Source organism: Peromyscus leucopus, chromosome 14 (genome assembly GCF_004664715.2).
Source record: "Peromyscus leucopus breed LL Stock chromosome 14, UCI_PerLeu_2.1, whole genome shotgun sequence".
Classification (NCBI taxonomy): domain Eukaryota; kingdom Metazoa; phylum Chordata; class Mammalia; order Rodentia; family Cricetidae; genus Peromyscus; species Peromyscus leucopus.
The window spans coordinates 79,281,722-79,351,630 of record NC_051075.1 but is presented as its reverse complement, the minus strand read 5'-3'; the positions used below and the strand labels follow the sequence as shown (position 1 = coordinate 79,351,630).

The window sequence follows — 69,909 nt, the reverse complement described above, 5'->3', positions numbered from 1 at the left end:
ACAATGGAGGACAACACAGGTTTCCAGTAAGAGTAAGAACACTAAGGAAGTCTGTGTACCCCATTACACCCCAGAACGGCCACTTGCACATCTCTCCTTGCACTTAGTATACTGGCTGGTACCCAAGTGAGGCAGCCTGCCCTGGTCCAGCCCCCTCAAGAACAGCTCCCCAGGCTGTAGCGGAAACTAACAGAGGGGTTGTGGCTCCCGGTGAGCATGTCCAGGACTGAGGCAGGATGTCAGTGCTACTTAACTCTGCCTGGTCCCCAGGCAGCGGGCTGTGGCCAGCAGAAACTCCACCCCTTGGGCCTGAGAGGGCTCCGGTGGGACAGCAGCTTCCTGCCCAACATGTGGCCCGCGGTTTGCTATTCAATAGCCTCAAGGCTACACCAGCTCAATGTTTATGTAATTAACAATTCACAAACATCCCAGCCTGAGTGGCTTACAGCATGCAATGTTTTACACACATGTGCACACAATGTGTGTCCTCCCTGGGACATCCCGCCCCTGAGGGCTGAGAGAGCCAGGGTGGAGAGGACTGCCTGCCACCAAGGCTCTAGAGGGGCCCCTACACCACCAACCCAGCACCCCGTCCTATGGGGGTGAGGAAGCGAGCTCAGAGTGCCATCCACAAGCTTGTTGGCCGTCTCTGAAAGACCGGAGTGAGCGCCAACAGCCACACCCGTGTGGCTTTCCACACTTTGGGACACTGAATCTGTACCTAAGTTCAGAGTTCTTTGTGTCCATGAACTTCTGAGCAAAATGGGGAGGCTAGAGAATGGGCCCCACCTTCCGCCCCCAACTCAGCTTCCCCAACGTTCACGGGCAACTGCATTCAATCATCTGCTCAGCTTCACCCCTCCCTGTGGGGCCTTGCCTCAGCTCCCCTCCCCTGCAAGGGCTAGTCTCAGCTCTCCACTGTTGAATCCCAGGCAGGGCCTCTGAGACCCCAGGGCTACTGCCTCTGAGGACTTGTGCAGGGGGCCAGCAGATGAGCTATGGGTGGGTTCTCAGCACCTCATACACCCCCCTCAGGGCCTCAGGCTACCACAGAGTGGTCCAGGGGAGGTCCCCAGGAAAGGCCACATGGCCCCACCCCAGCCAGTGCCAGCAGAGCTCTGCCAAGATAGACTCATTACGGAAGCAATCAGCTCGAACAGCTTTGCACTGGAGCTTGGTGGCTCCCAGAGAAATGAACCCTAATTACCCCCAATCATGGACCCTGTGCTGCTTAGTCCAACCCTAGGCCTCCAAAGAGAAGCTTCAGAGTGGTCCAGGTACCTTCAGGATTGCCAGAGGCTAGCCCTCTCCGACCTTACATTCCTGAGTGTTGACAGTCCTTCTGGGTGCATGAAAGGCTCCTTCAGAGGGGCCAGGAGGACATGCTCCTTAAGAGCTAGGTCAGGTGACCCCTACGACTCTGTGTGCCTCCCTGACCTCCATCACCCACGTCCCCATGTTAAAGTGCCATCCTCTGCCCACGGCATCCCGTCTGTCTTAGCTGGGGTTAATATATCTATGATGAAACACCATGAACAAAAACAAGTTTATGTGGCTTACACTTTCACATCATAGTCCATCACTGAAGGAAGTTAGGACAAGAACTCAAGCAGGGCAGGAACCTGGAGGCAGGAGCTGATGTAGAGGCCGTGGCAGGAAGTTGTTTACTGGCTTGTTTCTCATGGCTTGCTCAGCCTGCTTTCTTTCTTTCTTTCTCTTTCTTTCTTTCTTTCTTTCTTTCTTTCTTTCTTTCTTTCTTTCTTTCTTTCCTTCCTTCCTTCCTTCCTTCCTTCCTTCTCTCTCTCTCTCTCTCTCTCTCTCTTTCTTTCTTTCTTTCTTTCTTTCTTTCTTTCTTCCATGACAGGGTTTCTCTGTGTAGTTTTGTTGCCTGTCCTGGATCTAGCTCTGTAGACCAGGCTGGCCTCGAACTCACAGAGATCCACCTGGCTCTGCCTCCTGAGTGCTGGGATCAAAGGCGTGCACCTCCACCACCCAGCTCAGCCTGCCTTCTTATAGAACCCAGGACCACCAGGCCAGGAGTGGCACCACCCGAGTGGGCGGGCCCTCCCCCATCAATCTCTAATCAAGAAAATGCCCTATGGGTCTGCCCACAGCCTGATCTCACGGAGGCATTTTCTCAGTTGAGGTTCCTTCTTCTCTGATGACTCTGCCGTGGGTCAAGTTGACATAAGACTAGGAGCACACCATCCTCATCTCCACCTGCGCTTTGCATCTTGGGGATCATCTCTCTGGCCTTAGACATGTGTAACTTGAGACACAGAAGCTGGAGTTGCACCCCACTTCTGGGCTTGGGGAAAGCAGCCTTAGACTGGGCCTGTGACAACTGGCCTCTTCAGTGGCCAGAGACCTTCCACCCACAGAGCTTTGCTACCCTGCTGTCAGGTCCCAGAACCCAGGAAGTGAAGCACTTAGAGCCGGTGCCCTGGACTGTGCCCCTGCCACCAGAGGGAGCAGGGTGAGGCGCGGGCACAGAGGTCCTCCATTCCCACAGGACAGGAAAGCGTCCGTCCGGGTTAGGATGCCTTGTGGTTGAAATCACATGCTGAGAACCAGGAACAGGATGGAGGTCCATTGAGTCCCTGGGTCAGAACTTTGAGGTGCATGCTCGGCTGGATAGCAGCCCCTCACCAGGAAGCTGGATGGTCCTGTGGTTCCAATGTTAATTCTCGGGGCAGCACCTGCTTCTGACAGAGGTCCTGAGAGAGCAGGATGCACAGGCTTGGTTAGGGCCGGGGCAGTGGGGAGCAGCTGGACCTCCTGTGAGGGGGGCATGGTTCCCACAGTTGCGACTGTAGAGGCCACCAAGGAGGCCAGTCAGAGGGTCAGATGATGATTGAGTGTCTGAGGACAAGCCCTCCCAAATGTTCCTGTCCCCGGGACCTCAGCATGGGCGTGTACTGAGAGGTGGGGCCTTTAAAGAAGTGGCTGACAGAGTGTACTGGTTTTGTGTGTCAGCAGAGGAAGGAGCCTCAGCTGAGGAAAGGCCTCCATAAAATCCAGCTGGAAGGCACTTTCTCAATTAGTGATCAATGGGGGAGGGCCCAGCTTGTGGTGGGTGGGGCCACCCTGGGTTGACAGTCCTGGATTCTTTAAGAAAACGGGCTGAGCGAGCCATGGGAAGCAAGGCAGTAAGCAGCACCCCTCCACGGCCTCTGCGTCAGCTCCTCCTTCCAGGATCCTGCCCTGTTTGAGTTCCTGTCCTGACTTCCTCCAGTGGTGAACAGCCACGCGGAAGCAGAAATAAACCCTTTCCTCCCCGGTGCTTTTGGTCATGGTGTTTCATCACAGCAATAAAACCCTAACCAAGACGATGGGCTGGGAAGATGGTCCTTCCTTCCCTGGGCTGGCAGGGTTCCACAGGACGTCCTGTCGGGGTAGGGGAGCTCCAGAGACGCTGCCCTCCTGGGGCAGCCCTGGAGCTGTGGGGGCACAGGGAAGCTATGGGTGTGTCTGTGGGCCGGTGAGAGCAAGGGTTGGCTGGACTGGCATCAGGATGATAGAAAGAGGTCGCTCAGGAGGGGCACTGGGTCCTCAGCCAGTGTGAGAAACAGAGCTGTCACCCTCATCCTGCCTCTTTGCCCGCCCGCTGGCTTTGGCCTCAGCCTCACCTTTTAGAACCAAAATCCTGCTTAGTCCCTGGGACTGCCCCAGCAAAGCGCTCCCCATGCCTTGCCCAGCCTGCTTTCTTATAACACCCAGGGCCACCAGCCCAGGGATGGCACTGCCCACATTGCGCCGGCCCCTCCCCCATCAGTCACTGTTTAAGAAAATGTACCACAGGTTTGCCCGCGGGCCAATCTGATGGGGGCGTTTTCTCAGTTGAGGTTTCCTCTTCCCAAATGACTCTAGCTTGTGTCAAGTTGACATAAAACTATCTAGCATACCACCCAAACCTGGCTTTTGCCAAATAGCCAATAAATTATTCAGTTTGCAAAATGCCATTATGTGTGAGTTTACTTAATTGAATAGAATAATTTATGGTAAAACCCAGGGAAAGGAAGATCGATGAGGAATGGTACAGAGGAATGATTGAGTGTCAGTGAGGCAATTTGATTTTTATCCCTCATTATAATAATGTTAAAGGGAAAACACCAGCTTGGGTCAGAATCAATATTTGCAGAGTGTCTGGACCATGAATTTTAACTGGAGGTGGCGAGGAGGTGGCTGGGCGCATCAATAATTAATGCTTCGTCTGCTGCCACAAATAACGCCTGGGTTTGGGTGCAGATGCCCACTACCCACAGATTTGCTGGTGATCGTAAAAGGTAATTTAGGAATGAGTCTGTTGGTGATGCGTGTTCAACACGCCCAACATGATTCAGGACGTGGCTTCGCACAGGCTCCCCACAAATCACCGAGACAGATGAAGTGCAACTCGGCTCCCTTCCAAAGTCTGTGTATCTGGGAGTCACGCAGCCCGCCTTCTGTGCAGCCCAGGCTCCCAGCGCTCTCACTGCACAGGCGACACTCCACTGTCCACCCCACACCCCTCACCCCAAAGGGCAGTGGACAAGCAGCTCAGTGGACAGCAGGTTCCAGACACGAGAGACACACACAGCCACCCCCGAGCGGAACCCTGGGCACATCAATTCTGCTTGTAAAATTCAGTCACCTCTCTTGCCACAGTGTGTCCTTGGAGAACCAGAGCCCACAGGCTCCGCTGAAGGTGCCTTGACTTTCTGCTCTTCTCGAAGACTCCTTGTCTGGTGTGTTCTCCTAAGACACGCCCACCACTGGCAGGCATGCATGCATGCATGTATGCATGCATGCATGCATGCATGCGCGCACACCTACACAGAAGGCTGCTGACTCTGGTCCTGAAGGTCTGGGAAGCAGAGTGTCCAGGTTCCCTGCGAGTGCCTCGCTGAGCCCAAGTCCTCAGCTTCCTGAACCCTGGCATCAGAGGTATCCCGAAAACCTCCAGGAAGCCCTTCCCTGCCCACCGCGGTCAGCACTGGGAAACTGGGCTCTCTGGATGTAGACTCCATTCCCGGTGCAGCACAGCTGGAATCCCATGGACTCAGGAGGCTAGAGCTGGAGGGGTCTATGTTCAAGGCCATCACGGATAATTTAGTGTCAAAATAGCGGGGCTGGTGACATGGTGTAGGATGGGCTCTTCCCATTCTATCGGAAACCCAGGCAATAGGCACTTTCCCAGTTTACACGTGCAGGGTCTGAATTCTCTCAAGACCCTGTCTTTATTCTAATATCTTTTACATTGTGCTGTTGGACCACAGGAAGAAATGTCCCACTGAGGGGACATCTGATATACCATGATTTGGAAGAGGAAAAGAGTCATCTTATGCCCATGAACTAGGCCGCCCACCTCATAAATACTCATGAAAATTCCCTTAAAACCCACCACAGAGAACCCACTGTATTATTACCAGTCATCCTTTGGTCTGTCCATTCCAGTCTTTCCCTGGCGTGCATTAGTCAGTTCTCTTTGCTAAGTAAACTCTTCAGACTGTGTCTCTCAGAGGAATTTTTTCCTTCAAGAAAACAAAGGCCAAAGAGAAACCTTTGCCCAATAACAGAGGCTGAATGGACAGTGGACAGGTAAGAGTACAGAAGACGGAAGGAGGAAAGATGTCTGGACAGATGCACAGACATCATGTGAGATTGAGCACCAGCTCTCAAAAGGCCAAAGACCACCCTTGTTCTTTCCAGGAAGAACGAAGATACCCAATGGATATTTATCACATGAGTGTGTGGGTACTGCTCCATTGTGGGGCACATACTTTAGCACGCACAAGGTCTGGGGTTCAATCCTCAGCACCAAAAATGGGGGCAGCGGGGAGAGAAAGGAGGGAAGGAAGAATTCGGGATCTGCAGCAACAGTCTCCACCCCTTGCCCCCACCACAGCCTCCGGGTCGACAGCAGAGGCCCAGGACCTGACATTCTCCCAGGCTCCCTCAGCCCAGAAGGCAGCTGGAAGTGGCTGTGCTGAAGCGCAGCCACTGTCCTGTGGACTGACACACGCAGGAAGGTCCCTCACAGCGATGTCCCACCCACGCTGGGTTCTCAGTGGGGCACCTGTCAGCAGGGGTCAGGTGAGTGTCTGCTGAGGCAGGCAGGCGCTAATAAAAGCCACTGCCACCTGTCACAAAGGATGGAAACAAATAGAGAGGGCCAGGGGGAGCCAAGAGAGAACAGAATGAGCTGGCCTGTTTCTAAAAGGAAATAAAATCTGCCAGAACAGAGCCTCTGGCCTGAGGCACCCTCGTGACCTGACCAAGGCCTACCCCGGCCTTGCCTCTGCCTCCCTCTCTAGCCAGCTGCTTAACTGTCCATTCCCTCCTTTCCTTAAATTGGCCTCTCGCCTTGGTAAGCTTGGTCTCTCTAGGGCCTACCCACGCTTACCGTCTTCTCCACCTGTAACCATCCTTTTAGCTTGTCCCGCCCACTCCGTGAGGCCTTCCCCAGAGTGCCGGGGAACAGTCCACAACTGGCTCATTGGGGAGACACAGGTAACGCCGAAAGCTATGTTTAAGCATCCTTGCTAGAGAAGCTGTGTGCACACACTTCGTGGAGGAGGACCACACAGACTGCAAACTGCACCTGGCCTCCATACAGCCAGCCAGCCCTATGGCTACCATTCACACGATCTGACACATGAAGCCATGCATCTTTTCCCAATGAAATCAGTGGGTAAGTGTGACGTGTAATCAACTGCCCTCCCTCTGTGTAATTCATTCATTCAACAATAACTGCCAGCCATGCAATGCCAACCCCACAAACTTCAGCAGCTTCTCTCTGGGGCAGGATCAAGACGAACTGTTCTACATTATTTAGGGGCTAATGTTTGGCAACTGGCTCAACCAACCTCTGAAAGCCGAGCCACTGCATTCTGGCAGCATTAGGAGAAGTAGCCAGTTGGCTACTCTGTAGTACCTGCTTGCCACTGTAAGTGACTGGCTAGATGGATGGGATGGGTAGGTGAGTGGGTAGATGTATGGGTAGATGTATGGGTAGAGAAATAGATGTGAATAAGTACATATATAGACAGATGTGTGGGTGGGGTGTGGGTAGATGGATGGATGGGTAGATGAGTAAAGGGATGGGAGATGGGTGGTTAGATGAATAAATGGAGGGATGGGTAGATAAATGGATGGGTGGAGGGACAGAGGATGAAGCAAAGTCTCTCTCAGCACAAGACACTGCCTCCAACTACAAAAGACATCTCAGGCTAAGCAGGCCCTCTTGTAGACCGCAGCCTCACACTTGACTGTTAAACCAGAGCCACTGTGTATCACAGGACCCGCAGCCTCCTTCAGCCTTACATTGACTGGCATTCTACTGCTCCATCCCAACCTACCCCCCAACACACACAGTCATCACCGTGGGACTACACTACCTCTGCCTGCCCCCATCACACACACGGCCATCACCATGGGTCTACACTACCTCTGCCTGCCCCATCACACACACAGTCATCACCGTGGGTCTACACTACCTCTGCCTGCCCCCATCACACACGCGGTCATCACCGTGGGTCTACACTACCTCTGCCTGCCCCCATCACACACGAGGTCATCACCGTGGGTCAGTACTACCTCTGCCTGCCCCCATCACACACACGGTCATCACCGTGGGTCTACACTAGCTCTGCCTGCCCCCATCACACACACGGTCATCACCGTGGGTCTACACTACCTCTGCCTGCCCCCAACACACACAGTCATCACTGTGGGTCTACACTACCTCTGCCTGCCCCATCACACACACAGTCATCACCGTGGGTCTACACTACCTCTGCCTGCCCCCAACACACACGTGGTCATCACCGTGGGTCTACACTACCTCTGCTTGCCGCCATCACACACACGGTCATCACCGTGGGTCAGTACTACCTCTGCCTGCCGCCATCACACACGCGGTCATCACCGTGGGTCTACACTACCTCTGCCTGCCCCTATCACACACACAGTCATCACCGTGGGTCTACACTACCTCTGTCTGCCCCCATCACACACACAGTCATCACCGTGGGTCTACACTACCTCTGCCTGCCCCCAACACACACGCGGTCATCACCGTGGGACTGTACTAGCTCTGGGATCAAAGTCTTCGTGCCTCCCTCAGCACCGCCTACCACTCAGCCATGCCAAGAAACCCCAGGAAATTCTGACCTTTGGAATCCACGATGTGCTAAGCATGCAGGGTCATTGTACCCAGCTGTCTGTGTCATCCTCCAAGAGGCAGGGATGCCTTTCCCATTTTGTAGAAAAAATAACTTCCCAGCCAGGACAGGGCCTAGCCCACCGTTCACTCCAGTGCTGTGGACCTGCTGCCAGAGGCCTGCCACCCAGGACCCATGGCACACTCTGTCCAGGACAGCAGTAAGACAGGCACCCACTCCAGGGCAGCCTGGCCTTGCTCCCATCTGAGGGCTCTTTGCTGTTCCATGATGGCCAGAGCCAATGCTCCGTCTCTCTCCATCAGATTCGACCCTCTACCACCTACCCCTGATAAACGTCTGTCCTTGGCCAGAAGCCTCCCTGGCATAGCTGATTGCTGGGCATATATTTGTTTCCTTAAAAGAAAAAAATGTCCTCGTAGAGCCGGCAACATGGCAACATCAGGTAAAGTGCTCACGGCCAATCCTGCTGACCTGAGATCGAGTCCCGGGACCCACACAGTGAAGGAGAGCAAATTCCCTCACGTTGTCGTTTGACGCTCACGTGTACACAGGACCACACACATACACCAGAAGTAAATAAATAAAGCCTTTGTATATCCACAACAGGCCTAAGGCAGCCCAGCTGTGAGCCCCGGGTGGGACTGCCAGACTGTTCGAGACTGGAAGCATTCAGAGCACACAAGCCAGAGATGACCAGAGGTGAACTGATATGGGTCACATGTGATGTCAAGATAAATCGACAATTGCGTCTTTGTGAGTAGAAAACTGGATTTTAAGCCAAGAGGAACTTTTAGACCTGTAGGAAGACACCCTACCACCCCATCCCACCTCCAGACCACTGTCCTCCTCTCCCTGAGCACTGAATTCTTCCTGGACTTGCCCCTGAGCCCGGGGGTCCTGACTGAGGCAGTGGGGCTGGACATGTCAGCCCCAGAGATGAAGGTGAGGAGCCCTAGCCCTAGGGTAGGGCACATGAGTGAGAAGCAGGTAGGATGTCTAGAGAGTCCAAGGGATGGAGGACCAGGCACCCAGAAGCTTATGGAATTACAGTCCTGGGGTTTGGGGAGAAGGGAGCCATGATGCCCATAAAGGTAGTGTAGACAGAGGAGGGGCCTGGGGAGCCAAACCAAAGGCCACCAAATGGGCTGAAGAGTCAGGAAAAGGAACAAGGGCAGACGCTGAAGAAGGGCATCACCCTCCCTTGGTGGCTGTAGAGGTCTCATCCTCGGAGATGAGTAGGGCAGTGCACCGCCTGGGTCCAGGGTGCACTCCTGACATTGTGGGGGGCGGGGGCAGTCTCATGGAGGCAGCACACTGTCTCCGCCTCGAGCTCATTTGCAAGTCTGACTGCCCTGTGTAGCTCTGGCATTCACGCCCCATATGTTAGCACCCAAAGCTCTGATGCCGACTGGGTGAAGCGCTTCAGTGAATGCTCAGCTAAGGACAGACCCCTGCTTACAGCAGAGGCTGGAGGTGGGCTCAGCAGGGGGTCTCAGATGGGCCAAGGCTTGGGCACCAACCCACCCCAAGTGCCTCAAGCTAATGCTGGCCCAGCTCCAAGGGCTGCCGTGGGGACACAGAAAGACTCAAAGCAGCCAGGCCACCGGGCTGACCTCTCAGTGCTGACCAGTCTCACGGGCAGGAGCGGAGTCAGGGATAAACTGACCTAGAGTCCTTCTGTCTCCACCTTGCACAGCTAGAGGCACATGGGACCTTGCCTCTGACCCTCGCCTGACCTTGGAGTCATGATGATTACCCCAGTAGAGAGTGCCACAGGGGACCATGCCCCAGCTTCCTCACCCCAACAGGGGACTTTCCAGGCAAGCCTGGCACTGTCTGTATTCACATGCATGTGCCCACGTGCACAAGTAGTGCTCAAACATATCAGAGAGGCAGCTGACCCTGAGGATCCTGGCAGCGCTGGGCTGGCTAGGCCGCATAGCCAAAGGGCCCAGGCTTGCAGACCTGCCTTTCCTTCGGACCTTGGGCAGGCCCAGGCCTCTGGATCTCACTTTTCTGGGCTATGAAGTAGGATGACTAATAGGAGCCAGGTCTGAACAGAGAAGGACCCTGACTAAAGTCCCAGGCGCTGGCGATGGAGAGCCACCCAGAGGATAACACAGGGCTTCCTGACGTCCACCATGTCCTGCTGTAGGGGGGACACTGGGAGACAAGTTCGGAGAGTGTTCTGGTTTCGATCCTGTTGTCATGATAAAATCCTGTCCAAAAGCAACTTAATGGAGAAGAAAGGTTTGTTCACCTTACAATTCCAGGCAAAAGGCCATCATCGAGGGGAGGTCAATACACGTACACAAGCAGCTAGTCACATCACATCCATAGTCCCCGGCAGCGAGAACCACATGCACCTGCTGCCTTCTGCCGCTCTTACAGAGCCCTCCTGTCCCATACAGTTCAGGATCCCTTTCCTACAAAATGGCACTGTCCACATGGGCTGGTCCTTCATACGTCAGCTAATAATCAAGACAATCCCCCTGTGCTGCCTGGTTTGTGTGTCAACTTGACACAAGCTAGAGTCATCAGAGAGGAAGGAGCCCCAGCTGAGGAAATGCCTCCTTGAGATGCAGCTGTAAGGCACTTTCTCAGTTGGAGGGCCCAGCCCATGGTGAGTGATGCCATCCCAGGCTGTTGGTCCTGGGTTCTGTAAGAAGCTGGGCTGAGCAAGCCAGGGGGAGCAAGCCAGCAAGCAGCACCCCTCCATGGTCTCTGCCTCCAGAATTCTGCCCTGTTTGAGTTCCTGTCCTGACTTCCTTCAGAGATGAACAGCAATGCTGAACTATAAGCCAAGTAAACCCTTTCCTCCCCAGCTTGCTTTTTGGTCATGGTGTTTGGTCACAGCAACAGGAACCCTAAGGCACCCCCATAGGCACGCCCACAGACCAAACAGACAGATTGCTCAGCTGAGACTCTCTTCCCAGATGACAAGTTGACATTTAAAACTGATCGTAACCAGGGGCAAGCAGCCAGCCCAGGTCACACAGCCAGGGGGGCTGTGGCATCTGGCACCGTGCTCCTCCGTGCTGCCCCATCCGGCCCAGCTCACCAACACTCACTGTGTGCCAGGCTCCACGGAGCCCCTTCCTAAGCCTGGCATCTTTGTGGAATCCCCGCTGATCAAGGGCAACTATGTGGGTTCATTTCAGACGGGCACACGGAGACATGGCTTGTAGGAATGAGGACTCAGACAGGCCAGAAAGTGCACCTGTGTGGACATGTGTTTCAAAGGTGTACCTGTGTGCACACGTGTGTGCTCTGTGCTCTCCTGTGTGTGCACCTGTGCTTACCTGTGTGAACACGTGTGTGCTCTGTGTTCTCCTGCGTGTGCACCTGTGCTTACCTGTGTGCACACGTGTGTGCTCTGTGCTCTCCTGTGTGTGCACCTGTGCTTACCTGTGTGAACACGTGTGTGCTCTGTGTTCTCCTGCGTGTGCACCTGTGCTTACCTGTGTGAACACGTGTGTGCTCTGTGTTCTCCTGCGTGTGCACCTGTGCTTACCTGTGTGAACACGTGTGTGCTCTGGGCTCTCCTGCGTGTGCGCCTGTGCTTACCTGTGTGAACACGTGTGTGCTCTGGGCTCTCCTGCATGTGCACTGCACTTACGCGTGTGCACACAGACTGGCGAGTCCAGCCCCCTTGGGGTCACGCTTTCCCCGGCAGCTTCTTAGCCAGCACCCGGACTGCCCCTGGGGCCCTGAGATCGGCATGTTGGGAAATCACCGAACACTGCGGCACAGCGGCCAGGGAGGCCCTCTGGCCGCCGCTCACACAGGCTGAGCCTTGCCGGCAGCACCCACAGCCGGCAGCAAGGGGCCCTGGCCACACTCCACCTCTGGTGGAGGTAGGCCTGCCGTCCCCTGGGACTGTCCCCTTGGCTCCTGTCACACGGCTTCCAGCTCTGAAAGCGGTCCTCCCCGGCCATCCCCTGTCCTCCCCTGTCCTCCCCGGCCATCCCCTGTAGAGCCTCCCTCCTGTGGAGCCCTCCTGAGGCCCAGATGGTAACAGACAGGGCCTGCTAGATGAACCCCATCCTCCCAGAGCGACCCCACAGCCGCCTCCCAACCCAGCTGCCCCAATCCCGACTCCCTCCAACCAGCTCCCTAAGGTGGCCAGATTCATCAGTCTGTGTGCACACGCATAAGTACACACAGGTGCACACATGGGAGAACAGGTGCACACACAGGCAGGCACAGGGACAGAAGCACATGTCCACACAGGTGCACTTTTTGGCCTATCTGGGGCCCAATTCCTACAAGCTACGTCACTGTGTGCTCTTCTGAAAGGAGCCCACATAGTTTCCCTCCAAGGGCAAGGAAACTGCCAGTGAGAGGTGACCGGGTCCCCCAGGGCCTTGTCGGGAAGACTGGTGTGGATCGCTGCTCTCCGCCATCTGAGGTTGAATGGGCTGCCTTCCTGACTGCAAGCACACAGTAGGTCTCTGCTAGAGAAGCCATGGTAGGCAGAGGCCAGGTACTAGGGATAGGATAGAGAATCATTTCCTGCTTCTCTCTCCCACAGAAGCTTCCAGACTCCAGGGTACATCCTCAGGCCGAGGCTAGCACCCCAACAGCATCCAAGCCTGAGGCAGAGCCTGGAACTTTCTGTCCTTGGGAATTCCCTGACTGTAGTGATATATCGTGTACCCTAATAAACTTGCCTGGGGATGGAGGACAGAGCCAGCCACTGGATTACACAGAGGCCAGACAGTGGTGGCACACACCCTTAATCCTATCGCTCGGGAGGCAGAGATCTGTCTGGATCTCTGTGAGTTCAAGGCCACAACAGAAACAGAGTCAGGCAGTGGTGGCACACACCTTTAATTCCAGTACTGGGAAGCACACACCTTTAACCCCAGGAAGTGACATGGCTGGGCAAAGAAAGGTAGATAAGGCCTGAGGAGACAGGAACTAAAGCAGCTCAGCTGAGATCCTTTCCGGTGAAGACTCAGAGGCTTTCAGTCCGAGGAAACAGGATCGGTTGGGGCGTTGGCGAGGTGAGGTTGGCTGTGCTTTGCTCTGCTTCTCTGATCTTTCAGCTTTCACCCTCATATCTGGCTCCGGGTATTTTTTATTAAAAGGTCATCTTAGATCCGAGCATCACCTGGCCCCTCATTCACAGTGCTTCTTGGAGCATACTGGCAGAGCTAAGCCAGAGCAGCGGACTGTTTGCAGCCATGCCTCAAGAGCCACGAGAATGCTGAGGTAAATGACCCAGAGAGGGGTCCTATCCTGACCCCAAACCTTTGGGTCTACTGGGCTACGATGCCAACCCATAACTGGCAGAAGAGATCTGAAGCCCTGGCACATTTGGCTTTTTGGAAGCACAGTGTCTGAACCCAGATAGGCACCACAGGTGTTGGCTGTCCTCCAAACAGCACAATACACTCCCAAACCCACAGATACCAGAGAAGTTGGCATGAGCATCATTTCTCTCCTAGAGACTTAGAGCTGTCTCTAGGAGTGTGGAGGAACCGGACAGCACACCTCTTCTGTCCTGTGCTCGGGTGACAATATTTTCTTGGCTGCTGAAGGTGTGTCTGAGACCCAGGCTTTTGCCATAGGTTCTGCAGGTGTGTTGACTGATCCTAGATCCAGCCCGAGGAAAGGCTGGCCCAGAAACAGTGAGGAGAGTGAGGCAGGGTAGAAGATCAGGAAAGTTACGGGAATGTGAGACTGTACGGACGTTTCCCCCAAAAGTGCCGACTGAAGCCTCTCTCTAGCAGAGACAAGAATTCCACCGCTGTTAATAACTGCTATCTCTCCTCCTAGCTGAAAACCTACAATTTTCCAGGAATCGCACCAGAAACCCCTTACAGTAAAAGGCATGTCCAAGCCCTCTTGTGAAGCCCTAACAGCTCCTGGTTTTACCTTCTCAGATAGCAATCACCCCCACACCCAAAGCCCCCCCCAGAGCCACCCTACAATCTTACTTATCAAAAAGAAAGCAAGGAGACAAAAATGTCCCCTAGCAGTCCTCTGAGGTGTAACTGGAGAGCCACCAAAACGGTAGATATGGTCAATGCTAAGACAACTGACTCTCCCCTGAGGAGCCCATACCCACACTTGGTCTGATTTCCCCAAGCATCTCTTTCCTCTTACCCCTATGCTTAATATCTAAGTTATGGGTGTCTTTTAATAGCTGTGAGTCTTCCCTGAGAGGCCCACATCCATGCTCCTGTTCATTCTTTTCCTGAGCACCTCTCTATTCTTTAATACAACCCCAAGACTGCTTCATACTGGCTAGTCCTGAAATTCTTTTCGGCATTAAAACCACAAGTCCATGTTCAGCCTTGATGAGGTCCCTAAAAGGAAGCTCCTCAGGTTGATGAGGCTGACAGTGTGGAGCTGTGCCTCTGTCCCCTCACCACTGACAAGAGCATAGTCTCCCCAGAGGCCCATGTTACCCGGAGGGAGAAGCCGTGACAGGCCCGGGGGGACCACACACCCCTTCCATCTTCCTTGAAGCGGTGCAGGCAGCCAGCCATGCTGATAGCCAAAAGGACTAAGATCTTCACAGAGCCCATGGACCTAGTCATGGAGGCTTCTGTGACCGCAAATATGCTCTGGCTAGGACAGTCACTGGGGTGCTGTATCCGGTCAAGGGTGAGCCCCAGGGGTGCCATGCCAGAGCCCTGAAGTATGTGGAGACAGGCGCACCACAAAGACCGCCTTCCACCCAAGGCTAGGCTGCACTCTGCCTCTAGGTTCTCCACAGGAGGTGGCCTCTCGTAGCTCACCAGCTCCAAAGTTGCCAGCCCAGCCCAGCCTACCCACCTTCACCTCCACCAGGCTCAGGTTCAGGAACCAAATCCCAGGCAGTTCCTTCTAGGAGGCTCTCGGTCCAGCCTTCATTACTTCTGCAACCATTGCTGAGGAAACCGAATCCCTGAGAGATGATGACCCACCCGAAACTCAAGCCTTGACCTGGGAAAGATGCAGACATAAGGGAGCAAAGGGGGAAGGTCCCTGGGGAGCCACGTTCTCTGCACGCAGGCGTGGATAGCAGAGGCCGGCACAGGCTGGAGGCAGCCATGCACGCCACAAGAGAAACTGTTCCCAGGAGAGAGCCACTCTGCATCCACCCTTTCCATAGACAGAGGAGGCTAGAACACAGGTTCTCAACCTGTGGGCCACAGCCCCCGAGGACCAATGGAAAACCCAGATATTCACACTGCAATTCATCACAGTAGCAGAATTACAGGTATGAAGTAGCAATGAAAATAGCTGTATGGTTGGGGGTCAGCACCACATGAGGAACTGTGTTAGGGGCCGCAGCATGGGAAGGTCGGGAACCACTGGGCTAGGTGAAGAAGCCTGGGGCAGGGGGCAGAGCCGGCACTGGCTCACAGGTCTGACCTGCCTGGTTTGTAGGCTATCTCGGAAGCACAGACGAACCTCCCTACAGGCCGCTGTCTGCTCCTGCCGCCTCCCTGAGCCCCTAGGCTCCTGGCGTGGTCCTGAGACTCACTCCTTCATCTCCCCGGACTCCATCCCAGAGGCAGGCTCGCACAGGCTGGACGGTGTGAGAACTCCCTGAAACCAAATGTCAGGCTCCCGGGAAAGGTGCAAAAGGCCAGTATCTTCCTGCCTCAGCCTGGGATTGGATGGAAGCCCTGCCCGGGACTGTTCTGGGAGACACTGGGGTGAACGGTGGAGGGATGGGTTAGGCTCGTCAGAGTTCTCGGCAGAGCCCCTTCACCTCATAAAGATGTCCAGAGCTGGCACCCGCATAGCCAGGACCACAAATCAGTGAAGGCAGGAGCTGAGCGCCTCTGCCAGGCGGACCAGCTCTGAGACAGTCACGAGGCCGCAAGAAATACAGCTCGTCATCCTCGGTGGAGAGGGAAGGAGAGATTTATTCCAACCACAGCCCTGTGTGTGTGATGTCGAGGACAACTTGGCTGCAGCCTGGAGCTGTTCCTTCTACAGGAAGGGAAATTAAGGCACTGGGTGGGGAGAGCAGCCAAGGACCCACAGGCCAGTGGCTGTCCTGGGCCCCACACCTAAAATCCCCAGGATTCCCTCTCTGGTCCCCATCAGCACAAGGATGGGTCCCTGCGGGAGAGCCCATGTCACCAGGGGCCTCGACAGCAGGTTCCCTCTGTGGGCTAAGGCGTTGTTCTTTCCTCCACTAACCAACCTCGTCTCCATAGCTGTGAAGGCAGGCCCCTCAGTGGGAGGAGCTGCTTTCCTGCTTCGGAAGGGCAAGGGCAAGTGGCAGCCTCCATGGGAAGCCGGGACGGCCTGGCCACCTGCCCACCTCAGGCCTCCCGCCAGCCCAGCCTTCAGGATGTTTTAGGAAACGGCCCGGCCAACACCCACTGGTGGCAGGTGGCATCAGTGAGCCAACCACCGGCAAGAGGCCCGGCTGCCCAGGGCAGCGCACCCAGTGTGACTCCCTCCCAAGGTGACGATGACGGCAGTGGGCAGGCGGCTATACGGTGACTTCACCTGGAACCGCCCTGTGGGTTCTCAGGGACGTCACTGCTCTTTCTCTCAGCCCCAGGGACAGGCTGGGCTGTCCGGGCCACACTAGTAATTAAAGTGGCATCACCTTGCCCCAGAGGCCAGCAGCCACCTCCCACCCCACCCCTCCTCCAACTCTGGGCCACTGAGTTCATCGTGAGGACCAAGCCTGGGACTGGGCTGCAGCCAAGAACGGCCCGGTCAAGTCTTGGACAATTCCTAGGACTCATCGGTACGTAACATCCTAGGGCTGGTCTGAGGCCTGGGGAGGGGTCCTGCTTTTTACGCATGGTCTCCATCCCTAGAAACTCTCCTTTCCAAGGAACCCAGACGAGAGGGCCAAGGAGGGCCTATGCCCAGTGTCATTCATACCTCGGTCCTCTGAGAACTCAGCTGCCCCTAGGGTCCTCATATGCCCTCAGATCTGTCATTCCTGTGGGTGCAGGGTACGATACGGAAGCCTGTAAGGACGCTGTGGGGCAGCTGGAGCTGAGGGCGTCCACCCCGAAATAAGCATGTTGGAGTCGGGATGGCCAGCGAAGTCTCGGAGCCCAGGCACGGGATGACCTCTGGGTGGCCAGCAGTGGCCCCAGTTCAACAGTCTGGGACCAAGAAATAATCCCAACTGGTCGCAAGGGCTTTCGGCACCACAGCTGGGTTTCAGCTACGGATTAAGAGGTTGGACAGGACCCGCAGCAGAAAGCAAACAGCTGCAAGTCCAGACTGATGTCAACAAAGAGTTGACTAAAGGGGACACCTTCTCAGAATCCCGAACCATCCACGTGAGGGCTCCACCCTCCCGGAGGTGCAGAATTGTCGCCCTACTCTGCCATCCTTGGTGGAATGTTGCGCAGGAAGGGGAAACTGAGGCAATGAACACAAAGGCCATGTCGCCGTCATTCATGGTTCAAAGGCTGCAGCAAGCATTACCATAATGGCGGACAGAATATCAGGGAAGCGATGTGGGGCGTGGGGGTGCTGTGTCACCCTCAGCATTGTGCCTAAACATAAATTAATGTTAAAGATGGTTCTATCGAGCTGGGTGTGGAGGCACACAACTGGAGGTTCATGAGTTCAAGGCCGGCCTGAGCTCATCTTAAAAAGTAAATAAAATATAAAAAATAAAAACAGGATGTGGTGGTTTTTATTATACCTGTAATCCCAGTACTTAGGAGGTGGAGGCAGGAGAATCAGGGATTTAAGGTCATTCTCTGCTACCTAGTGAATTTAAGGCAATCCTGGGCTACTTGAGACTTTGCCTTTAAAAAAAATCAATAAAGTGGGGGTTGGAAAGATGGCCCCGTGGTGGAAACACTGGCTTCTCCTCCAGAGGATCCAGAACTGTGTGTAACTCTGGTCTAGAGGAACTGGATGCCCTTTTCTGTGGGCACTGCAGGCGTGTGGTACATACACAGGCAGGCAGAACACCCATACACATAAAAAATGAATTTAAAACACAATAAAATAAGTAAGGAAAACTTAAAAAGACAATTCAGAAGCAAACACAATACAGGGCAGGGTGAAGCTGCTGTCTTTAAAGCTGGGGACTGAACCTGGGTCTCACATGCACTCAGAAGCTACACTGAGCTCCTGCGGGGCCCCCTTCCACTTCAGTTTTAATTTATTTTATGTGGGTGGGTACTTTGCCTGGGTTTATGTCTGTGCATCATGTGTGGGCGTGGTGCCAGGCCTTGAGAGGGCACTGGCTCCCTGGAAATCCAACCAGGGTCCTCTGGAAGAGCAACCAGGACTCTTAGCCTCTCAGCCGACTCTCTAGCCCTGTCTTTTTACTTTTTAAATTTTGGGACAGGGTCGTACTCTGTAGTCTAGGTGGGATTTGAGTGCCAGAGCCTCTTACCTCTGTCTCCCCAGTACCTGGGATGGCAGGCTGGCACCTCACCACATCTAAAGGCTGTAGGGGACACTTCAAAGGCCTTGGTAAGGAAGGCACCTGAAGAGGACCCTTGGGCTGCCCAGGGAAGAGCACTGTCCTGGAGCCAAAGGCCAGGGAGGCCCTGAACTCTCCTGCGTCTCCTGGAGGCCTCAGCCCTGAGACAACAGGTGTTCTTTGCTCAGCTCCTGTGCATGGCCTCCCTGGACTCCGCAGAAGGGGAAGCCCTCTCTCTGCTCTATCCGTATCTGAAGGGCTGACAGACTCTGGGGCTGGGCCTCAGGGTCCCTCAGTGTCCCTCTCAAACTCGAGAATTTCTAAGGCCACCAGTCTGGGGTTCTGAGAGGGTCCCAGCACTGGGTAGCTCTTGGCTTCCAACCAAGACCCCACCATACCTCATCCTACCTCCACCCTACAGGAAAGCTGGCCTCTTGGCGGCTCAGGGAATTCCTTCCCAGCCCCTCCCAGCCTCCGGGGCTTCCTGTGTGGAAACAGCCTGGATCCTGCCTTGTTAAACACAATATCAGGAGGGAGAGATCTCCGTGTGAGCTTCCTGTTTGCTGGGAGCAGATCCCAGGGCCTGGTCCCAGTGCTCCTGGCCCAGGAGGGGAGCAGCCAAGCGGGGGGTGGGGGTGGGGGTGGGGGAGCGTTGGGGGTGGGGGGGAGGGTGTCTTAACCCAGTTCAGGGCTGTGGGGTTTCTTCTAGAAAGCTATGGCTATGGCGCAGGGCCTTATGGTTCCCCTAGGGCCATGAGGTAGACTCCCTAAAGCTGGGGCCACTTCCAGAGAGCTCAGAGCACTGTGAGCCCAAGGCAGCCAGGGCTGGCACTAGGTGAGATCCCAAAGGGTCTGGCAACATGATAATGTACATGTGACTGTCATGGGCAAAGGGAGGGACACGGTATTGGAGACAAGTGGAAACTGGCAGAGCCTGCCCCCACCCCCCAGACCCCACTAGCGCACAGGGGCAAACCCTGGCTGTCTATTTAAGCCGTCACCCAGGCAGGCTCAGCAACCATCCCATACAGCCTGGCCGTCACGGGGCCTCACGGGGCTTCCCAAGGGCAGATAAGCTTAGGAAAGGCCCCTGGCCATCAAGCTGGTCCCTGCTGGGGCTGACTGACCCAAAGACAGGTGAGAAAGGACCAGGCAGGCAGGGAAGGAAGACCCAAAGCACCTGCCATACAGATCCCTGCCAACCAGGCTGGAGACCTCTGCCACCATGCTCTCTGTCACCAACACCTGCCACCCTCCTCCCTGACGGCCACCGGTGTCACCAGACCACCCTGTGTCCCCTTCCCTTGACCGTTGCTGTGGGTCACTTCTGACCTCTGTGATTGTGACCACAGGGGATGCTCACAGGAACCTCTGAGAGCCAAGTACTCATTCTCCGGGACCCTTCGGTCCTAGAAAGCGCCATGGAGCCTGCTCCCTGCCTCTCTACCTCACAGCAGGGCTCTGGGGTAAATATCCCTCGTAGCTCCTTCTCCCTGCCCAACCCGGTTCTTGGAGAAAGGGTCCGACACACAAACATGGATGGCAGCCTCTGGAGGCAGCAGGCCTGGCCCTACACAGAGAGTTAACTCCACGGCATCTCTCCAGGGGTGCAACCACGCTGCTTAGCCACTGTCCTGCCTGCTTCTGTCTCTGGCCTCTTCTGAGCCCCCTACTGTGCCCCGGAAGCCCCCTGCCCTTCCCACCCATTGGGCCTTCTGTGCCAGGGTGGAGAGGTGAGGGCGAGCAGACAGGCCCCAACTTGTAGCCTGAGTCAGGCGGGCACCTTGCCTTGGGGAAGCATGTGGCTAGGTGCCAGGCCAGCTTCTGAGCCTGTGGGAGCTGACGCCTGAGCTGCCACAAGCCCGTACCCCCACACGGTCCAGGCAGGAGCCCCGACTGCGCTGGCCTCAGGTCCCTGATGACTACTCCGGTCCGCACTGCAGCTCTATTCCAGGCTTCCGCGGGCTGCGTGCTCTCAGAAATGCTCCTTTCAGGATCTCAATCTGCCCTGGTCTGAGAGATGGGCAAAGGGGCTTGAGTGGCCCCTTGCCCTGGGCCTCAGTTTTCTGTCCCTAAGGAGGATGTACACAGACCCATTACGGGAGGCATGGGGCAGACTGCCATGGGCTCAGGTTCCACTACAGAGCTGGGGTCTGGGTGACTGCCGTGTTCCCATCCATAAAATGGGCGTAGCGGGACTCACATTGCTCCCCACGGGATTCCCAGCCCTTAATAACAGGGCTGAGGGCTTTGATGTCCCAGATGAAAGGCCACGCAAGGCTCCCAGGCTGGTCTCAGGACAGGGAGTTCCTTATCCAGAAAAGCAAGTGCTCCTCCAGTCTGGACTGTGGGCAGTGGGCTTTACCTAGGAGACCATCCATGTTTGGGCTTTGCCTACAGAGGTACCTGGCAAGGACAAGCTTGGGGATCAAGGCTGGGGGGTGCCTCCCTCTGTGGAGGAGGTTCTGGCTCACTCCTGTGATGGACAGATGGATGTGTAGCTGAGGTGTCTCAGTGGCTACCCACCCTCACACAGTCCAGATTGCGCAATCATGGTGGGAGGCCGAGCCCACACCAGGGACCTGCGGGAGGCCTTTCCCAGCATCCATGTGGGCCCTGCTTGGATCCTATGTCGCCCTGTTCGGGCGGACAGCACCTCCGTGCAGTGCGCATGGGCACCGGGCTGCAAGACATAAAGTGAGCTTCTTGCCTCTCCCCTGAGAATCTCCTCTATCCCCAAATTCAAACATACCCCGTGCAACACAGCCCTCCAGATCCAGGGGCAAAATGCCTTGGATAACACAGGGCTGGCTGAAAACAGCTTCCTCCCCAGAGTCTGTGTGCTGCTGGCCTCAGAACAGCGTCAGAGACACGGCATGGGCAGAACATCTTCCCCACCGGCCTGTGATCCCCAGCCCCACACACCTGCTGCAGCAGAGGAGGCAGGAAGTCCCAGGACAGCCCAGAGGCCTGACCCACAGTGGCCAGAGAACAGGGTTAGAACAACGTTAGGCTTTCTGCACGCGGTGGTGTGCTCTCCGCCCAGAGCCTGCTTCTGCCCTAGCCAGGGCCGTCTGTGAGGAGACTCGCTCCTTTGTTCATTCATTCACTTTCTTCAGCAAGGGCCCCCCAGGGCTCACTGGGGCCCAGCCCTGTGCCATGCAGAAGTGTGATGATGACTCAGACCCTACCCCACCCAAGGGCCCCACTGAGGCTAGGAGACAGATATACAGAGACCACACAAGGTGTGACTTGCCACCAAGGAGGGGCCCTGGAAGCAGGGCCACCACGGAGAGGCCCCCACCAACACTGCCAGAGGCCAGAGAAGGGGGCATCCCCGGCACAGGGGGCTGCTGGGAGGGGCAAGAGTAATGAAAAGCAGAGCAGCCCAGGGCTCACAGGGTGGTGGGAGCCTGCAAGAGGACTAGGCACAGGGACAAACCAAAGGAGACAGCCAATTAATTCAGTAGGTAACACGGAGTGTGAGACCACAGGGGAGACCCAGGCTAGACCACCCTATCGCAGGAGGAGCTAGCCCTTCTGAGCAAGGGCTCCCAGGCTCAGCCCCTGAAAGACAAGCCGAGAACAAAGGAAAGGAACTAGAGCTTTTCTGGAGCTGTTCCCGAGTTGCGGTTTTGTCGTTTTGATTTCTCCAAATAAGACCCTCCGTGGGGAGGAGCTAGCAGCCACCACAAAAGGCTGCTTCCCTCCCTGCAGCCTGGCTCCCAAGGCTGGCTCTCAGCTTCACCCTTAGGTCTCGGGACTTAAAGAAGAAGTACGGGTTTGAACTCAGGCTGCGGCTAGCCACGTGTTCGACGTCATGGCAGCTCATATAGAAACAGCGGGCGAAACGCAAGTCCCCAGCCCGGCTCCCTAAAATCCTCAGGTCCCACGGCTGCTTCCCTCCGCCCCGTGCGGGGTCTTCTCAGCCCCCTCACTGTAAAATGTGAGCACCTCCAGGGGCCAAGGGCTCAGGGGCGCCCAAGTGAACTCAGAGCCGCACGAACAATCAACACATCTTTTATTCACAAATAAAAACTGTCGCAAGATGTTATCTACACATTTGTACAAAGGTCTGGACGCCTATAAAATACACACCGGTCAGGAAGCACGAACCTGCGTGCAGGCCACATCACAGGCTGGCAGGCTCACCCCCCTCATCTGCATCTGAAAAGAATCACCTCCCACAGACCCCCCCAACACTGCCCTCGGTGTACCCCAGAAAAAGCCTGCCCCCCACAGCTGCCTAGAGCCCCCGACCTAGGAATACCTGTAGAAAACCATAAAAACTTAGACAATTTGTCTTCAAATTCCCACTGCAAATTCTGGTTTTAGGCAAAATGATACAAAAATACAAAGCTAACAGAACTTTTACAAAAACTCACACCCCGTCTTTGTTGGTGGCGGTTTGCTTCATTGTGTTTTTGTTTTGTGTTTTTTTTTTTTTTGCTTGTGGTTTTGGTAAGAATTCCTGCCGTGGAAGAAAGCATTGTGTGCTCATGGCCCAGCCCTCGCTTGTGGCCTCCGGTGCCCTCAAGGAAAGGAGGGGACTCAGGCTAGCTGTCCGCACTCAGAGGACACAGCTGCTGTGGACTGGCAGAGACCACTCGTGGGCTGTTGAGGGAAAGCTGCTGGAGAAAATAAACCCAGTCCTAAAGGAGAGCTGGCCCGAACCCGCCCGCCCTGCTACACAAAACTGCTTAGTCGTAAGGAAGGCAAAAATCAGAAACAAACTGGCTTGCGCTCGGCCTGAGTGGCCGCAGCCACCCAGGCTGAGACTGTCTGCTGGTGTCTGGGTCCTGTCTTGAGTCCGTAGCACCAAATTAGAAAAGAAGAAAAGGCCTACTCAAGGTTAAAGGCACTTGCGTGGCTGTCTGGGTGATGACAGTCTTTCCATCCCCATGCTCTCTCTGTCCAGTGGCTGGCCCTCCCCTCCCCCACTCTCCGTCTCCTCTCTGAGATCCCCACATCCTGCACAGACCCTGTGTCTTCAACCCTCCGACCCCCTCCACATCCTCATCCCATCCCACATCCTATCCTTGTACCCCTGCCCTGCAGGCCCCCACCTATGACCTGCGCTCAGCCTCAAACATCCACCTCCTGCGGCCCAGGTACAGCAGCGGTGGCAGCCACACCGATGTCAAAGCAGGTGACCATCATGACGTGGGCCTTGCACAGGTTAACGCACTGCTCCAGGGCAGCTGTGGCTTGCTCCAGGGCCGCCAGATACTCGGCTGACTCGGGCTCCAGCTCTGGGTCCACCTCGACTGGAGAGAGACAAGACAGGGTCAGGGCAGAAGCCAGGACAGCAGCCAGGCTCCTCAAGTCCCCCAAGGAAAAGTGTCAGCTCGGCGGATCCTCCCCTTCCGCCACCTGTTGTATGGGGACCGCTGAGGGCAGAGGAGAGACTCGGGAGTGGGGTCTGGGCTCCTGCACCCGCTGGGGATCTATCTATCCCAGTGTCCGGCCACAGAGGGAGCAGGGCACTCACACTGCTCCAGCCAGCGCCCAGGCTCCACCATCAGCCGGCCCTGGGTCTCAGCCAGCTCTTCACAGAGGTGGTCACGTTTGGCCTGCACCTCCTGCAGCCGCTGCTGTCTGCGCTCCGCTAGCCGCAGCTTGGAGCTGATGCACACTGGGCCCTGCTGGCAAGGGACAGGGAGAGTAGTAGGCTCAGATTCGGACGGCAGGGACTCTCTCCAGAAGGCTTCTTGGCACCCTGGCTTTGGCCATGGCCTCCCTCCCACTCCAGGCCCTGCATAAACACGTGGCTAGCCCTCCAAGGCATGGAGGGTAGACTCTGCAGTAGCCTCAAGAGTCCCTCCCGTCATCCACCCCGGGCAAAAGCACCAAGGACTACAAGCTCAGGGATGGTCCAGGCTGGTTCCTACCTTCTCCACATCCTGAGAGGGCTGTGGACAAAAAAAAAAAAAGGTAATGTCAGGGGCTGCCTGGCCGAATCTCCAGGGGCCCAGAGAGCTCATCAGATGGCCCTCCCTGACACCCAGCCTCTGACTGTAGCCTCCCTTACCTTGGCTTCCTCCTCCCTCAGAGGCAGGCGGTGCCGCTGCAGACGCTCCACGTCATCTATCTCGTACACCTTGATCTCAAAAGGCTCCTTCAGAGAGCCAGCCAGGGGTGGGGGCAAGTCCACCCACTGCCCGGGAAGGCTGGGCTTGCGGCCTAAGGCAGCAGCATCGGGTAGCGGGGCCGGGATCAGCCTCCGTCGCTGTAGACCTGAAACAGAGCCAGGGACACCTCAGGCTCGAGTCACGTCACCTGCACAGCCGCACCAACTGCTCTCACAGCAGTGGGACTTACTCCTCTAACCGACATCTTCCCTGCCCCTCTGCCAACCCGGAGGGGGCCGGAACAGTGCTGGCGGGACCTCTTGGGCGGCTGGGACGGTGGCCAGGGAGAGCCCAGCCCAGAGCCCAATGCCTCCTGCCTAGCTTGAACCCAAACCCTTGCCATCCTACTTTGCCAGGGTGAAGAACCAGTCTCTGGGGTAGAGTGGGGGTCCGGGAAGGGAATACACTGGGAGTGTTTACAAACTAGAGTGGGTCACGCACCTCTACATGCCACCAAGCCCCAGGAGTATTTAGTAAAGTGTCTACCGCTCTCACGTGCATTTCACAATCTGAAGGGCTGTATGGACCCGTGGCTTATAAACTACCAAGGGCTGTGCACACCTGGCACTTGTAAACTATCCCAGAGACCACACAGGGTGAAGTATCAGGGTGGAGAGCCCAGGCCCACCGCCAAGAACCAAGAAAAGAGCACCCCACAGAGCTGCAAGGAACCCACAGGGCTGCAAAACCCAGTTTTGGGGCGGAGACCAGGGTCCACTAGAGCCTGGGGTGGCCCAGTGCACGGTCAAGGCTCTCTCAGGTGACCGAAGAGTGCTGTGCCCAGAGACCGTCCCCGCTACCCACCCGTGGCCCTTTTCTTTGGGGACTTGAGGCTGCGGGAGCGGGCACCCGGGGAGGCAGTTCCGCTTTCACTCATCGAGTCGGGGGCCGAGGAGGCGCTGCCGGTGGCCTCGCTGTCGCGGATCATGCTCTCGTAGCCGCTGCTGCCCCCGCTGTGGTAGAAGAGCGCCGTGCGGCCCATGGCAGGGGGGAGCTCCCCACTCAGCACGCTGCTGTTGTCGCTGCCGTGGCCGCTGCTGTAGCGCTGGGGCCGCCTGGGTGCGGTCACTTTGCTGTAGGGGGAGGGCAGCGCGGGGCTCACAGGGGGCCGCTCCTCGGCCAGGTTCACACCGCTGTCATTGCCGCTGTCCGAGTCGGTTGAGCCCCAGGAGAGGCCGCCGCGACCGGAAGATCCACTGGCTGCCAGCTCGTGGACGCGGGTATGGGCGGCCCGGAAGGCCTGCTTAGTGCCCATGATGGTGCCCCTGCCTGCCTTGGCCCCAAGACCAGGTGCGGCCCGTGGAGCCATTCGGGGTCCCGGCACAGGGCCACTAGTCGTCTTGCCTGCCACGGGGGCCAGTGGCTTCAGTGGAGCGCCCAGTGTCCGAGACGTACTAGCCCCGAGATTCCGACCCTTGGCCCCACCAGCCGGAGGCTTGGATGCTCCAACACCCTTGGCTGGGCTGCTCCTGCAGGCAGGAGCTGATCCAAGTGGGGGGCTGGTGGGTGGTACACCCAACCTGGGCACAGCCCTCGGCGGCCGTCCCGGGACTTCCCTGACCTTGCCACTACCATGTGTAGGGCCCTCGTACCGCTCCAGGGACATGTGGCCAGTGGGGCGGTGTGCCGCCTCCATCTTGCCAGCTCGGGCTTTCAGGCTGGATGTGGCCTTGGAAACAGAGTAATCAGACCTGCCGCTGGGCCTGGCCTCGTCTTCCCCTCGGAAGGCAGGAGTAGCCCCCGCCCGGGTCAGCCCCAGGGCCTGGGTAGGGGTGAGGGTCGTGTTCTGCTCCAGGCTAGACTTGCGCACAGGTGGAGCTGGGGGGCCGGCCCCGCTAGGCCTCGGAAAGAAGGCCCCCTTGGGAGACACGCTCTTCTTACTGCTGGAGGTGGTCTTCAGGCTTCCTGAATGGGCTATTGCCTCTGCTGGGGTGTCCCCACAGGACGCAGCAGGTGTGGTCACTCCCAGAGTGGTGGCTCCCCTCCGCAAAGGTGGGATCCGGGCCACAGCTTCCGGCCTCCGGGACCCTCTGGTTGTCACCTCACACCCGTCCACCACTCTCTGGGCACAAGTCAGCATTATCTGAGCCTCGGGCAGTCGAGGGGAGCCTGGGGTTGGGCTTGGAACGCCGCCTGCGGAGGCCATCTGGTGTGTGTCACAGTCCTCTGCCCGGAGCAGCCAAGGGTCCTCAAACAGGCCTCCGGGGCTGTACGGACCCCGGCTGGGACCAGCGCGGCTGGTGTTTGAGGTAGTCCTGGGTTTCCGGGGGAGACTGGAGTGGATGGTCTGGGCTGAGGCTGCCTCATGCGGAGACCCCGCCCAAGGCTCTCTGCTGGGTCGGGTTTGAGTCGCTGTGACTGCCTCCCCCGGGCGGAGACCCCGGGCTGAGCCAGGATGGTCCGGTCTCCCACACTCTGAGGACCTGAACTTGCTGTCCTCTAGGAAGCTGCTGGGGGTAGGGAGCTCTGGTGGACCCGGCCCTGCTGCAGAGTCGGGGCTGAAGGGAGGCTGGGGTGTGGGACCACGGCTTTCAGCCAAGCAGACGCCAACGTCGCTCAGCCAGGAGCCAATGGATGAGGCTGGACTGCCACCAGGCCACGCCGTTCCCTCCGGGAGCTCCCCGGGGTCTCCTGGGCCCTCAGACACCTGGGAGGTATAGGCATCAAACTCATCGTTGATGCTGCTGATGATGCTGACCGGCCTCGAGCCTGAGGCCAAGGCCTGCAGGGAACAGTCACTGCCCAAACTGGCCAGACTGGAGGGTCGTGTGGCCCCGGCAAGTCCCCCCAGAGGTAGTTCCTCTACCACTGTGAACACCAGCTCGTCCTCGCCGTTCAGCTCCACCGGCTGCTGTAGGGTGACGGTGGTGGTCAGCAGGCCCCGCTCCAGATGGCGCCCACGAGCAGATGTGTCTGAGAGCAATGGGGACAAGGCCATCTGCCCGCTCATGCCCACGGGGGCTGTCCGCAACACACTGTCAGGGCCCTCTCCCCCGGGTTCTGTGGGGACGCCTCGAGCTTCCGGCTGCCGAGGTGGTGGAGGGGCTGGACTGGGCAGCGGCCTCCTGCCGCCGCCTCCCGCCGTCTTGTCTGGGGCAGGTGGCTCAGACCGGGTACCATCTACTCTCTGGTCGCCCTGTGTACCAGTCTTAGAGGGCTCTGGGGTGCTCCGGTGAGTGTCTTGCCCAGGGCTGCCTCGAGGGGAGCTGGTAACCATAGGAGGGCCCACAGCCTTCCTGGGGGACGTGGCCTCGGGTAGTGAGGGTTTCCTGCCTCCTCTGGCCGGGCTGGCCTGGGCTCCGTCTGAGCCACCCTGGGGACCAGGGACTCCCTCGCTGCCGTCTATGCACTCTAGGCGCTCCTGCAGCTCCGCAAATGTACTGCAGCGGAAGTGGTCGGCGTCCCGGGGTCCCTCGGAGGGCCTGCGGCGGCTCAGTGCCGGGATGATGGGCACGAAGTCAGGCGGGCCCTCGTTGTCAGTCAGCTCGCGGTCCGACAGGGCTGCCCCGCCAGGCCCGACGTAGATGACTGTGTCGCAGGACTGCTCGCTGCTGGAGGAGTAGTCAGGGTCGCCGGGCAGGCCAGGAGCCGAGCGGTCGGGGTCCAGGACCATGGTGCGCGGGTGGAAAGGCCGCAGGTGTGGGGGACGGCGGGCCCGGCTCTCCTCGCAGGAACTCTCCCCTCCTGAGGAGCTGGATGCATACTGGGGGCAGCACAACAGAGCCTTGTGAGTAGACCCACCCCCGCCTGCACACGCCCCTGGTCCCCAGCTCATCTCTTCCTTGGACTCTGCCCTCTCAGCCTAGGAGTGTGGACTCTGCGAGACAGCAGCAGCTGAGCAAGCCCTGTAAGCGCTGGGGATCACGCTGTAGGGTACAGAACGTAAGGGAGGCTTCTGAGGAGCTTTGAGAGGTAATCAGCATGGACCATGTCCCGGGGGGGTGGAGGGTCAGGCAGAAAAGATCATGCTACACCAAGTGCAGCATCCAGACCCAGGGCAGTCACCTCAGAACACCCAGCATTCCCGGGAAGTCTCCTGCTGGGATGGTGTTCATCCCCCTTACAACATAAACCCTACTGTAAGCAGCTGCATCCCTGCCCAGTGCCCCAGGGACTTGGGGCTGGGCTCTTCTCTGGAGACATAAGAGACCCACCCACAGCTGAACACACCTATTGCCCCTTCTCCCTGATGTCCAGAGTGTGTGGGGGGGGCTATAGAGGATATGGGAGCCTGGGGGCCCCTGGGAGGCAGCAGGAGCTGGGGCTCACCTTGCCCTTCTTCCTGCGCAGGCGGTGGATGCGGGCAGCCAGCTGCACAGTGCTGAGTGTCTCGGCGTGGTGGGCCGGTGAGTCTGAGATGTGCGCTATCATAGTGGTGCGGCAGTTGGTAGTAGCCAGGGACTCCCGCAGCAGCATGGTGAGCCTGTGGTCCCTACAAGCCAAGGATTCGCTCAGAGGCTGGGGTGAGGGGCCATCTAGGTGGAAGACCAGGCGAGGTGCAGACCACCAGCCTGGGGGGCAGGGCTATGTGGGGAGCTCTCACTGTGCCCCTGCTCCTGTCCCTGCACCCAAAGCTCCAGGACCCACTGCTGGCCCTGCACTGAGGTCCCCAGAAATGCCAGACGTCCAAACAGCCAGTTTCCCAGGCCACCCTGCTGGTGCCCGCTCCCATCCTCACCTGTAGGGCACATGCTTGGCCCCGTTGACGAGGGCCAGGATGACACTGCCCAGAGTTGACAGAGACAGACACAGGGCTCCTCCAGAAGCCTCCCCGCCTCTGCTGAGTGCCGCCTCACCGCTGCCCAGGTCGATGAGGTGCAGGCGGCTGCGACCTCCAGACACTGAAAACACAGTACAGGTAGGTGCTGGGGTCTGGGCGCCCAGACCTTGCTCCACAGCCCACCCAAGCAGGCAGAGAAGCCCACAAGGCACCCCCCCCTCAGGGGGCTGGCAACCCCACGGACATGCCCTCCCACCTCCCGCCCCGTGCACCTACTTCCTCCTTGGCCACACTTCTCCACACGATACTGGTACACATGTAGCGTGAAGAGCATGTGGGAGCTACGCCGGGCGTCTCCCCCACAGCCAGCGTGACTAGTGCTGCGGGCGGCCAAGGCCGCGTCCAGATAGAAGGCTGCCTTCTCTGCTGTGGGGGCCCGCAGCTCATTCTGGTTCTGGAGCTGTGAGGGAAAAGGTGGAGGAGGACACATGTATTTAGTGGCTCGAGGCCAAGCACAGTGCTCCCTCTTCCCTCCTCCACGGTCTCAGAAAAGGCTAAAAGCATTGGTGTACCTGTGCCCCACACACAGGGTCCTCCCGCAGGTACACGCCCGGAGACTGGGTGTCCTGAAGGCTGCCCGAAGCCACCTCGGCAAGCAGGTCCCGGAGACTCTGGTCATGGCCGCACACTTCCACAGCAGACACACGGATGGAGAAGCGTGTGCCCATCCTTTCCTTGCGCTCATCAATGAGCCTGAAGAGCCAGGAGATAGCACAGGGCACGATGCCCAGGCTCTGGGGTGAGCTGTCCTTCCCAATCATGGTGTATGACTTGCCTGGGAGACAGCAGCATGTGAGGACCACCGCTACCCCTCCACAAACCGCCCTCAAGAGTCCCTCCAGGCTCAGGAACGTGCCCAGGGTCCTCGGGGCCAACCCAAACGGCCTTGACACCTCAGCCAGCCACTCTGAGGCCTCTGCCTTCCGGCTCGGCCTGCCTCAGCTTTGCTGTGAGACCCCCCACTCCCACATCCAGGCCCAGGCTCAGTGATATCAGCCACCAAGACAGGGAGGGGGCAGTTAGAAGGCATCATGGGTGCACACGAGCGACAGAACACTTACCAAGGCTCATGTGGCCGAAGGAGAAAATGCAGCCGTCGGCTCCACCAACCACAGACTGGAGCACGTCAGCCACGGTTCCTGAGCAGACCTCAGCCTGGGGAGGAACCCAGTGGGGGGATTAGGCAGGTGCCAGAGCTGACGGGCTGTGGCTAGTGCCTCTGCTACATCTGCAAACCTAAGGCCCCTTAGTCCTGGTCACAGGCAGACGGGCAGCCCACAGGGCACGTGAACTGACCGACACATAAGTTAGCAGACAGGACACACACAATACAGGGAGGATGTGCTGGGCCTCGGCCCCCGACCCAGCACTGACAGTTGCTGCCCACAACACAGCATAAGGAAGTCATGGTCACTGCTCAGTGTGCTGCTGCGTGGGCACCCAGTGTCCCCAGTTTCCAGGGCATAGCCGCTCAGAGAGTTTCATAGGAGAATGGGCCTGAAGAGCTCGGTGTTTCCCCGACACTTGGCCTGAAGGCCTAGGCAGAGACTGGGGAGATGTCCTGGGCTAGGACTGCTAGGGAGGCAGACCCGGCAGGCAGCTACGTTCCCACTCTGCAGAGGGTCAGATCTGACCTGTCACAAGCGCCCAGGCGTTCCACTGTACCTGCTCCGAGTCCTGGGGGAAGATGGCGTCAAAAGCAAACATCTTGGGGACCGGTGCCGTGGGGGCGTGGCGGAGGCCGGCGCAGCCCGGGGGCCCAGCAGCGGGGTCATAGAGAGTCACCTGCTTCTTCCGAGGGTCCACCTTCAGGTAGGATGTGGACTCGGCGGAGCGCTGGACTCCTTGCGCAGGCCAGATGCGCAGCATCACCTTTACCTGGGGGTTGGCAGAAGCAGGCACCTGAGCTCCGCCCTCCACCCAGCTGGCCACTAATTACAGAGCAGGGGAAGCCAGCTCCAGTCAGGACAGCAGACCAGGTCTCAGCATGGGTGCTGAGACCACAGGAATGCCGCCTGAGCGGCTCCCACATGAGGTCAGCCGGGTAGAGGGAACATGGAGGCCAGGGTGGGGTAAGGCGGGTGGGGTGCACAGCCCGTCAGCAAAGCGGGAGATGAGGCAAGGTAGGGAAGGAGAGGGCAGCTGGCAGAGACAGGGAGCACTCCCTAGGCCCCCGGTGTTTCTCCTTCAGGGAGCCCTGAAGGTGAGGCGGCACCATCACCAGCCTCAGGACAAGTCCTTGATGGGAGGACCTGCATCCCAGGAAGACAGCAGGCACACCTGTAGGGGGAACAAATGTACAACCCCACAGACAGGGGAAGGGCCCCAGAAGGCCGAGAGGCTGTGGGGAGAAACTCCAGGCTTGCCGCCTCGGCCCTGAAACAACTCGGGAAGCCGGGCTTGAGAAGCTCACGAAGAGAGAAGCTAGGGTGGGCACAGAGCGGAGGGAGGTCAACGGAACGAGAATCCAATCTGAGAAGAGGCAATTCTGAAGTCTTGCCTAACGAGCCCCAATTTGGGGAAACCGAGGCTGGGAGGTGTGTGGAGGACAGGGCAAGGGTGGACCTGAGCTCCTGGAGCTCTGCTATTGACTGGTCAGCCTGGGCCCTGGCAGAAACAAAGGAGATCCCAATATGCCCAGTGAATGCCAGGGTCCATAAGGCCCAGAACAATGGACCCCCAAAACCTCCCATGAAAATGCAATGGAGGATACGAGGATGCCAAAGAAAGCTGGGCTGCGGCACCCCCAAAACCTGTGTGGAGGCTGGGCAGATGGGAGGCACTATTTCCTCAGAGGCCACCCTGAGTTAGGCCCCCCTTGGCTGGAGGTCACACCTTTCACTCTCCAGTGAAATCTCTGACTTCGCACTGGTGTAAACCAAATTACCAGAGACTCATTTCAGAACCAATATTTTTCAAGGATTTAATTGTAAGTGACAGATACATAATGCTGCAAAATTGGTTTAGGGGGCCGCTTACGCAAGCACCACGGGCCGCTCCCAGCGGACAAGGGGCACATTGATATGCAGAGCCTCCTGTGGAGCGGAGCGTCCCACCCTCTGGGGGGAGAGGGGAGCCAAGAAAGACTTGGCTATTGTACTACTGAGGACCTGGGCTCCATCAGGCAAGAATCGATTCTTTTATTCCCCAGTGACGGGGACAAAACGATTTCATTTCCACACGCTGCTGCAATGCAGGCGAAAATGTACACTTCCAGGTAATTTTTGGCAATTTTTTTTCCAGTGTGAACTCCTCACCACTTCAGGAACCAAATGGGCTCTGGAGATGTGAGAGGTTGCCTAGTGGGGAGGAGAGGCCTGGAGAAGCTGCGATTTGGCTCTGATGTCTCCGGATGCCTCTTCAGCAGATACTAATCCCGAGTCCCCAGGCAGGGAGGGGACTGAGCAGGGCATCTCGTCCAGCCTGCCCCCCACTGCCCCCGTCCATTGTCTGCTGGAAAGAACCTGTCATTACCTCAGGGAAATGACAGGGTCTCTCGGGAGACAAGAGCATCCTCACCCCCCAAATGTGCAGATATCACAAAGCCACTGGAGCTGGGGGGAGGGGAAGCGCATTTTACATAAAAGCCGGGCTTCCAGCTCCCCAGAGGTGGACCAATCTGGGGAGGGGGAGGGGCGCCACTCAGCACCCAACACCAGAGATGTCTTTTTTAATACCACGGTATGATGAATTATCTTAAGTAGCACATTAATGTCAGACACTGAATGTAATCTAACTTCTTTTCTGTGGCAATATTAAACGCCTTTCAGGAGGTACTTCTGATGATGTGACATTAGTGCTGATGACACCTAGAGCCAGGGAGGGGGACAGAGGTGTGGGGGACAGGGGCTGGGTAACAGGCAGGTGGCCAGGACACTTGGTCTCTGGGGAAAGCCCTGAATGGTCCAGGGTCAGCAGAAACGAAGGCTGAGGGGTTCCTCGGACGGCAGAGACCTGGCAGGCCCCCCAAACACAGTGACCATAAAGAGCAGGTGCCATTCTGAGCTTTAGTGTCCAGAAATGTTCCAGCTGGCACTCCTTACCCCATCAGCCCTAAGGCAGACACCGTCCCCACACCCACCACAACCCCTGAGGAAGAGAAGCAAGGTGGACAGACAGGCTAAGAGAAAACACAGGCTGGTCCCAGGCCTAGTCATTCTTCCCCCAGTGTCATCCCAGCCCTGTACCCACACAGCCAGGACGGTGACAACCTGGTCAGTGGGACCCACCTAGAGCTGTGGCAGGCAGAGGAGACTGGGGTGCTGAAGTCACTCAGGCCTCGGCCCAGTCTCCCTCCCTCCCTCCCTCACCAGACAGTGCGGACGCCACTGGCCTCGTCTACTAAACACTGCCAGTGTGAAAGGTGGGGGCAGCCAAGGTCTGGCGGGCATGGGTAGTGGGGGTCAGGGACACCCCTCCTCCCAACAGAATAGGGCACAGAGGCAGGTGACGCCTGTCACCAAGAACTGTAACTGTCCTAAACGAGGCAGGCTGCCTTGGTCCTGCCCGCAGCCCAGCCAACCCGGAACAACCGTATATCCACAGACCTTCCCAGAAGGGCCCCACCAGGCCCAGACGGCTGGGCTGCCCAAGTACACCCACCACAGCAATACAGTGGCCTGGGGCCAGGAGCAGGTCACGGGGTTCAGATCCACACAGCTGGGTCCAGAAGTGAGAAACTTTCAGTCAACTCTACGACATTCCTGGGCCTGGACACAGCACAAGTGGCCACACTGGACACGTATGTGGCCCCCATGCCAACTGTCTGCCATCGACCCCAGGCTAGTCTATTTCCCATACTCCACCCCCACGGAGGCCACCTCCAGCAGACTGCCTTGAGGAAACCCTGGGGTGTGTCCCCTTCCCAGGGGAAGGGAGGAGCCAGGGGGCCTGGCTTCCAGCCACCAGTTAGCGTTCTGAGAGGCGGCAGAGGGCAAGAAAAGCAGCCCACAGTGCTAAAAGGGTGCAGAGTGGAGTCAGCTGGGCCTGAGGAGCCCAGGCCCTCCCACTCGCCTGCAGCTGCCTGTCTGGGCAGCCCTGTCTGGAAAGCTCTTCCTTCCTCGGGGGCTCTGCCACAGAAGGAGGCCTCCCTTCTGGAAGGAAGGTCTGCAAACACACAGCTTCCTCTCTGGTCCCTATTCCGGAGTCCACTCCCACTAGCCAGTGCTGACCATGTGGGCAGGACACGCGCATGCAGGGTTAGTGCCAAGCCGGGGACGGCCGCAGTGGGCATGATCGAGAAGGTCCAGTTCCATAACCCCCAGGATGCCTGGCAGGGGGCACTGCCCTGGGAGTGGCAGAGTGGAAAAACACGTGCCAGAGGTCAGGAGCCCCCTCTCCACAGCGGTTGAGGGTCTGGCTCTCCACCCTAAGGGCACAGGGTCCACTTCCCCCATGCATCAGCACGGTCCTGCCACAGGGGTAGGGTAGCCCACTGGGCCTCTCCCTCAGCAGAGTACCAATCGTAGGAATCAAATTAGAACTCTTGGGAGAAGGTCTGGAGCCAACCAGCTTGTCCCATCACCACACAGGGTTCTCACCCTTCCTAGACCTGTTTCCCCAACTGAAACCCATCTGGCTGAGCTGCCTGGTACCCTGACTCAGGAAAGCTAAGGGGTCCCACCCCTCCCTCTTGCCCAGCCCAGCGAGGAAGAAACAAGATTGAAGCCCTCCAGCTCAGCCCCATCCTAGGCCCAGATGCCCCACCACATGCCATCCTGGAACATGTCCCTGGGACCCGAGGGACAAGCTTCTTCCCGTCATTTCCCACCCCAGCTCCACACTCCTTATGCCCTTTGGGGCATTGCTTCCCAGGGGCTCAGGCTCCCCGTATTTAGCTCTGTCAGCTGCTCTAATGTGGCCCTGGAGAAGAAAGCGGGGCCCTCTATCTCCTACATCTTATTAGATAGCCCTGGCCTCCCACACCCAGGCCATCTGACCTCAGGTAGGATCTACCTTTCCAAAGTTGCTGGGGTTTTCCTTGGCCTTGGAGGCAGCCCTGAGCAGGCAGGGGGGCACTGGAGGAGGCCACAGCTGCAGAGTGCCACTGAAGTCCGTGGGGTAGGTGGACGTGCCCCGAGTGGTGGGCGCAGGTGGTGGGTGGTGCTTCTTGCGCTTGGAGGCCAGGCTGAGCTTCTGGGCAGCCCTGGGGAGGAGAGGCAGGGGGCTCAGAGTATACCAACATCTACCCCGTCACTCTGTCTGTCCACACCACGCTGCCCCACCCTCAGACTCCCCCAGCCACACAGGAATTGCTCCGAGAAAACAGCCAGAAATTCTTACAGCTTCACGGCCTGAACTCCATTTTTCTGAGTGGTGTGGTCCCAAGCTGGGACCACAGCCAGGACAGGAGGCAGATGGTCCTTGTAGACACAGGACTGCAATCTGCTCTGGAGACCCCTGAAGTCACAGCCTTCCTTCATACCCTCCATAGCCTTCTTCAAGCTGACTGCCTTCCAGGGATACATCTCACGGGTCAGGTCTCTGTCCTGGGGTGGGTTTTCCCGAAGCCCCCAGACCCTCTCAACAGTTGTCTCCACTGCCCTAACCCACACCACAAGGACCCAAGAATATCACCACTGTAAATTCAAACCATGGGTACCCTGGCCGAGGCACTCTCCCTGGGCCTGTCACCATTTTCCAAAGAAGAAGACCCAGGTGGGGGCAGGTGACCAGGACGAGAAGCTGTCCAACCAGGTCCACCCCTCCCCCACACCCCCAAATGCCCCGGCTCCTTCTCCCCATCCCGGTAGGCCTCCCAGGTCCATTTTGTCCTCCTCAGAAGGATCCAACACCCGAGAGCCCAGAGCCCGGGGCCCTCCCTGGCACCTCCCACCATGTTGCTGGTGCTCTGGTAACTCCTCTCATCTTTAATAGGAGTTGTCTTTTAAGAGGCCCCAGGGACAGCTTCCTCGTAGTGAGGTGTCATCACAGAAAATAAAAGTAATCTACGACGCATGGCGGAGTCCTTAACGGAGCGGCGGCAGCACCCGCGTGCAGCAGACAGGGCGGAGCAGGGAGTGGGGGTCTCCTGTCCAGGAGGAGCCCTGGGCCCCAGAACCCCGGTTCTCTGGCAGTGGTGGCACCTGCACCCTGAGGTGCCAACTCAAAACCTCACACGGCGCCGTAAGCATCTGCCTAGTACCTGCCTGGGCCTGTGTCTGCAAAGTTCAAATGAGCCATGCAAGGAAGTCTGTCACAGCACCCTGCTCAGAGAAGAGGCACACGGCAAAACAAGGCAAGCCAGGCCAACACTACCAGACTGTGTACACCGAGAAGTCAAAGGTCAAGACAAGAAGGACCCCTCGGCTACAACCCAATCTACTCCTGTGGGGGTCAGAGGACATTGGCAGTGCCTGGAAGGGCCACAGCAGAGAGCTATACTGTTCTGCCATCCGCTCGGGGGCTCTCCATGCCTCCTCCCACCTCCCTATTTGGGGCCTCCGGCTCCAGATCCCACCCCAGCGGCCTCCTGAGAAAAGCCTCCATCCAGCCTCAGAAAGCACTGTTCTCTCCAGGTATGATCAGGGCAGGGCAGTCACAACCCCCTTGCCTGGTACTTACTGCCCAGTGCAGGGAACCAATGGAATAGCTATGCCATACCAGCTGGCCAGAAAGAGGCCCAGGGATTCCTGGGCAGGGCAAGGAGGCTTCCTTGAGTAGCTTTCTTGCCTATAAGTGGGTGCAGAGACCCAACTACCTCCTGCACAGGGCCAGCACCTTGGTCTGACCTGACTTGCAGCACCTCCCAGAAGGGTTAGGAGTCAGCAGCTACTGGAGCAGGCCCGGCCTCCAGCATTCACAAAGTGTGACTCACAGCAGGTCCCCGACGGACGACTGATGGATGCCCCAGGACAGGTACCTTCTCTTTGATGAAGATGAGACGAATTCCCACCAACCTCCCAAGACTGCAAGGCTTCGGCTTGCAGGCGCTTTAGTCCCAGAGGCCAAGCCTGCCCCCTGAGGACCCCAGTTTGGTTCTGAGCAGCAAAGACACAGGAAACGGCTGGCAGTGGTGGCACACAACTTTAATCCCAGCACTCGAGAGGCAGAGGCAGGCGGATCTCTGTGAGTTCGAGGCCAGCCTGGTCTGCAGAGCGAGATCCAGGAAAGGCACAAAGCTACACAGAGAAATCCTGTCTTAAAAAAAAAAAAAAAGACACAGGAAACATGTGCCTCACCAAGGCTAAGAAAAGATAGGGCACCATACCCAGGACCATCAAGGCCACCACACTGTGTGGAAGTGGCAGCCCCGGGGCAGCAGGCCATGCAGGGAGGAGTGGCCCAGTCTGAGCAGTCTGCCCCTGACTGGAAAATTAAAAAAGGCAGGAGCTTCCCAACAGCCCTCTCAACCCCAGGGACACCACCTCCAGGAAGCCTGTCCTGATGCCCCAAGGTAGACCCCAGCCCTAAGCCTCCTGCTCTAGAGAACCACTCTGGCCTGAGATGACTACAGAGACACCAGCCAAGCCAAGCCCGAGCTCACAGGAAGCCCGGCGCAGACCTGAATGAGGGCATGAATGACCCAGTTTGTGAGTGCCAGCCTGAACAGCAGCCCCAGATTCATCATCTCTCTGGTCACCGATTCATGAGAACAGAAAGAAAAATGGATTTTTTTTCTCCCTTTTCATAAAGAAAATGTACCTCTTCCAAAGAGGAAGGTACTTTAGAGGCAGATGGACTTGACACTGAGGTCTTTGAGCATCTGAAAGGCAGCTTGTGCCCTTGGAGCGGTCAGCGGTTGCCAGCCCAGCGCTTTCCCTCAGCTCGGAGGCTGGCGGGCATGGCAAGGCCACACAAAGCCTCCTTCACCACAGCAGACCTGCCACCTGCAGGATCTGCCTCACGAGGACTAACGTACTCACTGGGAGCTCCTTGGTGGGTCCTACAGGACAGTTACAGGGACCTAAGACATGACTGGAGGGAGCTACCACCCAAGGCCTCCCTGGGCCCGTGGTGCCGCCGTCCCCTGCGGGCCTTCCACCGGAGACTGTGCCGACAAGTCTTCCCTCCTGGTGGCCCCGACCGGCTTTGGAGCCTCGGCACCTCTGCCGGCTAGACCCAAACGTACGTCCAGAAAGACATTTGGGGCTCCACGGGGGCCAGGAAGCTTCGGGTACCAGAAAGACATCCTTGCCCCATAGCTACCTGAAAGATGCCTCCTCCAGCAGAGGTTCCCAAGATCTCTAGATTCTGGGTACCGGAGGTCACCCATCTTTACTAAGGGCAGAAGGATAGCCAGGCAGTGCTAACGGGAGCATCGGAGACAGAGAGGTGGCTGCAGGCTGCACAGCCATGAGAGGGTTCAGAACTGGGGTGTCAAGGTCACAGCAGCCCCCACAGAGAGTGGCCTCAAGTTTCTAACTGAGGATAAACATCCAGTCAGCGCTTAACCACTCGGGTCCAGCTGAGGGGACGTTACTCTGCCCGCCTGGTGCTCAGTTACCCACCCCGGGGACTGCAGTGTGCTTCCCTGTAGACATGGCACGGGGAAGTGATTGAGGAGGGCTTGGGCTGGTTGTTCTGCCCGGGGAGAGTACCCAGAGAAGTGGCAGGGCCCAGACTCACCCCAGGACTATGAGATTGAGAACCTAAACTGCTGAGCCCACCCCCACTCTGTGTGCACAGCACAGAGGCACCTGCCAGGCTCCTCCTCAGGCCCTGAGGCCCCCCCCACCCCCAGAGCACACAAGGGCAGCACTCTGATCAGGCCTCCATCCCAGGACACCTTCACAGACTCAAGACCCTCTCCCATCACGCAAACCTCCCAAGGGCAGGGATGAGCAAGGATCGTTCTACCCATCCAGGTCCAGAAAGTGAAGGTAGGAACACGGCATCTGCTCTGTAAGAGCCAGGGGCCGTGGGATGGGGCCAAAGTTCTACAGCCTCCTGGGACACTCTGGGCAAGCCCCGCCCCAACTCCGTGCCTCCCCTTTATCCACAAGGCCAGGCAGCGGTTACATAGTTGCAAAGCTTCCCATAGCTATCTCAGCCCCGTGGGACACCACCTGCAGAAACACCGATCACCCTTAACCCGGCCCTCAACAGGTCTTCAGGAAGCCACTGCGATTCACAGTGACCCATATGGCCCTGGAAGGAATGGCAGCCAGGAGCGCTCCCCACCCCCACTCCCATACCTACACCAGCCTTGGGAAACCTGCCTCCAGCCCCTAACCCAAGTCCACTTGTTTCTTTGTTTCTATGGTAACTTTCCAAGGTCAGGGTGTCGCTCAGGCAGAGGAGCCTCCAAAGCGAGGGTTGAGACAAAAGGCAGCCAGCACCTGCTGCCTGCTGCCAGGCACGGTGGCTAAGGAGGCAGTGGGAGAGACCGCCTCACACACCAGTCAGTGTCAAGATTCTCCTCAGGCACCAGGGGCCTCGGAACCAGGATGCTGGGCGCCTCCCAGACTCAGGACCAGTGGCCAAGTCAACTCTTTTCAAATGATCTGAGCGTTTCTAAACCTCCCACCAAGTCCCATGCCAGGAGTGTGGCTGCCCCAGAGGGCACCAAATCCTCAAGGCAAAGGCCCTTGAAATCAGAACTAAGCAGGACAAGGACACAGACAGCTACCTGCCCCTGGTGCCCAGCCGCCTAGACACCACCCTGTCTGCTGGTGGTACGCGGAGGCTCCCAAGCAGGCTGAAAAGGACTCCGACATGTCCCCATCTGGAAGGTCCCAGCCAGGTTCTCTGCACCTAATTGGGGTGGCGGCTGAGGCCACATCAGTCACGGGAGGTAGTGGCGCACGGCACGACAGCATCCATCAGCCAGGACCGACAATACCCTAATCACATGCCCCGTCACGCCCCCCCATCAGGCCCTGCAGTCCCCCCGGACCAGGGCTGATAAGACGTCCTCTGCACACTGCCCAGCATGATACAGACAAGCTTATCAGCGCCCATGTGTGCTGTTAATGGGACAGTGACCCCCAGCTGGCTGCCATTACCTCTCATTATGGCGATTACATCCTGTAATCCCTGTTCCTCAGGCAGCTGGCTGAGGGTAGGACTCCAGCCCGGGGTCTGCAGAACCAAAGGCTCTACCTTGGAGCAGAGGACTGTTCCCCTACCTATCTATCCACTGCCCAAGCTGGCGCGGGGGGGGGGGGGGGGCTGTGTTCCCACCTCCCACGTTGAAGTACATTGTTCCCTCTGGCCAGACCACCATGCTACCTCACATCTTCAGGCAAGGCCTTCTGAAGGGACGGAGTCAAGCAGGGCCCTGTCCCGTCCACGCACCTGAGCTCTAGGTCCCAGACAGGTACCTCTGAAAGGTGCCCTGGGAGGCCAGCCAGGCCATGAGCTGAGCTGCTCAGTCTGATGCTCTCGTGCCCCCCCCCCTCTTTGACCGACTGAGCCACGGTTCTCCCAAGAATAGGCCACAGGCCACCAGGGACCAAGAACTCGGGGCCTCCATTCCCCAACATGCGGCAGCTTGTGTGACCCCAGAGACATACCTTATAAAGAAGGAGGCTGCCGCCGATGGGCCTGTGGAACCCCCTGCTGAGGATCCTGGGGCTGGAGTAACCAGGGCTGTAGTGCATGCTGCCCCTCGGCCCCAAGCCTTCGACATACCATCAGGGCCTGCAGCGGGAGGGTGGTCTCGGACTGTGTCGGCCACTGCAACGGCAGCCACAGCCGCCTCAGCCTGGAGGAAGGAGAAATCCACGTGAGAAACCGTCAGGGGACAGAGGAACACTCACTGCCCCAGGCTGAGTGCTCTCATGTAACCCTCAATCCCACACACCCACACACTTGCAAGATCCTGCCTGTGTGACTGGAAAGTCATAGCTGAAACACTGGGACCCCGCAAGAAAGGCCTAGCCTCCAAGACAATCTGCAAGGACCCAAGTCCCACGCTCAGGGTACACGACAGGTTTGTCCCAGCCACAGAAGAAAAGGCAGACCCCACCAGGAACAGACTCTACCCCCACCCTCATCAAGGCCTGTAGTGACCACAGAGGTCAGGCAGACAGACCTTTGCCCCACATCCCCGGGCCATCTGGGATCACCCAGAGGTACAATTATACAAGACACCACAATAAATACTTGGCATGAGTGCTAATTGTCCCCCATGTGATAACGTATGACACTCCACTGCCTGAAATACAACTCTGGCATTTCCAACTAATTAGCTAAAATAAATTCTAGAAAGGGAGAGGCCTCGTCATGGAGCACAGATGTAATTAAATGCTCCCAGGACAGCTCCCACATGATGTTTACCTGCCCCTCAGGCTCCGGGGGTGGAGGGGACCCAAGCCCTAGCAGAGTAGGACAGGCTGCTGGTCTCTTCCTGGAAACCCCCATGCCCCTCACCCTCCAATATATCCTCCCCACTCAGCCTGAGTGGGGAGGTCAACATTCCAGCCAATATGGCCTGTGTTCCCAGCTGGCAGAGCCCGGGATCCCCAGGCTGAGAGGGCACAGGCCTGGTCTGGGGACCTTGGGCTGAGCTCAGGATTTCTAGGGTCTCTCAAAGGATGCAGCCCGGAGACCAGGTGTGGCACCTCTGTAGAACAAGCCACCTTGTACCCAGAGACGGCACTAACCCAGGGCAGTTACCCTCCTCACAGGGAAGACTTCACATTCTCAGTCCCTGAAGAACGCCAGCTTCTAACACCCCCTCCTCCCCTTGGGAGAAGGAACAGACTCTCTCTCTGCCCTTAAAAGTCCAGAGCCCAGCCCAAGGCTTCAGCCAAGGTACAAGGCCAGCACCTTGTCAGTTCCCAGCGACATCCACTACCCCCGGACTGCAAGAAGGGAAGGTCAATAGCAGAAAAGGTCAAACCCGGGACAGTTGACCAGACACGGCACCAAACACCTGGTCAGCCACGTGACCATAGGTGTGCAGGACTACACTCCTAAACATGCCTCAGAACCCGGGCTGGCCAGCCCCCTTCTTCTGCAAGCCACTCCCTCACATCCAATGAGAGTCCCTTCCATGCCACTTTCGTGTGTTTTCCTTCAAGAGACTGAACTGCTCAGCTGGGAAGAGTTTCACCACAGGAAAGCATAAACGTTCAACCTGCAAGGCGGACAACCGTAGTCTGAGCCATCGGAGCAGCGCTGGATTCGGCTGAGCACCTACTGGGCACAGCAGCCAGAGCCCAGGGCCAGGAACCCTCGGACAGGCTCAAAGAGGAGGGGTGTCCGACCCATGGCCCCCAGCACCTAGAGTTAGCTCAGCACTCTGTGACGGCCGTGCTGAGGGCCCAGGCCCAGGGTCCCATATCACCCTGCCTGACTGCCAGACACTGGGGACGGAAGCTGGAGGAGTCACAGGGGCCAGAATTGCTGCCCCCCACCCCACGTGGCCCTTCTACCCACTCCCACAGGCCCAGCCACCCTGGGGCATCCTCTGACCGGCTGACCCCCTGCACCGCTGGTCCTCCCCACACTGACCTGTCTCAGGAGTCCCGCATGTGACTCGGCTCCACCGTCCCACCAGCTGCCATGACACGGCTTTGTCCATCGGGACGGACGGCCACTGCCAATTCCTGCCAGAAGCAGAGCCCGGAAATGCCAAAAAGAAGCCGTCCCAAAGCGAGGGCAGAGCAGTGGTGGTGTGGGCAGGAGGAGGGGGCCACGACACGGGGAGGAGGGAGGTGGACGGACAGACAGAAAGTGTGATGGAGGCACACAGCAGCAACGAAAGGAAAAGCGTGGAGAGAGGAGAGCGTGAGGCCAGCACTGGCCGAGGGACAGCTAGCAGAGCCCTGACGCCATGACCTCACAGCCAGATCCTGCACCCCACACAGGCAAGACAATGCAGAGCCTACCTAGGCAGTCACCGAGTGTCAGCTGGACCTCTACAGAACACCAGGGTTCTGTGGAACCGTTTAAGAAACGCAGACTAGCCCACCTCAGCAGCCCTCTAGGCCTGACCTCTCCGTCTACAAGGTTCTGGCATGAAGGACAGTGCCCTCTAATAAACACCCTACCAGGTGCTGAGGGGCTGTGAGGGACTGAGAAGCAACCTGGAGGCTGGGCTGAGGCTACACTTGAGGCCAGTGTATAAAACCGAGGGGGCAGTGTCCTACAGAGAACGTTAGACCCTCTTTGCCTGCTCCCCTTCTTTGGCCTCACCGTCCAGAGGCCTCCAGGGCCTGGCACAAGGTTGGGAAGTCCCATACCTTCAGGGTAAACTAAGGCCTGCACAGGGAAGTCAGCAATGCGTTCGAAGACTCAGTGGAGGGCCAGACTGCAGCCGGAGCTCTTCCAGGCTCAGTATCCACCTAAGGTCTCCATGAATAGCAGACAGCAGGATCCCTGCACAGCTTGAAGTGGGAGGCAGGCAGGCACCCCCAGGACAGGGCTACCCAACCACCACGCAGTGGGGGACCCTGGCTCCTTGAGGCTTCCCTCGATGTCAACTGTGCCAGCTCAAACTAACGATGGGATCAGGAGTCCTTCCTATCCTCAGCTCCTGCTTCAAGATGACAACAGGTTTCTTGACCTCCCTGAGGGCTTCTGACTGCAGGACATGCCACAGGCTGGCACTGGGGAAATGTCCTCGTCTGTCACAGCACCAGTGTCTCCAGCTGACAGTCTAGAGCGGCGGTTCTCGGCCTTTCTAACACTGTGACCCTTCAACACAGTTCCTCATGTTGTGGTGACTCCCAGCTATGAAATTATTTTTGTTGCTACTTCATAACTGTCATTTTGCTACTGTTTCGAATTAGGATGCACAATATCTGATATGCACGATTGTCTTAGGAGAGCCCTATGAAAGGGTCCTTCGACCTCAAAGAGGTCGTGCCCCACACGTTGAGAACCTCTGGCCTAGAAAGACTAGTAGGGACAGTCCCCCGGGAGCTCCAGGGCAACAGCTGGATGCTCGCTCCATAGGCAAAATGGCCAGGAAAGGGTTCCCCTTTGATCAAGGGCTACAGGGAGCCAGGCCCTCACGGGGCTCCCTAGTGGGAGGGGAGCTTTGGAGGTCATCCTTCAATGTATAAAAGTCAGTGCCTCGCTGTGTACTTCCAGGCTCTGTCAGCCATCCCTGGGACAAGCTTATGTCACCCGAGCTGTGCCCCGAGGACAGCCGGTCATGGCAGACTCCTCCAAACCCAAATGAGATATGGCCGTGGTCTGGGTGAAAGCTGTGGAGGCCCATAGCTCCTCGCTCCAAAGGCTCCGTGGGGCCATGAGGGCAGCTGTACCACAGCAACACCCAAATAGAGGGATCAGGGAAGCTCTCAGCCACAGCACCTAGAATGTCCCAGGCCTTGCCTGTGGCTCCAGGGAGTTCATGAAGACATAGGTCACCATCTTCACTAAGGACCAACTGTCCAGCCAGAGTCAACCATTTTTCCTCAGCCTCTACCTCGGCCAAAATGAAAGTGCCCATGGGACCCAGACCTGGCCCTCCACTCCTCATTCCAGTATGATGGTGGCCAGGCTGCCTTTCCCACCTGTGGGAACCAATCCACCTAGGCAGCCCTCACTGACCATCTGTGACAGATTCACAATGCATCTCTCTAGAAGTGTTTAACACCAGAGCGCCCAGGCAGTCCTTGATCATCAGCGATTGATGCCCTGCTTCGGGGACATCGCCTCATCTGCAGCCTAAAGTCCTGTTTATGGTTCTAATAATCTCCCTATCGATTGCCAGGTCTGTTCTCTAATTATAAATCCATTCCCACCTTCCCAAACACAATCAATGTGCACATGAAATGAGGAGTGGGAACCTTAAATGCCCACATTTTATGGCACTGCCGGCCCCAGTCAGACTTCCCTAACTAAAGGCCAATGACCCTCCCAGCATCCTCCCCAGCCCTCATCACTACACCAAAGCATGAAGACCATCAATGCCAGCCTTGCTCAATGTCTGCTCAGACCTAAGGCCAGTCAATCAGTGCGGCCACCCAGACCCCTTCGGACCAGCGTCTTAGGTCTGAGCTTGTCTTTGGGGTCCAGCTTAATGCCAGGGATTAATTAATTCACCTGAGCAGTCAGTAGCATCTGTACCCTACACCTGGGTTCTGTTCCCCATTCCTCAGGCAGCCCAGCTGTTTGATCAAAGCCTCAGGAGGACAGAACAGCTGCCCTCCCTTCAGTATGGTAAGGGAAAGAATGCTGGGCCATGATCAACATGGCACTCCAACCCTAAGGATAGATGGCCTCAAAAGACCAGCCCCCGAACAAACCCCCAGAGACCAGCTTCAGCCTGGGCAGAATTCTCAGCACACACCACAACCAAGAGCAAAGTCCTGCCAGCAAGTTTTACCTACCTCAGAGAGGTACCGACAGTCAGAAAACGGGAGGTGTCTTCCTTACATGGGAGCTTGTATCAACAATGCCCAGTGGCTCTGGGGTCCCTCAGCCTATCTCCTTGAAATGCTACACGCAGAGCCCACCAGCCCACACCCGGGACTTTGCAAACTTCCCAGGCCTGCATGGGTGGCTGCTGTGTGCCTGGAATGCACACCTGAAACTCTACCACAGAAGCACGATTCCTTGGAAACAGCCACAGACCCTCTACAATCAGGACGCCAGGGAGGGGGCTTCTCCATGTAGCCATGCACACATGATCCACAGCAGCCTGCCCCCTTCACCTCCTACCCCTCCCCCTAAGCTACCAGTACCTCATTCCTGTAGATCTATTCATACCTTCCCTGCCCAGAGGATCCCTCCCTCTGTGGTCGCCAGGGGAACTCAGACCAACAGAGTACACTGCCCTCCCGGCTAGAGTCCTCGAGGGGCAGGTGGCTGTGCCCTCAGCATGGTGCCCCTGGAGAAGGGCTAAGTCAAGCAGGGCTCAGGTAGAGTACTGGCTGTGCCCTTGTGGGTGGCAGGCCCTCTTCCAGGGCCCAGAGATAACCTCGTATACTCCCTAAATCCAAGCCCCACCTCCCAGCACCCGGGGACACCTCTAGGCCAGGGGCACTGCTCTCTTAACTCCCACCCTGGGATTCCCTGAACCAGGTGGAAAGCTGGGGACATGGGATGTTGGAGAGACGCTGAGAAGCACCCATGCAGGCAATACCCCAGACCACCACTCCTGGGTAGGGGCTATAGGGCTGAATTAAGGGGAGGCAGGCCCTCCCAGGGCTCTCTGGCGAGAGGGGAGGCTTGGAGGACATCCTTTAACCTATGAACGTCAGTGCCAGCAGCTGTGTGCCTCACTGTATTCCAGGTTCTGTCAACCGTCCACGGGGCAGGTCTGTGTCACCCAGTCTATGCCCCTGAGGACAGCCTGCCACGGAAGCACCTCAAGGGAAGATGTCTCTCTAAACCCAAGGCCAGATGAGGTCATCCCAGGAGACCTTGGGTTCCTCCCTCAGCCCACAGCATCAGATGACCTGAGAGGCAAGCTAGCCAAAAGCATCCCTGACCTTCCTGGGTTTGCATTGCCAACACCATGCTGCACAGCACCCAGATGTGGTCAGGAGCCCAAAAGGAAGTCAGTTGGGATCCAGTAGCCCACCTACGCAGAGCACTCACCAGGCAGGTGGGCGGCAAGAAGCTGTTGACCCTTGAGAGGCTCCACACGCCCTCAAGGCACTGCTGGGCCTGGATGGTAACTGTGCTCAGGGCTCCCCCGAGGCCCGCTGGTGCCACGGACACCTGGACGCTGGGGCCGGCCGGCCACGCTGTTGCCTTCTTCCTGTCAGGTCCCCCAGGGGGCTGCCTCCCTGGGAGGCCCACTGGCCCAGGTGGGTCCCGAGGGCTGGGAGCCACAAGGCTTCCTCGGGAAGCATCAGGGTCCTCGTGGCTGGCGGGAGTCTGTAACAGGCGCAGGGCTTCCCGGGTGAGCTGGTGGAGGTGCGTGGTGCAAACGTCACAGCGGTTCTCGGCGTCAGGGCGGCACGCTGGCTGAACCCCAGAAGCCGGGAGCTTGTCAAGAAGCAGAGTAGAGAGGCAAGGATCCTGGGGACAGCAAGGGGCAGCAGTCAGCATCCAGGTACACAGGGAGCCCACCACCCTGGCTCATGATGCAGCCTGCACAACACCATCCATAACATCATTATGGCCCAAACTATTTCAACCACATGAGCCCAGCGGGAAGATAATTATCAGAGTTAATAGGAGGTTCCCTGTGCCCTTGACAGCCAACCCACCGCCTCACCATCATTAACCACGCTGGTTCACGGCTAATCAGATGCATTTGTAGCTCCTTGACAACCAGCTTGTGGGTATCGGCACTGGGCCAGCCAGCCTGGAGGGAGGCTAGCGAGAAGTGGCCTCCAAGGCTCCCTCCCTTCCTGAGCTTTCTCTGGGGCAGGGGCTCAGACCCTATCCTTGTCTTTGCAGCTGCCAGCCAGCCTTGGTAGAGCCTGGGAGCACAATGAAATAGGGTCCTACTGTGGGTGGGTCACTTGGCAATGTCCCCAGAATGAACACGTTGGTCATCCCTGCCCCTGACAGCAGCTGGGACAGCATGGCTCATTGTCTCGAGCTAGGGGTGCCCAGGGATCTCAAGCAGGCTGTAGGTCAGAAGGATAAGATCCCCACCCAAAGGGGGCATTACCTCCCCGAAGAGACACCACCCTCCATGGGGAGCACCCCTCCCACTGAGAGCCTGGGGATGGGCTGGTCTCAGAGTGACCTTATCAGAGGCAAAACATTCACCCTGAGCTCTCCTGGGCCAGCCTCAAGCATTATAGCCCCGTCAACAAGCATCAGCCAGCCTGCCTATGGCTGTCACCCTGATCAGAGCCCAGGGTCACTTCTCAGCAGTCCGCTCCATCAGCTCCAGCGCTGACTCCCTTCTGCCCATTTCAGGCAGTTCCTTACACTGAGCTGGCCACACAGCCCCCGGTCCCAAGGGTTTCCTCGAAAACCCTGACTCTAATGCAGCCGTCACCACGGCCTCCCCAGATATACCCATTTCTCGGACTAGGGGGCTGAGGTCAGCCACCCCACAAAAGTGTCTCATTTATCCCAGAAATGCACGTTCCCTGAATATGCCCAGGGGCCGGTCACTGTGCCCACAATGCCCAGGAGGTTCAAAGTGCTGAAGGCTGTGGCCTAGGCAGCCAACACAGTGAGAGGTAAGGGGACTGTCATGACTAAGGCCTTTATCCCTTGGCCCCATTTCCAGCCAGAGCCCAAGACAGATCAAAGAGTGACCCCTGCCAGACCCAGCATCATGCAGTTGCCTGATTTATGGCCGACTCCGTAAATTCTGGATGGTTTCCAGGCTGAGAAGTGCCTGGCAGAGCGGGTCCCCATTAGCTGATGCCCCTGGAATTCACCAGGCTGGAGCACACAGGGAGCCCTGCAGGGGCAACAGAGGCCCCTAGAGATGAGAAGAGGGTGGGGGTAGGGGTGGGGTGTTCCCAGCCAACGACCCAGCCCCAGGCCGAGGGTGGCCAGGCCTGTTTCCAGTCTGGCTCCCATGCACTAATTTTCCACTCAGCGGGAGGCTGCGAAGGGAAGGAAGTGTGGCCTGTTGTGGCCATTAGCTCAGCTTGAAAGGGGCCGCCCAGCCCTAGCTCCAGCCTAGAATCCAGGCCCAGCTACCCTTTGTTCTGGGCCCTCCGAACAGGCCTGGAGGCCTCTGACTGTCTCAGGGGCCACAGTCTCTGAGACAGCCCCCTTCACCCCCAGAGCAGGAGACAAGAATGGAAGCTCAAGGCCAGGGCAGAGGGGAAGGGAGAACACTAACCCCACCAACACAGCCAGGCAGAGAGTGGAGGAGAGGCCTGGCCGCTGCCAGGGCCAGAAGAGCTCCATCCAGGCCCTGGGCAGGATCCAGAGGTGGAAACGGGGCGGACCATCATGTTCAGGCCCCCACTGCTCAGTTAGGCTGTCAGCACCTGACACCCTGGACAAGGCACCTTGTCCCCAACAGCTGCTCTGCACCCCAGACCTTGCTGCACGAGCCCCCCGCGGGCCAGAACCCCTGGCCAAGACCCAGGCTGGGGACAAACAGCCCCCAGGGGAGAACCTGACAGTTGGGCCCAGCTAAAAGCCAGGGCCACCTTTTCAGCCCTAATCACACAAGAGAGAGGAGCGGACTCCTTGGTGACAAGTTGCTTAAACACGCCAAGCTGCAGGGGGCGGGGAGAGGTGGGGTGGGAATGACAGACACGGTAGTGAGGTCCACAAAAAGCAAAACCACTGTGTTGTGCAGCTGGGTCATTCGGGACCACACGGGCCACTCCGGAGAGACCCAAGACCTCCTTGCTTGGGGGATGAGCTGGGAGACTAGAGGAGACTGAGTAGAGATCAGCTTCCCACAGCACAGTCAAGGCTCTAGGGAAGGTCCCTCCCTACACTCCGCCCCACCCCACACATGCCTGCTGTTCCCGGCAAGGCCCTCAGACCAGACAAAGGCCTTGCAGCAGGCCACCAGATTCCCCTGCCCCCTCAGCAGCCACCAGCAAAGCCTGTTGGCCTGAACTTCCTTTAGCTGTAAGGAGCTCAGCACAGGGTGGGTGAGTTCAGGAGGAACTGTCGGGACCCCCTCTGCCATGACCAGACTTCCTTTCTCAGCCACCTCGGCAGCTCACAGTGTCCAAGAGCCCAAGCCCCCAGGGACCCTGGGCCCAGGTTCAGGACTTTAACTCAGACGGCCCAGCAACTGAGCCTGTACCTCTGAAACCCATTGCTTTCAGATAGACAGTAATTACTCCACTGCAAAATATTACTTTTAATTTCCGCTTTATGGTCTAATTAAACAGATATTTTACTTGTGCTTGGAAAGTATTTTTCTTAATTTGATTCAATTTAGCACTGTGCACAACCCACCCATCACGCGGCGGGTTTTAGGGCACCTCCCTGTTTAAAAATGATGACTTTTCGGTTTTTATTTTGTTTCTGGGATCTGTAAGTTGCTTTAAGTAATCCTTCCATTTTTCTCCTGTGGGAACGAAAGGCGGGTGCCCAGGCGTCAGTACTGGTCAAGCTTCCCCCAGGGGTCAGGGGAAACAGACTGGGCCTCCCCCAGCCACTGGGAGATTAGAGGACCCTGCTCCCAGTTCCTGCCACAGAATCAGGAGCCTTAGCTTACCCTGGGAGACCCTCTCTGAGTCCTGCCAATCATCCATCTCTGCAAAGGGGACCCCTGCACCCATGGCAGGGCCAATGAGAAGCCAAATAGGCTTAGGGTGCCCGCATGCCTGACACCCCGGTTTCCCCCCCACTGCACTGCCACACAAGTACACAGAGAGAGGGAGCAAGCATGCGGACCCCATGACTACCTCGACCTCCCTTCCCTCCCAAACAAAGCATTCTGGGTTATGACCCTGTACAGCAACTGTTTCCGGAGTTGACAACAGGTCCAGGAAGGGACTCCCAGTGGCCTGCTGTCGAGGACATTCCTGTGTCTCGTGTGGCCTGGCAGGGTGGTCCAGGGCTCAATTTTCCAGCCTGGAAACTGGCAGGCACACCCAGGCTGCCCTGGTATCCCCACCCTCCCAGGCACCTCACTAGAGGTCTGGTTTCTCCATCTTATCGACCTATCGCCCAGCCCACCCAGCACCGGCCGGCACGCCACCCATGCCCCGTGCCAGGAACAGCCCAGCTGGATGATCAGGACAGACCCACTCATTGACAGCCTCCCCCTCAATAGCTGCCCTGTTCTCCACGAAAAATTCCCATAGGATGCTCGAGACCCCGGGGGGTGGGGGTGGGGGGCGCACTAAGCTGTGGGGACACAGTGGTTAATCGGGACCCAACTTGAAAGGGCATAAAATACACACTCAGACTCAGAGTCCTGGGCACTCATACTATACCAGAGGCTGTAGTCACTAGACAAAGCACAAAGCCCCATGCCTCAGTTTCCCCACTGGACCATGAGGCAGCAAAGCATTCCCTGAGGCTGTAACAGGTTAGGGTATACCACCTCCTGAAGCTGGGCTACAGCAGTGCTTGCTGGTGCCTCTGGAGACAGCGGAGCACCGAAGAACCTGAAACTCAGCGGTAAGCAGCTGGAAGGGGGTGTGGACAGACTCTGAACCAGGCCCCTGCCTCTACCCAGGCCCTGGGCTGACTCCTAAAGACCACAGCCTGCAGGTGGCCGCAGATGGGCCCCACGCATTACCCTCCTCCAGCAGGAGCAGCCTGCGAGTCCTGGACTGGATCACAGGCACGTTCCTGTGGGCACATACAGCTCTCAGCAAAGACTTCTTGGGACAACCCAAACCCCAGCCACGGCCCCAGGGCTCGAGGGTGGCTCTGTCCATCCGTGTCACCCTGAAGAACTGCCACCTTACTGGTTCCCAACCCTGTCTGCCACCCAGGTCAGTCTCTGCATGAGCTCCCGATGGGCCTCTCTCATAGATAAGATGTCTAGTCCCTGGTTATCCTTGCCCCATCCCTACTGGTTAGATTCTCACCTTCTTTGGATGCAGCCGGCCTCACCTGCCCGGAGCTGTCCCTCCAGGCCCTCGGCCCTTCGCTCAAGGACAAAGACTGGAGGAGAAGGCAGGGGAGGGGCTTGGCCAGCTTTGCTGTCTTCAGCGAGTTATGTGTCCTGCCCCATCTCCTCCCTTACTCCACAGGAAACGTAGCCTAGGTGCCTGCGTGCTCAGAGATCTGTAGCCTGCATGCTGGTCCTGGCCTCTAGTACCAGGAGTGTGGCGGGGTGCTCTGGCCTTTCCACCCACCACAGGCTCTTCTCCCCACCAGGGCTCAGTGTACCTATAGAAAAGGAGGGGTCCTGACCCCATAAGAGATGCCCAACCTTCCTGCCAGGCAGGACTAACCCCCTCTCTGCCCGCCCATCACCCCACAGAAGTGAAATGATGGGCAGCCTAGGCCCCTGGTATCATCCAGAATCCCAAAACTCACCACGTGACAAAGCCCTCCCATTCTACCTCTACAGATGACCATCTTGTCTGACCTCCACCAAGAAAATGCCTTCCTCAGGAAGAGCAGAGAAACTGAGGCAATCACCTCAGGCCACACAGCCTGAGCAGCAGAGCTGAAGCGCCAGCTCCAGGGTCCCCCCACTCCCAGGCCTCACCTCTTCCCTTCTCCTGGCTGGCCACCTTTTAAGGGCCCCCCCACCTCTGCCTCATGCCTATCAGATTCCTTGGTCTGGGATCAAGAAGCAAGAACTGGACCTCGGGATGCTTCCTCCTGTGGAAGCAGGCATGGGGAGAAAGGGGGAGAGGCAGACAGGAGAAAGATAGGCCTTATGGTTGCACTACAAACAAAAACAGTGAGTTGGCTTTAGGACAGTCTCTGGGGTTCCACACAGGCTGAGCCTATGAAACTGACAGGAAGGAATCCATGGCTGCCAGGAGGCGGAGCTGGGCTGAGGCCAGGAGGTGAGGTAACAGGACGGAGAGGAGCCTACCCAGCAGTCCAGGCCCTGACACAAGATCCAGCGTGGCACGCTCCACCCGGAAACAGGAGGCAGCCGGGGCTGACCTTGCTGCCGGAGTCAGAGGTCAAAGCAAGCAGCCTGTAGAAGCATCCATCTAAGTCCAGACCCAGCCAGCACCAGGCCTGGCCCTGGGCCACACAGGACTATAAATCCACTAACACAGTGACCTGTGAACCCCGCCTACCCCCTCTCCCAGCAGGATGCTACCACAGGGCAGGAACGAGACAAGGCTCGGGGGGCCTCTCACAGGGCACCAGATGCCCAACAACCAGCCTTAGGCTTCCTGACCACAGAGGTTCATATCTAAAAGACGCTGTCCTGGAGGACACGGTACATACATCTGCACCGAGACACCGCAAGGGTTTCCAAACAGAAAGAACAAAGGTGACCCCTCTTCGGGCCCTGTGGGAACAGATGGGGAAATGAGGGCCTGGGGTTCCTGCAGCAGGCTCCTCTTGCCCATTGCTTACTCCAGTAGGGATGGAGAGACTGAACTCAGCCAAGGCAGAGAGACCAGACCACCCACCTGGCTGCCAGCAGGAACCCGCAGGGCCAGGCCAGTCTTGCCCACTTGCCCTGTACTGCTCAAGTTCCCCAGTCTATGAACCAAATAAACAGTGAAGCTAGGCCAAGGCATGCTCGGCTTTGAGGTCCTGCTTACTTACTCGGGGCCTTGGGCACAAAGGCTGTGTGGTAGCTCCCAGGAGCTACACAATGTAAACTAAAAACAAAACGATGTGACTAAGATACAGCCCCACGTGAACACACAGGAACGATCAGTCCCCTTAAGAGAACAGTCCCATGAGGTTGGTTGTCCGGAGCGGAACAGGTCTACTGTGAGCTTCCTGGCAGGTCCCAGTGAAGGAGAGCAAGGTCTTCACTGCTATTTAAGACAAGAACCAGCTCCCTGACTTCCACCTACGAGGTCCTTCCAGGACACCAGAGGGAGGTTTGGGGAAACCTTACCTACTCCAAACTACTGAAACCACAGGCCAGCAAAACAGGTAAGATGGACACTGTAACAGACCTATCCATTGCCCCACACTGAGTGAAAGGACACACACGAGGAACAGGGAAGCCAACCCAGGAACTGCAGAGGCTGGAGGGAAGGCTGGAGCTACCAGCCCCCTCCTGGTCCCACTTGGACCCTAGAGTAGCACAGATCTCTGAGTACCCGCAGTCAGGCCCTGGAGTAGACACCTCCCTGCTGAGTCACCTCATCCCATGCCAGCCAGCCCCAGGGAGCACCAGCCCCTCTCACACCTCCCTAGCTGACACCTGGGCTCAGCTGGGAAACAGTGCTGACGCCAGGGCCCCACCTTGAAAGGCCCCAGGCACGTACCGGCCCCGGCTCCAAACATCAAGGAGGATGGCAGCCCATGGGAGTTGGGGGGAATGTTAGCTATCCCAGGGAGCACCTTCCGAACCAGAAGAACCAGCCTCAGTCCTAGATCACCCAGGGCCACAGCCTGCTGTGGGGGAGCACAGTCTTACCTCCCTGAGGGTGACAATGCAATCAGAGCTGGGAGCTGTGCAGCCAGAGCGTGCCTGCCCCTGCAGGACCCCCACCCCTCACTCCAAGTAGAAGATGACGCAGTCAGAAAGGGCCAAGACGTGCCCACAAACGGTGGCATCCCAAGCCACTGAGGCCAAGCTACAAGGAGGGCAGGAAGGCTCCAGACACTGACCCTCATGGCCTGGTTCCTGTGGGCGTGGAGGCTCCAGAACCACGACAATGCATCCTGGGCTGCATGGGAATGGGAACCAGAGAGGAACAGGCACCAAGGGACCCAGCCCTTGGCAGCCTTGTGCACCGCTCCACTCAGGCAGGCACAGGCCACAGCACAGGAACAGGGGCCTCAGGAGGCCGTAGGAATGAAACTCTGGCTGGATGAGCAGGAGGCCTGCAAGACCTAAATGACAGGCAATCATTTTCCCGTTGGGGAATCATTAATTCAGCTCCAGTATTGACAGTCTGAAAGAATGTCACTAGCCCAGGAAGAGTCACCACCTCTGAAGAACTCTCTAGGCACCATCTGGAATGGCCCCTAAGCAACAGCAAGAGACATCCTTTGTAGGGGGGGAGGACCATCCTCCTCTGGGGTCAGGGGCATCACCTTAGGGATACACAGACAGAATGCAGCCCAGCAGCCTACCGGGTGACCACCCACAAGGTACGAGAAGAAAATCCCGGTCATTCAGTTGTTTCACAAGCATGTCCATGTGACTGAGACCTCTTGAGAGTGGATCCTGGACTTGGACAGAGATGGAGGAAGGGTCGGCCGGAACTTGGTGACCACGTCACTGCAGCAGATGCAGACACAGAAAGATGTGGTAGAGGACTCTCTACCACAAGACAGCAGAAAAAGGAAAGACCCTGGCTCTCAGCTGGAAAGCACTGTGCTACAGCCCCAGATGGATCTCACAGACAGCAGGGGGATGGCAGGGCATCGTAAACAGCCAGCTGGGTTCCACCCGACAGCCATGATGACCCAAAGGCCCAGGATGAGGGTGACCCTCGAGCCCACCTCAGAGCCAGAGTTCACCCCGATACCGCTCTACGCACCCATGAAGAAGGCCAAGGTGACGTGTGTAACAGAGGTGGAGACTTAGACGACCGCTCTCATCGAACCTGCCAGAAGCATAACTGTCTGCACCTCAAAAGCAGACCTGTGACACCATATTACTCTGAGAACAAGAAGATGCGTGTGTGTGTGTGTGTGTGTGTATGTGTGTGTGTATGTGTGTGTGTGTACACAGTGGTTAACGAGGTCTATGGTTGCAGCTCCCTGTGGACTCTGAGAAGGGCCTGGCCCACACTGGTAACACACACAGCAAGGGCACCTACTGAAACCCAGGGCTGTGGGTACAGTACCTGTGCCCCAGAGCTTCCAATTTTCTCGGGAGAGAAATGGATGGCACAGCCTTCCTATCCTGGGCACAGCACCCCACAGGTTAGATAGCATTCCCAGGAGAGATTGAGGCCACCCTGTGCGACAAGAGGAAACACCCAGTAGATGGGGGGGGGGGCTCAAAGCCACACAAAGCCCTGGCCAGGACCCTGCTCAGCCCACGGGGCCCAGGCGAGGACAAGTGAGCCTCAACTGACAGTGTGGAGCTTGCATCCAAGGCCCCACTCGGGAGCTTGGGGATGGACGGCCGTGTCTACAGGAGGCCACAGACCTCCACTGATGGCTCTCAATTCCACCAGTTCACTACTGTGGCTGCGGCTTTCTTTACTATGACTCCACCCATCAGTAGCTGGTCAGCCCGGGGCCTGGGGCCTGGGCAACAGCACATGGCAAAGCCCACTCCTGAGTGGGGAGACATCTCAGCTCCTCCATCAGCTTGCTTCCTGAAGAGCCTCAGGAGCACATCCCCAGGGCCCTCTCTGGGATCCTCGAGGCTTTCTGGCTGTTTCAAAGCTAAGATCCAGGCTGTCTGGGTGCAGAATGTATCAAGGACTGGCTGCCGCTGACAAAAGCCACCAACACCCGTGGTCAGTCACACCCCACACAGGCTCACAGATCTAGCCTCTGTCCTGAGAGGCTGTTATATCCCCACCCTAGACAATGCCAGGAGGGGCAGGAGAGGTGCCCAGAACAGACACACCTGACTGGCATTCACCACATCTGCCCTGGCCCGGAGGGAACTCCGGGTCTCACCCTCACCACAGCACTGCTTGGAGGACTGTGTTTGGACTGGATGGGGATTTCAGGCGCTTCCCAGGGACTCCTTCACCAAGGCTGAAGGTCAGGAGCAGCTTCCTGTGGAGACCCCCACACCCCTGCCTTGCACACTTCCAGGGACCATTGTTCCCTGGAACAATGCTCCTGCTCTTTACATGCCTGGCAAGATGACGACGGGCTGGAAAGCCCAGTAGACTCCTCTCCCATCAGCACTTGCCAGCCAGGAAACCCAGAGGCTCAACAGTCACTACCCACACAGAAAGCCTAGGCCCAAGAAGCAGAGATCTAGGGCAGGACACAGGCCCATGACAGACGCTGGGCACGTGTGGGGCAAGGACCCCACAGCTGCAGAGGGGGGCCCACTCTTTCACCTTTTATGCCCTCTGTATACAGGCACGCCAATGCCCGGGTACCCACAGTGTCACACCATGCCCAGCCCTGCTCTGAGTGAAGTCCCTGCCTTCTCCTTTTCTACCTCTCCCAAGCAGTATGGCTCCAGTTATGGGACATCTGTACCTAGGAAATAAATCTACCCCCCCACACACACACACAACATGCAGCAGCAGCTCCCTAGCGTGGGGGTGCACCCACAGACACTCTTGCAGACTGGGAAGCTGAATAAGACAAGAGGGCCCACGCTGAACCCGCCACGCTCCAAGCCCCAGCCAGCCCCAAACTCTCCCCAACTTCCAGCTCTGCCCTGCCCGAGGCACGGCCTGAAGAGGAGTCACTTACCCGGAGGGGAGTCCCGGGCCCGCTGACCAACTTCCAAGCCTGGCGTTTGAGCTCCACGAGCTTCGTGTGGCAGTGGCGGCACCAACCGCCCCCACCAGCCGAGTGGCCCTGCTCTGCGCTGGCCCCGGCGCCCTCCGGAGCGGGGCGGCTGCTGCATGGGTCTTGGTCGAGCCCGGCGGGCAACCTCTTGCGCGGAGATACCTCAAGCGGCTGGGGCTCTCGAGCGGGGCCACACTCAGCTACCTGCAGGGGGTGGGGGGTGAGAAAGAACAGTAAACCCAAGCCTTTGGGCAGCGCCACTGCAGGACTCCACGCGGCCGACTCCAGACCCAGGCGCTCACGCCCCTAAAGCCACGCTCTTGCAAAAGTTAGGGTGCTGGCTGCAACGCAGAGGTCCCTGGCGAAGAAGCCCTAGCCCGGTCCCCCACGGCGCTCCGCTCCAGGCCCCACCCCTAGAGGGCGCCGCACACCCCCCTCGAGCATCCTTGTTGTCTTGAGCTCTGAACCCGGTGCTCGCCGGTCCCGGCCGCCCGTTCCTTGCCCAGTCTTGCGTACCGCGGGCTGCACCGCACACAAGGAGGCTCCGCGGCCGACCATGGCCCGGACGCAGGAAGGGATGCGTTGGTTCTCGGGGTGCAGTGGTTACGTGATCCGCCCCGGGGGCACCCCCATGGCCCGGCCTGCGGCTCTGAAGTTGGTCGAGAAGGCGAGTGGTTGAGAGGGCGTTGTGGCCGCGGCAGGCTTGCTCCGGGACAGGCTGGGCGGGGGCGGGGGCGGGCCAAGGCCCGTAGAGGGAGGGAAGGGGGCGGGACGCCAGAGCACCGCCCCCACCCCGAGCAGAGCCAGGTGGGCGGGGGTCCTGCTCCTCTTTGCGGCCCCGCCCACTGCTAGGACCCCAACCTGTTAGGTGAGTGTTGACGGGGGAGGGGCGGTGGGGGCGGCCGAGACACTAGTTACGCGCACGCATGCGCCTCTGTCCCTCCTGAGCGACGACGGGGTATGCGCGCCTCCTGGGAAGCACCTAACCTTCTTTCTCATCACTTTGCGGGCGGGAAAACTGAAGCTTTTGCCCAGGGTCGCAATAAGCAAGGAAGTGGGGGTGGGTGGGGAGCGGGGAGTGATGGAAAGGGCTGGATCCCCGCCTACAGCTTCCCCAGCATAGCCAGCGCACTTCGAGTGTGGCTGACCACCCTTCGGCTCCCACTGTCTCGAGTGGGTGAGGGTCTGCTTCTCAAGAAGTGCAGTGTGCGGCTAGGAGCTGTTTGGAAGTATCCTGGCTGCCGCGTGTGTGCCTGAAAGTGGATTGCACGCTGCGCCGCCTGGCATGTGGGAGGAAGCAGTGCGGCTGGCCCTGGGGGTGTGCTGGACCTGTTGTCAGCAGGCCTGGCAGATGGGAAGTTAGCTCCGGAATTAATTGCCTGTTTGTCTCCGACCCGGAGGTCTCCCCCGCTTCCCCAGCGACCAGTTGCTCTCGCCTAAATCAGACCCCAAATGTCACAGCCATCTGAGGTCGCAGGGGGCTCAGACCCCAGCTCGGGATCAGCCCGAAACCCTAGATGGGCGCTGCGGCGGGGCTCTCCATGACACAAGCGCCACCTGCCGGCCAACGTGAGCACATGGTTCGAGGGCGCGGAGACACAGGACGCCACGCGTTCTGAACGTTGTGGAGCTTTTCGCTTTAGGCTGAGACCCAGGACAGCTGAGCCAGGATGATTCAAGGAAAGACCCTGGCCCGACACTCCCAGAGCAGTTAGACCCTCGCACAGTATAGGGTCTGTCAAGAGACCCCTCCTTTCCGTTTAACTCCCCTTCCCCACAAACCCTCACCCTGCTTACTTAGCCCCGTACTCCTACGCACTGTTGGTCAAGAGTAGGGTGAATGATCCGGTTTTCCGGGTCATCTGTGACTTAAAAGAGTCTGTAAACACGACGAGGAGTCATAAATAACTGGGAACGGGCTCCCCACTTTCTGCAACCCCCAAGCCTCCAGGGGGTTCCTCTTCTCAGCTTTGCGAAGAAGACAGGCAGGCGTCGGCCCACCCTGGGATCTGGGCAGCCTCAGGCACCACCCTCCCCAATCCATCCCCGCAAGCTCTGCAAACAGCGTCACCCCGCCCCTCTACGGCATTGAGACAAACAACCGCGCGACCCAGGAGGTTGACACATCTATATCGACCCCCTACACACACACACACACCACGCATACACCCACTCTCCTCACACGCACACCCAGAAGCATCACAAGGAACCCAGGCCCTGCCCTCGTGGTGGGCCACACCCGCAACTTCACTTCCCTGCACCAGCGCGGCTCTCCGGGAAGCATACTCTACACCCGAGTTCCCAGAGGACACAAAAACACAGCTCCGCAAGACTCCGGGATGCACCAAGCAACTGGAATCACCCCCAGAAACTCAGACCACCTCCCTCCTAGCCTCTTCCTCCCCATCCTTGCAAGGTGAGAGAGAACCCGGATCTCTGCGCTACGCTCTCCTCCCTGGGTGCCCGCTGCTCAAGGCTCGGGTCCCAGCGCAGCTTGGACTAGAGAGGAAGAATCAAGCAGCACCAACACCGGAAAGTGCCGTCTCCATGCCACAAGCCGGACTCCGCCCGGGACCTGCCGCGTTTTCTCCGTGCAGCGCAGCAAAGTCGCGGGACAGCGTCACCGCTGCCAGCTGGGCCCCCGCCAGCTCTCACCTTGCCTCGCCGCCGCAGGAGGTGACTGGTGAAACCCAGGATGATGTCCGAGTCCAGGCAGAGCGCCCCCATCTCCAGCAGGCTTGGAACCTTGCGGGGCGCGCCGCGGGGCGGCTCGGGGGACCCCGGCAACGCCATGGAGGAGTGGACCGTGGACAGCGGCCCCGAGCGTCTCCCGCCGTCGCCGCAGCCACCCCGCCCGCGCGCTCCCTGGCCGCGCGCCCGCCGTCACCGAGCCCCGCACGGCGCAGGCCGCCCACCAAGCCCCAGTCCTCGGCGGCCCGCGCCCCCCAGCCCTGCGCTTGCTCCGCGCCGCGCGCTCGCGCGCTCCAGCCCCGCCCGCCCGCGCCGACAGCGCCCCCTCAGCCCGGGCGGCGAGCCGGACATGCGGACCCGAGTTGGGGAGTGATGTGTATCGGAGAACCGGGGGACCAAGACCCCGGCAGGTCCGCACCTAACGGCCTTCTGTGCCCTAAGAAACCAGGACCTTATCAGGTGGGCCCTGGCACCAGGCAGGGGCACCACCATCAAAGTTGGGCTCCTGGAAACCTCTGCACATAAGGGGCATCTTTCCAGCTTCACTTTATCCTAGGCATCTTGGAGTCCGAGCCTCAGAAAACACCCAGGCAGATGACCCTGTGCTCCCCATCCTGCCCGTGCTCCAAGGCACCCATGCCTGGGGCAGTGCTTAGGAACCCTCCTCCCCAACCCAGCAGCTTTGCTTGGACACTGGCACTCCAAAGCCTTGGGCAGGGGTGAGGTCAGACGTCTGGGAAGGCAGTCATTCGAGGGGAGAGGAGAGGTTGCCTAAATAACCTAGATCCCCCGGGGATGATCACTAGAGGTAGAGGGTATCGGAAACAAGAGGCACAGGAACATGGAACAGGACCTGGAAGATCACCAGGTAGAGGAAGGAGACATTTCAGAGGCCCGGTTAAGCTGCTGAGACACCCTGCCCCCTCCACACTTCACTAAGGAGAACCTTGGAATCTCTCCATTCCCACTTCTCCAGCCGGGGACCATCCAGCTCTGGGGTCCCCGGCTTGACTCCCCCTGTGGCAGCTGGAGATCAGAGCCTCAGTTTGACAAGCCAGGGACCCTGTGCTTCTTCCAACACACTAGTCTGAACACCTTGAGCAGGCCCACAATGACAGCCGCCCAGTGTCTTCTAAACAGGAAAAAAACAAGAAGAGCTCTGGGCCCTTCTACCCCAATAGCCAGCCTTATTCTGAGACAGAGATCAGGGCAAGCCATAAAAGGGAGGCCCTCTTCTCAGCTCCAATTTGGGGGCCCAGGCTCTAACAGGACTCCGGGCTTCCTCCTTCCTCTTCCAGGAAACCCCTCCTGTCTTCTCCCCCCACCCCATCTCCTCCAAGCCCCTGAACCTTGGGAGGAGGCCGTCCACCACCTCTGTGGATTGATTAAAGTCATTGTAAGGATTTTTTAACATTTAATTTACCAGGTCGAGGCCTGGGCAGAGCTGTCCCCAGGGAAATCTAGACCAAGGGAACTAACAGGGAAAAAAAAAAAAAACCTCCTGCAATTGAGTGGAGCCTCCACGGGATTAATTGGCAGAGCCCAGCTTCCAATCAGGCCACACACAAGATATTTCAGGAAGGCTGCAGTGGTCAGGTTCCTGCAATGAGCATGTGGGGCTCTGGGCCCCCAACCTACTACTGGTGGTCCCTCCTTCCCTGGAAGGCACTGACAGCACAGACCGGTACCTCTACCACCACCATCAGACCTTTAAAAGAAAAGGCACCTGCTTGCCACTGGCAAAGGTTAAGTTAGGCAGGCATCAGCCGGGCGGTGGTGGCGCACGCCTTTAATCCCAGCACTTGGGAGGCAGAGCCAGGTGGATCTCTGTGAGTTGGAGGCCAGCCTGGGCTACCAAGTGAGTCCCAGGAAAGGCGCAAAGCTACACAGAGAAACCCTGTCTCGAAAAACCAAAAGAAAAAGGAAAAAAAGAAAAAACAAGTTAGGCAGGCATCTAGACCGGCTCCCAGAGTGGGCCCTGGAAAATACAGTTCAGGCAGGGCATGCAACATGGCCAATTCTTGCAGCTCATCTCCAAGGACAGTAGTTAGATCTCAGGTAGGAACAGGTGGCTCTTGGAATGATGGCTTAGGTGCTGTGTAGGGATAGCACAGCAATGAACAGTGTGCTTCAGCTCCACCCCTAGGGGGCGTCTGTGCTCACCAAGACCTGGATCTTCCCCCGGGAGACAGAAGAAACGGAGGCCAGAGAGGAGCGTTTGCGTCACTGGATGCCATAGCGTGAAGGTTTGGGAGTTTGTTTCATTTGTTTGAGGCAGGATTGCTGTGTAGCCCTGGTTGCCCTGAAGCTCACTCTGAAAACCAGGCTGGCCTTGAACTCACAGAGATCTGCCTGCCTCTGCCTCCCAAGTGCTGGGGTTAAAGGCGTGTGCCTCTGTGCCCAGATAACTTTAGGGGTTGGTTTGATCCCTAGTTCGAGTAGTTAATAAGAATGCTGGGAAAGATTCGTGGTCCAGACTAGCAGCAATTAAGGGGTCTGAGGCCCATGATGCAGGACCCCATTTGGCACCAACAGATTCTCTTCCCCTGGTTTCCAGGATGCTTGATACGTCCCTCACTTCTGCATACCTGGTAGCTCACTGTGCTCCCTGCTTCCCCATCCTAAGACATGGAAAGTTTGTTCTTACTGGGTGGAGGAAGGGACAGTACTTCAGGAGGGCAGCCAGTGAAGACAGCCCTGTTCGTAGGGACGTGACCTGAGCCCAGGGGTGGGTGTCCTCAGCTCTAAGGGCTGCCACGGTCAGAGGGATGATAGGGATCACCTTCAGGAGGCATCTGAAAGCTGGGAGAGTGGCATGCCTATGGATCGGTGCCACCAACACTCTTCCCTCCTTTATCCTGACCTCAGTGCTAGAAAAGGGTGCCTCTATGAGACTAAGCGTTGAAGCCTTTTGCTGGACGGCTGGACCCTCAGCAATGGCTCTCGCTGTCTGCTGACCCCTTTGTCCCCATGGCCTGGTCTCAGGAGAGCAGCAGTGGGGGGGGGGCAAACTCTAACCCGAGTGTCCTGCAAAGGAGGCAGTACAGAAACACAAATAGAGGGTGGTCAGCTCTACAGTGGCCAGGGTCTTTGGGAGGACACTGGGCCAAGGACGTGTCATGAGACCACCATAGTCAGACCACTGCTGTGGTATGCATTCCTCTGCTGGTTACTGGGCCAGCCCCTCCCTCTCCTCTCAGTTATCTCATTCTTCTGCCAGGGGCTCAGCCCCAGCACACTGGGACTGCGGCAGACACAGGGCTTCAGCACCCTGGCCAGCGCCCAGCTCGGCCGCTGGGGAAGGGGTGAAGGCAGCTTCCTCTGACTTTAGAATTTGCTCACCAGTACCTCACTCCAACCCACTTTGACTCCCGGACATTCCACCCATATGGGGTCCCCTGTCTCTAGTGCCCCCTATTTCCTGAGGCTACATAACCACAGACTGCTGTTTCACACTGCATGCCCTAGCTAGATGTTACTGGAAGCCCGGCATCCAGCGCATCCCCTTCTCTCTGTATTAACACCACTGGAGAGCATGGAGGAGTCAGGCAGGTCTCACACACACCCTTCTCTGCTTTCCACGATCCTCACCGAGGCCTGGCCCTGCTGGGCTTGGCCATCCCTCTCTGACACTGACCCTGGCTCAGATCCAGCCCCACGGGCCTCCTCACTGCTCCCAAACAGGAGGACCCCTGCTCTGCTGCTGCAGCTGGGGAGATGGGAGTTCTTCCTGCAGACAGCACTGAGCTGTTTTTCTCCAGGCTGTCCTGGAATGCTGCCTTGGCAGTGAAACCTTCCTTACCTAAAATTCCCATCCATGACAGCTCCTCCCAGCCTCCCCCCACCCATGCTTCTGTTTTCCTCCTTATCACTTACCACAAATTAAACTTCTCTGCTTTTGAATGTCAGTCACCTATCCGAAAGTCAGCTCAAAATAGCAGGAAGTCTTGTGCTGTTTCCCAAGGCCTAGAGAAGAGAAGAAGCCCTTTTGTTTGCTGACAACATTAGGGAATATCTGGACTCTCGGGTGCTGACTTTGTGCCAGTCCACCCTAGGCATGTCTGCAGCACCAACCCCAGGGAAGAAATGCATGTGGTGCTAGATGTCCTGTACCCCCCCCCAACCAGTCCCCTGCACTTCTATAAGGGAGAGCCTAGAACCCCAGCCATACCTGCTGGGACTGCTGGCCCTGGTAAAGATGCTGAGATTTTCCCTGAAGCCCCATCCAAAATTGCAATCCCCAGCCAGCCTTCAAGCCCCTGCATCTCTCCTGCAGCTTAACTCTCCCTTCATCCCCTTCTTGAGGTGACAACTCTCCAGCCTCACACCCCCAAGCCCAGGCAGATGCTGAGCCTCTAACCAGCACTACACCCCTGTGCTAATGGCCAGCAGGTGGCGCCCCTTGGCCACAGTCCTTATGGTGGGAACCAAAGTGATCACTTGATTCATTGGCTCTCCTATGTGAATAGGGAAACTGAGGACCTAAGGGTTACCTGACAGGGTGAGATGCCCCAAGGCATGGATCCCAGGGCTCCTGCTTCCAGCCCTGATGTCTCCCTGTGACAGTGCACACACCTGACAGGCCTTGGCAAGTCCCGAGACTGACTTTCTCCCTTCCTCTCTCCACTCCAAATCTCAGCTCAGGGTCCACCTTTGGATGGGCAGTGTCTGGTGGAAAGGGACATGCAGAGGCCAGACCCCCAGCTCTGTGGGCACTTTGACTGAGAGTACAATCTGGAAACCTTCAAGAAACCCCAGCACAGATGTGTCATCCAAACACCCCAACACTGTGCCTACTGTTTCCTAAATAGCCCTCCTGGGTGACACTCCCTCGGGAGCTCTCTATGGCTGGGTGTGAAGGCAGCCTTGGAACTGTAGCTTTGAGGATGAGCGTGTGGGGGCATTAGTGTTCCAGAGAGTGACTGCAGCTGAGCTGATGACTGGACCAGTGAAGATGTGGTCCTGAGGGGGCCAAGCAGCACCACTGACCACTGCAAGGACAGCTGTACCCCCTGGGAGCTGTGGTTCCCTATGGCTCCTCCAGTTAGTGCTGGGTAAAGCCATGCTACTGGGTTCCATGAATTTAAGCACAGATGTAATTCACAGAGCAAGCCAAAAGCATCCGGCTAATAAATACACAATAGCAGAAATAAAGTTTAAAAAGAGACTGAAAGATAAGATCAAAGATAGGCCTGGAGAGGTGGCTCGGTGGCTTAGAGCACTTATTGCTCTTGTAGAGGACCTGAGCTGTTCAATTCCCTGCACCCACATGATGGCTCATAACTATCTTCTCACCTTCGTGGGTATGTATGTAGTACACACGCAGACATGCAGGCAGAACGTCCATACACATAAAGCAAATAAATCTTTAATTAAAAATATATAGGAGAGCAAAGAGATGTCCCAAAAAGTACAGGATGAATAATTGGAAAAGAAGGAAGAGGAGTTGGAGAGACGGCTCAGCGGTCCAGGGGACTGGCTGCCCTTTCCGAGGACCCGAGTTCACTGAACCTAGAGTTCACCCATTGACTAAGCTGGCTGGCCACTGAGCTCCAAGGATCTCCCTGTCTGTCTCCCAGCACTGGGATTATAAATGCAAGTCATCACGTCCAACTTTCTGCAGGTGCTGAGGCCCTGGATCCGGGTGTTCACACTTCCACAGCAGCTCCTTGCCATCCCAGCCAGCTCCCAGCCCCCCAGCCCCATCAATTTGACTTTAAAATCATATGTTTGTTTAAATCCTTTTCTAAAAAAAGTATCCATTCAATTTAAATATGTAGATCAAAGAGAAAGTGTACTTCTGAGTCACTTACAAAGACACCTCAGTGGAATTACAAAGAAAACGAACACAAGACATCACCACATGGGGTTTAAGACCCAAGCAGTTCTCAAAGCAAAGTCCTTAGATGTGCACATTATAGAGGTAGAGAGAGTAAGGACTAAATAAGCCAGACTTTGCCAACTGCGGTGCCAGTGTGACCTAGGCCTGGTGGAGCACTGGTCTGTGCATTGGAACATCTGCCCAAGACACCGAGCATCAGTGAAGCGGGGGTGTTGGGTGAATACCTCCCAGAGCTAAGGGAAGAAAGACTAGCAACAGCAGGGTAGAAGTTGTCTGGGAGCTTTCTCAGGGCTGCACCAGCCCAGCCTGCACCAGTCCAGCCTGCACCAGCCCAGCCTGCACCAGCCCAGCCTGCACCAGCCCTGCCTGCACCAGCCCTGCCTGCACCAGTTCAGCCTGCACCACTCAGCCTGCACCAGCCCTCCCTGCACCAGCCCTCCCTGCACCAGCCCTCCCTGCACCAGCCCTGCCTGCACCAGCCCAGCCTGCATCAGCCTTGCCTGCATCAGCCCAGCCTGCACCAGCCCAGCCTGCACCAGCCCTGCCTGCACCAGCCCTGCCTGCACCAGCCCAGCCTGCACCAGCTCAGCCTGCACCAGCCCAGCCTGCACCAGCCCTGCCTGCACCAACTCAGCCTGCACCAGCCCTGCCTGCACCAGCCCAGCCTGCACCAGCCCAGCCTGCACCAGCCCTGCCTGCACCAGCCCAGCCTGCACCAGCCCAGCCTGCACCAGCCCTGCCTGCACCAGCCCTGCCTGCACCAACTCAGCCTGCACCAGCCCTGCCTGCACCAGCCCAGCCTGCACCAGCCCAGCCTGCACCAGCCCTGCCTGCACCAGCCCAGCCTGCACCAGCCCTGCCTGCACCAGCCCAGCCTGCACCAGCCCTGCCTGCATCAGCCCAGCCTGCACCAGCCCTGCCTGCACCAGCCCTGCCTGCATCAGCCCTGCCTGCACCAGCTCAGCCTCTTGAGCATCATTGGGCAGCCACTGCTAGAGGCTGCTTCCCTGTGTGACCCTTGTGCTGCCCCACCATCTAGGGAAACTATGTGCATTGTCAAATGTGCTCCTGAACCCAGGTTCCTGGGGTAGGGGGAGTATGGCTTGTCCCCAGTCAGCCGGCACATCAGAGCCTCAGGAGAACCCCACACAGCACAGGAGCCCATTAGAGAGCAGCACCACGTGAGAGCACACTGGGTACATGTGCAACCTTGGTATTCCCTGACCGAAAACAAAATACCTTTGGAGAGAACAGCCCAAAGGCAGAAGTAGACATTTGTGTTCTTGGGGTTGCCAAGGAGGACTTGCACTCTGGACAAAACAGAATAGCAGGAACACGGTTTAGCCTTTCAAGAAAAACAACTTAAAAACTGGCGGAGTGCATGCGTGACATTGACTAAGGAGTACACCATGAGAGTGATCACTGAAGGATGGGGGCTAAGGAGGTAGGTCTCACACCTACTCCAAGTTCTTGCCTGAAGAGCGCTTACAGGCCTCAACTCCCAAAGGGAAAACCCTAGAGGGAGTCACATTGTTTGTGCATAGAGGCGACGACATGCTATCGGAGCACAGCACCAAAGTCTGGCTCCTGGTTCCTGGGGATTGAACCAAGCCTGCCACACATACTTCTGAGTACAGGTCTGCAGAGCGCAGGACCAGGGCTCAGCAGAGTCTCTTGAAAAGACTCCAGGAAGCAGGCTCCAACACCCACATTCACAACTGACTGCTTTGCAGGAGTCAAACTGTAGAGTGACCCGAATACCACCACTGGGGAGTGTAGGAGCAGAGGGCAGTAAAGGCTGGCTGAGTATAGAGTACAGCTCAGGGATGGCATGAGCAAGCCCTTTGTTCCGTCCCCAGTACCACAGGAAAGAAGGGGTGGGAGAGAAAAGAATAAAAGAACAGTGGCATCTCCATACAGTGGGAGACTCGCCTCCCTTACAAAGGAAAGTAATTAGCAAGGTGGGTGTGGTGGCACACATCTGTATTCCCAGGACTCAGGAGGCAGAGGCAGGAGGATCGCTGTGAGTTTGAGGTCAGCCTCACCTACATAGTGAGTTCCAGGACAGCCAGGGCTACATAGTGAAACCCTGTTTCAAACAAAACCAAACCAAAAACGGGGCTGGCGAGACGGCTCCGTGGGTAAAGGTGCTTGCTGCCAAAACCAACAATGTGAGTTCAATCCCCAGGAACTACTTGGAAGAGAGAAACAACTCTTGGAGGTTGTGACTGCCACATCCCCACACCCACATACATATACACAGACATCAACAAATGAAATGTAATAATTTTAAGCATTAATTACCATAGTCAAGATCACAAGCAAATTCACCCCCTAAAGATACAATCTGCCCTTCTTGTCCCTCCATCCCTTCCCAAATCTCTACCGTTTTTTTTTTTTTCTTTTTTCGAGACAGGGTTTCCCTGTGTAGTTTTGGTACCTGCCCTGGAACTCACTCTGTAACCCAGGCTGGCCTGGAACTCACAGAGATCCCCCTGCCTCTGCTTCCTGAGTGTTGGGATTAAAGGTGTGCGCCACCACCACCACCACCACCACCGCCCAGCTCCCCTGTAATTTTTGTTGGAAGGTTTTAAACTGCAAATTCAGGCTGGAGAGATGCAGAGCACAGACTCCTCTCCCAGCAGTCCCGGGTTCAATTCCCAGCACCCACATGGCCACTAACAATTCCAGTTCCAAAAAGTTGTCAAGGGATCGAAGGGGTCTGACTGCCTCTTCTGTCCTCTTCTGGCCCTGTATGCACATGGTACACAGATTGTACGTGCAGACAAAAGCCATGCACATAAAATAAAAATCAATGAATCTCAAAAAAAATTTTAACTGAAATTTCTAAATTTTTATTAAATGTAGGACTATCCAGGTTTTTCATTTTTTGTTTTGCTAGTGTGTATGGGTATTATACATCATACATATGTATATATACATTTTTCAAAACAAAGTCTCAATATGTAGCCTTTACTGGCCTGGAGCTCCCTGGCTATACCCTCCTGCTTTGCCTCCTGAGTGCCAGGATTAGAGATATGCACCCCATGGCTCAATAGCTTATATTATAAAATGGTCACATTTGTATTCTCTCTCTCTCTCTCTCTCTCTCTCTCTCTCTCTCACACACACACACACACACACACACACACACACTTTCATCGGTCTGGCTAGAGGTTTATATTTCTTTATTATTTTTTGTTTATATGTCTGTATGAGAGAATACCCTTATGTGCCTGTACAGTCAGGCATTCACCCAGCCCAGGCCTCCTTCAGGTTACCTGTTCAGGAAGCTCTGGCTTGGAATGCTGAGGGCGCAGCTGTATCCTGGGCTCTCTGGGGACAAGAGGTTTGAGACATCTCCAAAGCCCAGCGTTGGACTTCCTGGAGCTGGAGTTACAGGTGTGAGTCACCATGTGGGTGCTGGGAGCTGAATCCAGATCCTCTGGAAGAGCAGCAAGTGCTCTTAACCACTGAGCCTTCTCTCTAGTCCTGAGGCTTACTTATTACTTATTTATCTATTTATTTATTGATTGAGTCTGGATTTTTCGAGACACAGTCTCACTATGTAGTTCTGGCTGTTCTGGAAGACACTATGTATACCAGGCTGGCCTCAAAACTCACTGAGTGCCACTCTGTCTAGGTATATTTTATTTTTTGAGATATATTATGTAACCTAGGACTAGGTACCAAGGGCTGGGGATAGCCCACAACTTACAGTGGTTCAACTTAAGACTTTGCAATGTCATGGGGAGTTCATTAGCATACCAGATGCATTTTTCAACTTACAGTATTTTTAGTTTACAACAGGTTTACTGGGGCGAAGCCGAATCATATGCTCTGAGGTCAGTAGGTCAGCTGGGTTGGGTTAGTTGGTGCATTTCCCAAGTCGCTTACATCCTGAAGATTTCTACCTAGTTGTTCTGAATAGAGGAGGTGTGCTTTTCTGCCACTCTACTGAAGATCCCATCAGGTCTGCTTCCAAGGGTGCCTTCCACCTCATTCTTGCCTCTGCCTACAGTTTTCAGAACCCCAGTTCGACAGCCCTTCCCTCCTGGGTGGACAGAACCGTTCCCAGCTTGGGCTTCTTTGTCCTTCCCATCATCCTCCACTGTGAACTAGGAACAGGCTTCCAAGGAGCCCCGTGCAGGCTCACGCAGCCCTGCTCGGGAAGCTCTGACTTGGAT

At 57.3% G+C, this 69,909-nt stretch overlaps 1 protein-coding gene across 3 annotated transcripts; it reads right to left on the bottom strand.

Moving 5' to 3' along the window:
* Nucleotides 1-22,538: 22,538 nt before the first annotated feature.
* Kif26a (kinesin family member 26A) lies at nt 22,539-57,917 on the bottom strand. 3 transcript variants are annotated; one of them, XM_028883713.2, is made up of 16 exons: nt 57,706-57,917; nt 57,151-57,393; nt 46,891-47,316; nt 40,902-41,092; nt 35,401-35,590; nt 31,111-31,323; nt 30,507-30,600; nt 29,958-30,220; nt 29,662-29,845; nt 29,344-29,506; nt 28,935-29,097; nt 25,470-28,368; nt 24,566-24,771; nt 24,426-24,446; nt 24,026-24,179; nt 22,539-23,801 (listed from the first exon to the last, which is right to left on the bottom strand). In XM_028883713.2, exons 1-16 carry the CDS (start codon nt 57,745-57,747, stop codon nt 23,620-23,622), a joined length of 5,634 nt encoding a protein of 1,877 aa, XP_028739546.1. In that variant the 5' UTR covers nt 57,748-57,917; the 3' UTR covers nt 22,539-23,619. The 3 variants fall into 3 exon arrangements, with proteins under 3 accessions (XP_028739546.1, XP_028739547.1, XP_037066778.1); XM_028883714.2 differs by having other exon boundaries at nt 24,026-24,176; XM_037210883.1 differs by lacking the exons at nt 46,891-47,316; nt 57,151-57,393; nt 57,706-57,917 and adding an exon at nt 42,847-45,329.
* Between the last annotated feature and the right edge of the window lie 11,992 nt (nt 57,918-69,909).

Excerpts from the sequence above, each read along its gene's own strand:
- Kif26a (XM_028883713.2), bottom strand. The coding sequence starts at position 57,747 with ATGGTCGGCCGCGGAGCCTCCTTGTGTGCGGTGCAGCCCGCG. Across the intron at positions 57,394-57,705 it reads TGTGTGCGGTGCAGCCCGCG|GTAGCTGAGTGTGGCCCCGC; the intron begins GTACGCAAGACT and ends CACCCCCTGCAG. Across the intron at positions 24,772-25,469 it reads CCCAAAGAAAAGGGCCACGG|GTCTACAGCGACGGAGGCTG; the intron begins GTGGGTAGCGGG and ends GCTCTGTTTCAG.